We start from the raw sequence: 62,939 nt of genomic DNA, 5'->3' as shown, positions 1-62,939 counted from the left end.
CCAGTCGGGTATCCAAACTCAGTTCTTCACTTCTCCTGGGTACGACTACTAGCATATATCAGCTCGGCCCTAGAGCCGGTCGGACATTTGGACTCAGTTCCTAACTTCTCCTAGGCATGACTCCCAGCATATAGCCTCTCAGCCCAAGAGCCGGTCGGATATCCAAACTCAGTTCCCCACTTCTCTTAGGAACGACTCCCAGCATATATCCCCCTAGCCCTAGAGCTGATCGGGCATTCAGACTCAATTTCTTACTTTTCCTACGCGTGCCTCCCAACATATAGCTGCTCGACCCTAGAGCCGGTTGGACATCCAGACTCAGTTCCGTACTTTTATTAAGCATGACTCACAACATATATCTACTCGGCCCCAGAGTCGGTCGAGCATTCAGACTTAGTTCATTACTTCTCCTGGGCACGACTCCCAGTATATATCCGCCCCGCGCTAGAGTCGGTCGGGTATTCAGACCCAGTTCTTTATTTCTCCTGGGTGTGACTCCCAGCATATAGCCGCCCGACCCCAAAGTCAGTTGGGCATCTAGACTCAGTTCCTCACTTCTCCTAGGCGCAACTCTCAGCATATATCCATCCAGCAATAGAGCCGATTGGGCATTCAAACTCAGTTCCTCATCTTTCCTGGGCACGACTCACAACATATATTCGCTCGGCTCCAGAGCCAGTCAAATCTCCTCTAGAAGACAATATTGTCAGAGAATCACAATAATCTGTCAGAGAATATTCCACTACTCTGATATGTACCTGTAGCGAAACCTTCCTCTACTTGGAGGAGAACTACTATACATAGTCCAGCACTCGACATATTTTGACATCAGACATTCTCTACCGTCTCATTATTATGGAGGTTATTAGAGGTGGTGTAAAAAGGGGTTATATCTGTTGGCCAGGTACGTAAGGCTACACGAGCACACACGCATCAACATTACTATTTTACTATTCATCTTATTCATTTTTTGCTCGACTATTATTTTAACTTAAGCGTCGAAGTGCTTGGTCAGGGATCCCCTCCTTGGCTCTCGATCTAACGTTATCGTTTGCTTTCTCTATGGCGTGCACAGATTTGTCCACATCGGCAAGGCCTTAGTCTCCCCGTACTCAACGATGAAACCGCCCACCAGCCAGAGCCGGCCCTGGGCCAGGGCTACCAGGGCTCCTGCCCAGGGCCCAAAACTTTCAGGGGCCCATTCTTCATATAATATATATATGGCCCAAAAAAAAATTTTTATATCCAAAATCATCACTTTTGTCATCCCTTTTCAGAAGCCCTATTCTGAGCCGTCGCCAAAACCCTCCCTCGTCAAAGCCCTATTCTGAGTTTCTGACTCTCGCGATTCTACTTGTTATTGCCTTGGAAGGTGCTTCGGTCAGGTCCTTGGCGATCGGTCGTCCGCTCTCTTTTGGGGCCATCCCCGCCTCGATTGCTTCGCCATCTTCCATCGCCTCCATCAGGGTGATACCATTGTGGGACTTGCCTCTGTCTAGGTACTATCTTCCTTGGGCACTACCGTTGTCTTTGAGTAGAGAATTCTAGGTATCATCTTCACCGCATGAAAATTGGCAGGGAAATTTCATCCTTGTTTGGGTAGTGACGATAACCCTCTTTGGAGTTTGGAAAGAGCTGCGTTTTTTCTTTGAGATATATGAATATATGATAAACATCTTAAACATCATACTGTCTCCTTGGTTAAAAATGAAGATCAGTTTCTTCCATTCTGAGGTACATCGTACATGCTTGTGAAATCATTGTTGGTGAAACATGCAGGTCAGGTCATTGTCTAGGAAACAAGAATGCCTATGCTTTAGTAATTTAGTTCCTATAAGGTCAATAGTCTATGAATCAAATTTTCTACTTCATGAATTGTTGAGTCCATTCCCTAATTTTCTAGGAGCTTCATATTCATATGAACCAAATGCATCATTAGACACTATATATCCATGCTTTTCATATTTCACAATCCTATCTCCCACTACCATGGTTTAGTAATTAGACACTACGCATCATTAGATATTTTGGATTTGGATGTAAAATTGATAAGGAGACATCTAATAAACCGGAAGGTTTGTGTTAATTTTGAGGAACTAACATTTTCTTTAAAAAAATATTTATTTTTTTCTTTATTTAAAGAGAAAAAATAGTGTTGTTTTATTTTTTTTGATATTTAAGTTTTTATAAATTGAAATTTGTTTTATTTTCTGGACTGAGTAATCAAGTAAGTTATTCTCCATGGAAAGTTTTTGGTCATGATACCTTAGTCAAATTAAAATTTTAAAAATTTGTAGTGTTTTTTATTTTTATTATTGCTAGGATTCCTATACATAAAATTTAATTCATTTATATTGAGTTTTAATTTTTCTTATCAAGTGAAATATAAGTAATATCACTATTATAGGATAAAAAAATTTTAATTCTTAACTATCCTGAATATATTGTTTAAGTTGCTCAAATTCAAAGTGAATACTTGTGACGGATCTTCCAAGTATTCTCTTTGTTCATCCAGATTCCTATGTTGATGTTGAAAACAAAGATTATAGAGGTAAACTGACTAGGCTATATTTCTTTAGTATTTCTCAGTTTGGTGTTAGAATTGTGTTACATTACTATACTTATTTCTTTACATTCTTGAGTTAAATTTTTTTCATTGTTAGTATTCTTTTGCTAAGAATTCAATTAATTATTTTTTGAAAACACCTCTTGTATTCTAAATGAAATTAATTACAAATAGAATTATTATTCTTGGATAATTTAATAGTGTAGGAATGGAAAAAAAATTTATATTCATAGTTTTAGAATTGATGCTTCATTCTTATTTCTATGTTAGAATTGTAGAAATTTATGCACAAATAAAAAATGTGAGCTAAAAAAATCTTCTTACAATTAAAAAATTTCCTTATTTCATTTCTGGAAGCAAAATTTTATAGATTAATATAATTATTACTTAGGTTGGTGGAAGATAAAATTAAGGCATAATTAATAATTTTGCCCCGGGCCTCTGAACAATTAGGACCGGCTCTGCCACCAGCTCACCATCTTCTTCATTCTCAGACAGATTAATAACCAACAACAACCTTCCACTCCGTAGAGAATCAAAAGGTTACTGAGCTCGGGATTCACTTTTGTTACCGCTTTATTCTACTCGTGAAGCCTTCCAAGGTGAGGTTGCGAGCTGGGGGAGAAGGAATGGTCGCATCTTTGCCTCCTCTGCGTCGTCTTTCAGGTGCGCGTTCTTTCTCTGAGTTTCGGTCTTGCTTCGTCTGCCGATCGGGCGCTTGTGAACGGAGAAGTTTTCAGCTCGTTTCTGACAAGCGAATTGGTTCTTCAGCGAGCGCAGCAGTTGCGGAGGCAGGAGCTGGACGGCGGAGGAGAACAAGCGGTTAGAGGATGCCCTAGTCAAGTTCGATGCGGACGTCCCCGACCGATGGGAAAAGGTGGCGGCTTTGATCCCGGGGAAGACGGTGGGCAATGTGATAGGCCATTACCGGGAATTGGTCGACGACGGGAGCGAGGTCGGATCCCGTGCCCTGTTTTACCTTGGAATAGGAGAGCAGTTACAAATTAGAATGCTGAGGAGCAGACGAATCCGAGATTTTATTAGTTGATTGTCGGATTCGGATCCTAGATTGTTTGGTAGAAACCGACCCGAGAATATCCCTGGCACACTACTATGACATCAGCGCTGGAGCCTCGAACGTATGGCTAAACCTTTCCTCTGCTCCAAACGCCGCCTCTCGCGATCAATCAACACCGCCGCGGTAGTCGTCCCCAGTATCAGCTGGAGCTCGCCGCCGGCCAGATCCAAGAAGGAGTTCGCCTATCTATGCTCCAGAGGCCGTCTCCGAGAAGCACTGCAAGGCTTCCTCCCCCAGCTATGGTCCGACCCCAACCTCTTCTCTCACCTCCTGAACGCCTGCTGCCTACTCCCTTCGCCGCGCTCCCTCCGCCTAGGCCGTCAGCTCCACGCAATCATAGCCATCGCCGGCGCTGCCTCTTTCCACCGCTTCACTGGAAACCACCTTTTCCACATGTACCTCAAACTTGGCCGGGTCCCCGCCGCCCGCGCCGTGTTTGACGCAATGGCGTGCCGAAACGTCATGTCCTTCAACATCCTCATCGGCGGCCTCATCCACAACGGGGACATCAACGCTGCCCGCAAGCTGTTCGATGAAATGCCGGAGAGGAACCTCGCCACCTGGAACGCCATGATTGCCGGGCTGGCTCACTTCGAGCTCGACGAAGAGGGACTCGAATGCTTCCTGAGGTCGAGGAGGGAGGGCCTGCGTCCCGATGAGTTTGGTTTGGGGAGCACCTTGCGATGCTGTGCAGGATTGAAGGATGCAGGTTCTGGTCGCCAAATCCATGCCTTCGTGGTTACCAATGGGTTTGAGCAGGACATGTGTGTTGGGAGCTCTCTAGCTCACATGTACATGAGAAGTGGTCATCTTGAAGAAGGAGAAAGAGTTCTGAAAGGATTGCCTTTCCTCAATGTGGTCTCTTGCAATACTGTGATTGCAGGAAGAGCACAAAATGGGGACCCTGAAGGGGCCTTCCACCATTTCATCCTCATGAAGAATGCCGGATTGTTGCCAGACCATGTAACCTTTGTTAGCATTATCAGTGCATGCTCTGACTTAGCTGCCTTAGCACAGGGGCAACAAGTGCATGCACAAGTCATCCATGTTGGAGTTGGTTCAGTCACCCCGGTGAGGAGTTCACTGATAAGCATGTATTCCAAGTGCGGTTGTTTGGAGGATTCAAGCACGATATTTTCTGAATCTGATGCATCAGACCTTGTGCTCTGGAGCTCCATGATTGCAGCCTACGGTTTTCATGGACGTGGAGAGGAGGCTATCAAGCTGTTTAATGAGATGATCGGAGAGGGGACTGATCCTAGTGAAGTCACATTCCTAAGCTTGTTGTATGCTTGCAGTCATAGTGGCTTGAAGGACAAGGGCAGGGAGTATTTTGAGCTCATGATTCAGAAATATGGACTTGCGCCTAATCTGAAGCACTACACTTGCATGGTTGATCTTCTCGGTCGGTCTGGGTGTCTCGACGAGGCTGAAGCTCTGATCAGGTCAATGCCGATGCCAGCTGACGGTGTCATTTGGAAGACGCTGTTGTCTGCCTGTAAAACTCACAAGAATGGAGAGATGGCGGAGAGGGTGGCTGAGCAGGTTTTGAGGTTGGATCCTCAGGACTCTGCACCGTATGTCCTTTTATCGAATATACGAGCTACAAGTTCTAGATGGAGTGATGTATCTGATCTAAGGAGAACGATGAAGGATAAGAGACTGAGGAAGGAGCCTGGAATTAGCTGGTTAGAGTTTAAAGGCCAGGTTTATCAATTCACGACTGGAGGTGGATCGAATCCAAGGCAAAGCGAGATCGACATGCTGCTAAAAGAATTGGTTGCTAGAAAGAGGGAGTTAGGATACTTGCCAGACACCAGTACAGTCTTCCACGACATGGAGGAAGAGGAAAAAGAGGCCACTTTGGCTCACCACAGTGAGAAGTTGGCCATAGCATTCGCAATCCTCAGCCTGCCTTCAGGGATTCCAATTCGAATAATGAAGAATCTACGCGTCTGCAACGATTGTCATGTAGCTATCAAGTTCATATCCAAGATCGCCGAGCGGGAGATTGTGGTGAGGGATGTTAGTAGATTCCATCACTTCAGAGATGGGGAATGCTCTTGTAGAGATTACTGGTGATTGGTGGCACAGTCTGATCACTCGATGTTGTATCACTGCCTGATACTTCATTTCATATGTATGTTTATTTGTCAATGAATATACAATGGGAACTTTGCCTTGGGTTTCATTTTGAAGGAAATGTTAGAATGGGAAACCAGAATTGCATCGAATTAGGAAGTAGTTCGCGCAATTAGTGATTCAAATCGTTGCTTACATAAAAATATCATCTTTCAATAAGCAAATTAGTGTTTCACCTAAGCAAGCACACCAACACGGTTTCACAACGAAAGACTATTTCTTAGGAGAAGAGGGACTCATCGATTTCAATTCTGACGATCTCCCCGTCGTCGAATTTGTCCTTCTTGGGCGGCGAGGGCGGCACTGGAGTCCGCGGGGGACCTCTGCCCTTGCTCTTGTTGCGAGGACGGGCCTGATCAACACAAAGCTAAGAAATGAATACTCGCGGCGTAAAAGAAAGGAAGAGAAGTCGAGAGCTTGTTTACGTTTCCGAAGGAGTGCTTGAACCGCTTCCCCCTTGCAGTCTTCTTGTCGCCTCTGCCACAGCATACTAATCAAGACGAAGAGATCGCTTCAATGGATAAGGTAATCAAACAAATAGAAAGGTAAGCAGACGGCGGATCTTAACTGTAGAGGGGAGGGGGAAGGGCGGCGGTGAAGGCCGTCGAGTTCCAGTGAGGAGAGATGGAGAGGGTGGATGAGAAATTGGAGAGGCTCTCGGTCCGGGAGAAGGAGAGGCGGGGGGCGGCCACGGCCATGGGAGCGGCTCCCATCGCCATTCCGAGGGAGAGCAACGCCATCGGGACTGGAGGCCACGAGTGAACGGTGAAGCCGTGGGGTGGATAGCAAGTAGGTGATGTGCAATAGTGAATGTTCGATACGGCCCACTCAATTGGAGAGCAACTCTAGGGGTTCTTTTGACAATAGGATAAATGCTGGGGTGGTATGAAAATTCTGTGATTAATAATAATAAATAGGGCAGTCCTTGCGACGTTTTTTTTGAGTTCTCAGATCACTCATTCTCCTCCTCCCTGCCAAATCGCTCTCTTACCGATCTCCGCCTCCCGTCTCCGGCACCGACGCAGAAGCGACTAAGCAATCCCTCAGGAGCTCGTAGCTCCTCTGCTTCGCTGGATTTGTTGTGCATTACTTTTCGCTAGTGAGGCCGTTGGCGGGGCCCATTCGGTCTGAATGGGGCTGAACTGGGGCGTCAGCGAGGGCGGTCCGCAGCCGGGAAATCTCATTCTCGTGTTCTATTTCTCCTTGGCGTCCTTCTTGGCCCATTTCTTGCTCGACCGCTTCGTTTACAAGGTTCTGATCTTTCTTACTTGCTGGTTGGTATCTGCTCCGAGAATAGATAGCGTTGGTTGTATACCAGAAAAAAGTGAGATCCGTCTTTGGGTGATAAGCTTGTTAAAACTTGTCTTGCCGCATTTTACCATCTATTCTGGTTTGGATACGAGAAATACTGATCGGGAGCCAAGTCCTTATGTATATAAAGAATGTTCGTTTTAGAGCTAGATAATGATTTTGTGGAACATTAGCCAACCTTTTTTTTCAAAAAAAAAAAAAAAAACTGAAGCTCTTTTGTCTGTAAATAAAGTGTTTTTGGGACTCATCCGTGTTAAAAATTTCTTGTCGAATCACCCCTCCAACATGGAGGACAACCAGAAGATGATCACTAGAGGACTGAGAAAAGCATCTTGGTATATCTTTTACCTATGGATGTTGCTGTGGAAGTTTGAACTATTTAACTGATTAGATGATTGAACTAGACATTGGACTAGCTGAGTACATTTACAAACTACCTTGTTGGAATGTTTAGATCAGCAAAGTCTAAATCATACGAGGTAGAATACTAAGTCAAGTCAGTTGAACCAATGGTCAGGTTGGCAGAGTCAAAGGTCAGGTTAGGTTGCAGAATTTTGGATAACGTCAGTAGAGTGTTTGATAGGGTCAGCTGTAGATTAAGATCAATTCAATAAAGAGAATGGTTGGTATTAATGACTCACCGAGTCACACCCTAGGTATGCAATGATATTTTGAAGTCAAGTTTACATCCTATCGACCTCTACAATTTACACCCGCGGGCTCATTAGGGTTATGATATATGTAGTGAAAATGCTTGTTCTAATTATGTGTTTGTAATGTTTTGACCCTAAAGATCAGGTCAAAACATTACAAACACATAATTAGGTAAAATTATTTCCATATGACCTTGAAGTCATAGGTTTGAGTTGCGGAAGTAGCTGTAAGTACCTTGGGGTTTTGATGTGATCAACCAAGTCAAGTTAGGCGCACGGGAATCAAGTTGACGGACTCGGTACATCCAAGGGATGAGAAGCTACGAAAGAGTACACCGGTGGAGCGAGAAGGACGCGTGCGACGCTTCAAAGGGACGAGAAGCCGGAACGGAAGACTGTTCGAGGAGGAGGTCGGAGTTGGGTTTGGGTGAGCTCAACTCTGGAAGGCTGGAGGATCACCCAAGCAACCGGAGAAGGCGTTGGACGGTCAACATGTGGCTAACTGATCAGGGTGCTTGGACCAATTAGTCTGGGTGCCCGGATTGTCTAGGTGCCCGGACTACATGATCCGGGCGCACGAACCACCAAGGCGCTTAACAGGCGCTTCATCGCAGAGTCGTTGTTATGGATCACTTTCGGGTCCACGTCAACAATGGTCCGAGCACCCAGATATGGAAAAATTCTATCTTCCAGCCATTGCGTGGAGATAAAGTTTGCCTCGTTGGAGGTGCCCGGACTTCGCCAATGTAGCAACGAATAAACTTGACCAGAGCACTATAAATAGAGCCCTGGTTTACCTAGTTTCAAGATAACACACTCTGTACTTCAATTACGAATTGTGTCTTTAATTTTTGTGCTTTTAACGCTTGTAGGAGGTTTCTCCGCCTATGAGGAAAGGAGAATCTTAGTGAGCTTCCATTGCCTTGGATTAGTAACCTCTTGGTCGTAAACTAAGTAAAATTCTGTTTGTCTCTTACTTTGTTTTATGTTATTATTTTTGAATTAGCTAACATGTGTTCGTTGCTAAGCTGAAAAGCAATAGAAGTGTCAAATTCTAACTTGCAGACAATTCACCCCTCTCTTGCCGGCCACCCAGGTCCAAAAGTAGCCTCTTGCAAAATGTAGAATAAGGTTGTGTACAATTGACTCAATGTGGTCCGACTCTTCTCCGGAACCTGCATTGGTAGAAGCTTCGTGCGCCATGTTGCCCTTTAATGTTTTGACTATTGTTTTGATGCCATCCTGTTCCTTTATTGCAAACATTCAATTCTAGGAAAGGCTACCATTTCCATTTTCAGTGATGATCTTGAGCTAGATATGTAGTGGTTCTGTGACACCATGGTCTTGAATGATTATGTGATGAATTTCTAGTTTATTAAAAGAAACTGAATTTTTCTACAATCTTTAGTTGTAAATAGATTTGAAGTACTTAATTGGACAATTATTATGCTTGGTAGACCAAGATATATGTTCTCTGCCATATGTAAACAATAGTTTGGCTAATCATAGTTACCACTCATCACGTTTTTTTCTTGCATTTCTGAAAATAATAAGTTTTTGTGCATAGCATGAGTTACTGCCATGCTAAAGATTGACATATTTTGTTTTTCAGCTTTGCGCCATGAGATTGTTAGGTTACAAAACTCATGTTAGGATGAATGATGTGGCTAAATGGTCGAAAATTGTTAAGTGTACGGAGTCAATGTGGAAGCTGACATACTATGCCACTGTTGAAATATGGGCTCTTTCAATCATCCAGAGGGAACCTTGGTCACTGGACACCAAGCAATACTTCAAAGGGTGGCCAAACCAAGAGCTGAAGTGAGTCAAAAGAGACTGACTTTCCTTTGCTTTGTAAAAATAAGCTGATTTTTAATTTTATGTTATTAATGACAATAAGAAGAAATACCTCTTTACAACTGCAAGCAACTTTTTGCTGCATCTTGACTTAAATTTTTCTTTCTCAAGTGAAAGTTCCTTTAGATATGCAAGTCTTGAGATAGCAGTTAATTAAGAATAATTAGATCCCAGCTTAATTAAGAAATTATCAATCTTGTAGGACTTAGTTGCTGACAAGGCTTTAATTTTTAGCAACTTGCAAGATGCAATAGTGCATCTCCAAAGTTGTTAGAACTAACACCATCGACTTTTAAAAATTAAAATGCCTCCCTCAACTATAACATCCCAGTATCGGGTTCTTCCAAGATCTGGAAAAGATGCAGATAACACAGATTTCATTTGCTTCATCCTTTTTCATTCATGAAATTGAATAAATCTGTGTTCTCGCCTAAAAAATTTAAACCACTTGTCGGTATCTCAGCAACATAATAATCTAACCAGGAAAAATTGGAAAAGGAAGGTTTCCTGTATTCTCTCTTAAAAACTTAACCCACTTGTCGGTATCTCAGTGACATAATGATCTAACCATGAAATTGAAAATGGGAAAAGGAAGGTTTCCTGTATTCTCTCCTAAAAAATTATTCCACTTGTCTGTATCTCAGTGACATAATGATCTAACCATGAAATTGAGAATGGGAAAAGGAAGATTTCCTGTATTTCAACTGGTCTCACACTGGTACTGTCAATGTGTTTTAATGTTTCAAGTGGTCTCCAAAACCAATTGTACTCAGTCGCCTTTATATGTCCAATGATGGAATGGAAAATGAAAAAAAAAGGAGCATGTTCTTTCTCTGTTTCAACTTGTCTTACATTATTACTCTTCAATGTGCGCATTAGATATATCATATCCACTTGAAATTAAGTTTTCAATTGTGGGTTATTCAAAAGCTTGGCATCCATCACCAGTACATTTCTTTTAAGGGATGCATCACTTTGCTTCTATTCACCGGAACTTGTTATTCAGTCTTCTAGTTCAAATGGTTAATCAGCAGCATTTCCTGTGTCAATATTTATAACAAGTAGGAAAAACCTTTAGTAACAGAGATGCTTGCTCGGTGCTCTATTATTTCTGGCAATTGTTGTCTTCTTAAGGAGCAATGGAGCATGCTGATGTAGTGTCTGTAATTTTACTTGTACTTAAGAATATAAGCCAGTCTGAATAAATTTGTCATTTTCATAATCTTCTGTTTTTCTGACTTTCTCCCTTTTGTTAGGTCTTCTGTGATGCTATTCTACATGTGTCAATGTGGATTTTACCTTTACAGCATTGTTGCTCTTGTTACATGGGAAACTCGCAGAAAAGATTTCTCAATAATGATGTCTCATCACATAGTTACTTCAATTTTGATCGGGTTTTCCTATATTACAAGGTATCATTTAGAGTCATCTTTGTTGTTCCTTTGATGTTCAAGGCTGTTTAAATTCTCTGTAATATTCAATTTGTTGTTTTGATATGAATTTGTTATTCTGAGTGTGTTTATACTTTAATATCTTTAATTCCTGGTATAAAAAAAAATTAAGGGAGTCAATACTCCATAGTCCTATATTGACTCACAAATTTCATTGGAAGAAAAGATAATAGAAATGAGCAAGGATCACCCCACAGTCTAAGTCTGTTTTTTTCTTTCATAAGTTTGATCTGTAGGCAAGGTTTAGAAAGCAGACTGTGCTGCCGTTTGAGTAGATTTGGAAGGTGACTAACAGAATATTAGATATGTTATCTTTTAGGAAGTAGGTAGTGTATGGCGGTTGCATATGTCATCTGTGGCTTGAATCAGGTTGCCACACCGACTCATGGAGGAGCTTGGTGGATTCGAGAGTTGGAGGCCGAGATCAAGGTGTTTCTTTGAATCGAGTTGCTGCACTGGAGTTACTGAGGAGATCAATGGAATTGAGGAGTTGGAAGAAGACTTGATTCAGGCATGAGAGTTATGAGAGATTGTGGAGTGAATGCAATCTTTTGGTTTTTGTCTTTGGTTATATAACATCTTGTATGAAGTTGTGATTGCTCAGGTAGTGGTGAGCTATCTAGGGCTTGATGGATGTGAATCCTTCGACTATGGGACGGTCTTCTACGTCTTAGTTTGTCAACTGGCTCAGTCTAAGGTCTTTCCGTAGCCTTCCAATAGTTGTAAGACAAGTAAAGGTGGGACCACCCAAGTATCAGTTGACTGAATGCATGTTAGTTGAGTGGATGCAACTACTGGGCGAACATAATGTTTCTATTTGGTGTTCAATCGATTGAACAAAAGGTTTGACATTTAACAATTATATTTGGTACATCTGTCGACTGTGGGCATCTAAAATTGAGTTATTGTAGCCTTTATTTGTAAGATTTTGAAGAGGTTTTGTGGACAAAGGACAACATTGCATCTAAGATTGGTGCTTAAAAGTCTCCATGTGCTCGGAAAAGGTTAAAATATAATCTACTCGTTCTATTAGCTTTCACTGTCATCTTTAGGGAAATGTGAGGTTCTTATTGTTATAAAAATCCTTGTAAAAGTGGAACCGCCACATTAGCGGCCCCCCTAGAGCCGGTCCCATGAATATGGAGGGAGGTAAATGCAGGTACATAGTTGAAAGCGCATGGTAGAGACGTTAACCCTAGGCTGTGCCACCTCAAGGATCGAACCCTGGACCTCTCGGCCATAGAACCATGCACCCCCAACTGTGCTATGCCCTGGGACAACAAAAATCCTTGTATAAGGTTAGCTAAGCTTGTGAAATTTTATTAGTTGGATTAAGGAATTATTATGGTTTATAGAGGTTTATCCTATTTTCTCTTGTGAAGGGGTGCCTTAGTTGAATACTTTGTGGTGACACACCATGTCATATGATACCCCATGAAATAGGAGCAAGATTTTTGAATCATGTTACATGCACTGTGTTAGGTTATTATCTTTTATTTCCATTGTGTACATATATTTGTCACAGCCGATCAAACATGAGTACACTTGTTCTACTAATGGTTATGTTTGTTTGTTTTTTGTGTTGATTTCAAGGCACATTCCATTCACCCTGCCCCTCTTAGCCGAACGATATTCAGTATCCTAACAATTTATCGACCGCACATGGGCAAACTTGTTCTACTAACTATTATATTTGTTTATTGTGTCAGGATTGACAATTCTATATCTGAACATTTGATCATGCAGGTTTTTTCGTATCGGAACTATAATTCTTGCCCTTCATGATGCTAGTGATGTTTTTCTAGAAGCAGCTAAATTGTTCAAATTTCAGATAAGGAGTTGACAGCTAGCTTGTTCTTTGGGCTTTTCGCAATTTCATGGCTAATACTGCGATTGGTGTACTTTCCCTTTTGGATCATCAAATCCTCCAGGTCTGTTTCACCATCAAATTTTGAACAATTAAAAGATCCACTTGTCTCTGTGCTTATTTCATAGTGGTTGCATTTTTCAGCTATGATAGTATTGAAGCCTTGTCATGGATGGATAATTTCCCAACCATGCTATATTACATATTCAACATGATGCTTCTTACCCTGCTCATCTTTCACATCTACTGGTGGAAACTCATATTTGCAATGGTATTAAAACAGCTTAGGAATAGAGGAAAAGTTGGGGAGGACATTCGTTCTGGTATGTATTTATCTTTTACAGAATTTTAAATCGTTGCAAATTGTGTAGAATTGAGAGAGAAAGAGAGGATTTAGGGAGTGGTAAGAAGGAGAACTCCTCTTAGGTGGGGATTATCTCTTTTATAAAACTCTCATATAGAAAGTTGGTTCTATTAGCATCCAGAATTTAGATAAGAAAAATGTTGTATTACAATTAACTTCTAAAGAATAATTATATGTATTTATAAATTTAACATAAAAAATATAATTTGTTTTGTCTAAATATCTAATTCTTTCTAAAATATTGGCATGGGACTAGAGATACATTATACTAACTTCTATCTTATATTTTTATGTAACGTTGTATGTCAGTATGTTTGTAAGATCGTACACTTGTGGGTCTTGAATTCATTATGTTTTAGTTCCGTTCCTGAGTAATAACGATATCTATCTAATTCTATTGCAGATTCTGAGGATGAAGACTAATGTGGAATTCTGATTTTAAAGTGAGACACGACTACTCTAACCCAAAATACAGGGCTCAAAAATTTATATAGACGGCTTTATAACCAACCTCAAGTACCCACAGATGTTTCTTGTCCGCTGGATTCAAGAATTAGGCTTATCAAAGCAGGTGATGAACACCTGAGAATAAGTGGTAGATGAAGGTTTTACTGGTCTTAAAAGATGCATTCACATTTTTCCCATCTAAAATGGGCATTGAGTTATTTTTTTCTCACTACAAATTTATTACTTGATCTAAAGGGTTCTTGCTCGCCACTACCGTTGTTGATTGGGTGCTGTTCAATCTCAGACCTTTTTGCATTGCATCGGAAAATATTTACTTAGTAATCGAGTTGTAAACCAGTGTATCTGTGATTCCATGAATGTTTCCGCTATATGTAACCTCTTTTTGTAGTGCATGCTTTGTTTTTCCCCAGTGTTTTATGTGACATCAATTGTCGCTCTTATATAACCTATAGACTTGAACTTGAGTTCCATAATTCATGTATCGTTGAACCCCTTCAAAGGGTCAACTGTTTGAAAAATTGAACTTGTTTGACCGATTCGACCAACTGGTCTAAAGGAATGCGAAAAAGCGTTTCATTATTTGTTTTAATGTAATGTTGATGATCTTTCCGTAGAGTAACATGTTTTTGATGCTTAGAGAGCTGAGCAATGCCTACCGTCAATATCCAACGTTGACTTATGATAGATCGAGTCAGATTAATAACGGGCAATTTGTTCTGGGTTCACCTCCCTAAATGATTCGTTATTTAATATAAATTTAGTCAGTCTTATTAATTAATCATGTAAATTTAGAAAATCAATCTGTCTCTAGATCATAGAGGTAAATTTTAGACAACTATTAGCTATTAATATAGATGACTAAAATATAAAAGAAGATATGCTCAGACCGTGAAACAGATCGGTAACACTATATGTTTCAGCCATTGCACCACTATCGGAGGACAAATAAATGATTCGTTATTAACTTGTGCTTGTTGTGTTAATAATATAAAAAATAATGTTTAGAGCATTCACATTGATGTTAACGTGTTAATGTTAATATAACGAGTATGTGTCAATTTTTTTTTCGGCAATTTATCAAATCACGCACTTAAATATTTTAATTGACCAAAAGGCGTATGTTACTTTAGTTTTTACCAAAGGGCGCATTTTTTCAAGTACACTTCCCTTTTTATCCTTCTGACAAATTAAACCTTTTTTTTGTCGTTTTCCTTTTCTCTCTCTTCTCTTTCCTATTACTTCTTTCATCAACGAAATGTAAGATTTAGTTATTTTTTTGATAATATTTTAATACATTTAGAGAAGCTAAAATAAACAATGGATAGCATAGTTAAACTCCTTGCAACATCAGGAATCCACAGGAACTGAAATGGGTGTAATCTGAGGTCTTTAGGTCCATCAGTGGGTTTCGGTCAAAACCCACTGATGGACCTAGAGAACTCCGATTGCACCCATTTCAGTTTCTATGGATTCCTGGTGTTACAAGGAGTTCAAATATGCTATCCATTGTTTATTTTGACTTTTAAAAGGTGTTAAAATAGCAGAAGAAAAAATCAGCAAAAAGGCTCCAAATCAGGCCCACGTTGGGCCTGATATGAAATCATATCAGGCCTAACGTGGAGCCTTTTTGTTGATTTTTTCTTCTCCTATTTTAACACCTTATAAAAGTCAAAATAAACAATGGATAGCATATTTGAACTCCTTGTAACACCAGGAATCCATAGAAACTGAAATGGGTGCAATCGGATCTCTCTAGGTCCATTAGTGGGTTTCGGTCAAAACCCACTGATGGACCTAGAGAGCTCCGATTGCACCCATTTCAGTTTCTATGGATTCTTGGTGTTACAAGGAGTTCAAATATGCTATCCATTGTTTATTTTGACTTTTAAAAGATGTTAAAATAGCAGAAGAAAAAATCAGCAAAAAGGCTCCACGTTAGGCCTGATATGAAATCATATCAGGCCCACGTTGGGCCTGATATGGAACCATATCAGGCCCAATGTGGATCTGATATGATTTTTCCTTGAGCTTCATACAATGTATAGAAATTAATTTGATGATAGAAAACCAAGAGTTCTGTTAGTCCTATGATTTAATTGTCTTTTTCTCAAGCATGTTGTGCAAATTGATTCTTTGTTCCTCTGAACATTGTTTTATCAGTATATTGCTGATAGGTCCATCTTTGGATCTTGTTTGGTCAGCAACTCTTGATGAATTTCTTGATGGATCTAGTAGGGTTGTGGCTTGAATTTGTGCCTAATTCTTTGTGTTTGTTTTCCCTTGTCACCCCATAATTGTGTAATGCCAATGGAAATGGTGTGATTGCCATAACCCACCAATTTTTTACTTTAAAAAGATTGCATCTTCAATACTTCAAAATGCTTTGACATCAATCAACTGGTGTCGCTTAGAAACCATACTTAACTCATCAAAATTTATCTTTTTGTTGATATCCATATTCTCAAACATTTCCTTTATGGCAATCTCCTCAGACAAGTGTTTATCACGTTTTAGAATGAACATAATAATACTAGGTGTGTCTTGGAATAATCAGGTGGACAAATGTCAAGCATTCACACAGAAAGAAATCATGAAAGAAAATATTCTCACCCTAAGAGCTTTCTTTTTAAATTTATTCATCATTGAAAATTGCTGGAGTCTTGCTCGAACAGTTTCACCAAGATTTACATTGGGTGCCTTATTGGCATTCTGCAGCCAAGGATGATCTGTAATGTGAATCATGAGGGTAATGTTGAGAATACAGAAGATATGATGCAGTATTAAGGCAAAGGTATTAGCAGATATTGCAATATACTGATAAAACAATGTTCAGAGGAACAGAGAATCAATTTGCACAATATGCTTGAGAAAAAGATAATTAAATCATAGGACTAACAGAACTCTTGGTTTTCTATCATCAAATTAATTTCTCTACATTGTATGAAGCTCAAGGAAAAATCTGTTGGAGCAATCTAGTGACCCTAGGTTTTGATGTTTGGGCAAAGGTTTAAGTTAGGTTTATTGTTGTATTTGATATGCAGTGTGAGTGTGCAGGATACAGGTACAACAAGGAAGTCCAAGTGTGATCTTGGCAAAGGAGGAAAGTCCAAGGATGAGTCTTGGCGGTGTAAGTCCAAGCATGTAGTCTTGGCAACGTAAGTCCAAGTGTAGCTTGGCAATGGATGAAGTCTCGGAGGCGCGACCTCTTGGCAAAGGAAGACCCGACAACAATGACAAGGCCGATGGAAGCTCCAGAAGGCAAGACGTGAAGGATGGGGAGGCATCCGAGGGACGCAAGGCTGATGGAGGAGGCTAGAAGGCTAGGTCTAGGTTGGTCGGGCGAAAGTGAGATTGTACAGTAAAATATAAGAATTAGGGTTTCTGAGCGATCAGAAGCGTTCGTAGCGATGTGCGTTCTTGTAGCGATCTGTGATCGCATGTTTTAGCGATCGAGTGCGATCGATCGGGCGGCGAATGTGTGAAATCGGCCGTGAGGTGTAAATTTCCAGAGGCGCGATCGCATGTTTTAGGATCGGTAGGCGGGTTTTCAACCGGGCTATAAAACCAAAGCTTGGGAGCTTGGTTTGAGTTGACGAAATTAGACTTGGTTAAGGTCTAATTAGTAGTCTACAAGTGCTCAAGAGTTTTCCTTGTGTCCAAGAGGTCTTGGTGAGTTTGTGGTGAGGTTTCTCCACCCACAAGGAGTTTGAGCTAGCCGGAGGTCTTCCGGGGAGTAATCCACCGACGGATAGGGATCGTCCACCTTACGGACACGCCGTGGAGTAGGAGCTTTATCTCCGAACCACGTAAATGATCGTGTAGCTTGGTTTGCATTCTTTCTTGTCTTGTATTTTGTTTAGCTTGTTTATTTTTGTATTATTCCGCTGCGCAAGCTAACAACGTAGGAAGCGAACGATTTGGGTGAGCCGCTATTCACCCCCCTCTAGCGGACGTCAAGGTCCCAACAAAATCATATCAGGTCCACATTGGGCCTGATATGGTTCCATATCAGGCTCACGTTGGGCCTGATATGGATCATATCAGGCAACGTGGGCCTGATATGATTCCATATCAGGCCTAACGTGGAGCCTTTTTGCTGATTTGTTCTTCTGCTATTTTAATATCTTTTAAAAGTCAAAATAAACAATGGATAGCATATTTGAACTCCTTGCAACACCAGGAATCCATAGAAACTGAAATTGGTGCAATCGGAGCTCTCTAGGTCCATCAGTGGGTTTTAACCGAAACCCACTGATGGACCTAGAGACCTCAGATTACACCCATTTCAGTTCATGTGAATTCCTGATGTTGCAAGGAGTTTAATTATGCTATCCATTGTTTATTTTGACTTTTATAAGGTGTTAAAATAGGAGAAGAAAAAATCAGCAAAAAGGCTCCACGTTAGGCCTGATATGGAATTGGGCCTGATATGCCTGATATGGTTCCATATCGGGCCCAACGTGGGCCTGATTTGGAGCCTTTTTGCTGATTTTTTCTTCTGCTATTTTAACACCTTTTAAAAGTCAAAATAAACAATGGATAGCATATTTGAACTCCTTGCAACATCAGGAATCTACAGGAACTGAAATGGGTGTAATCTGAGGTCTCTAGGTCCATCAGTGGGTTTTGACCGAAACCCACTGATGGACCTAGAGACCTCAGATTACACCCATTTCAGTTCCTGTGGATTCCTGATGTTGCAAGGAGTTTAACTATGCTATCCATTGTTTATTTTAGCTTCTCTAAATGTATTAAAATGTTATCAAAAAATAACTAAATCTTATATTTAGTTGATGAAAGAGGTAATAGGAAAGTGAAGAGAGAGAAAAGAAAAACGACAAAAAAAAGGGTTAATTTGTCAGAAAGATAAAAAGGGAAGTGCACTTGAAAAAATGCGCCCTTTGGTAAAAACTAAAGTAACATACGTTTTTTGGTCAATTAAGATATTTAAGTACATGATTTGGTAAATTGTCATTTTTTTTTAAGTGATACACTGACACTCGTCAAATCTGTTAATTACGGCCGAGTCCGTCGATCTCGTATTTCATCCATGATCCTGCGGAGAGGAGTTCGCCACCAAAATGCTTCCGCCAGAAGACGGGAGAGGGAGGACACTTCAAAATTCAGGCTTCTCCTTTCCCTTCTCTTGCGCTCGTGTTCACACGCACGAAGCTTTCGTTAACCGTCAAGCCCAGCCGCTCTCCTATTCCCGCAGAGGCGGGGCTCGCGAGCGGTCTGCCCGCAGGGCACGACGACACGACTCGAGACACTACATCTAGGGCTGCCCCCCGCGCCGCGCGACCTGGAACGTGTGTCTTAAGTCGTGGATTGATGGAACGGAATAACGATTTGGTGTTGCTGATTAAATGTCATCGTCCTCTTCGCCCTCTCTCCCTCTCCACTACGCTTCGTTGCTCTGCGGTTACGGCTTCGACTTCGAACTCGATCGCACTCGTCGCTTCCGTCTTCGTCGAATTAGTTTTGGTTGCTGGGATCTCGGGGGCGCTGCGGGGCCTGTGATGCCGGCGGATTGGCTGTTTGTGGATACTTGATGTAGGCCGGCGGTAGGTAGCGTCAATCGGGAGATAAATGCGGGAGGATGGACATAATGGAGGCATCGATCTTGCATCACATAGCCTTCGTTCTGTTGTTGCTCTGCGTTCTCGTGCAGTTGGGTTGCGCTCACCCGGTCGTCTTCCTTGTGTCTCTCTTGTATCTCTACGCGGTGAGGGAACTAGGAATCGATCTTTGGTCGGAAATGTTCTTCTTTCCCAGTCGTCTTCTTTGCGTTGAATTTCCTTTCAATTTCCGTGCGTGTTCCAAGTTTTTGATCGGGGATTTTTCTAGTTCTTGAAGGTGGTTGATTTTGTGGAATTAAACGGATTTTATTTTTCGGTGATAATTTTGGTTGCGCTCTTAGTATTTGAAAAAGGAAAAATCTCTTAGATAAGTTTAAGAAATTGTTAGGGATTAGGGTGGAAACCAACGCTGGGTTTTAGCATTTCTCTATCCTTTTCTTTTGCTAGCTTCCTTAGAATATGTGATTATACATTGTTTCTTTTAAATATTTTGAAAATTTCATTTTGACTGTTAGATCAGCATAGCTAACTGCTCCATCATTTTGACACTTCTTTTTCCTACTATTCCAGGTTAATGGTCGCTATACCTTGAGACTGCAGAAAAGCTCGCAGTTCGAAGAAAGAAAGCATGCCAATCAGCGAAGAGTATGCATGATGATATATTTCATAGTTATTTTCTCCATGATATTAGAATTATTGATGCTTTTTCTCCTTATACTAAAACCATTTTTTTTTTCCTATTGTCCTGTTGATCATTTCTTGCAGTATATTTTTTTTATGTCATTAGTCTACTGGTTTTCTTTTTTTCCTTTGTTGGTGTGGCAGCTTCTCTCTGATACGGAATCAGTTAGATGGTTGAATCATGCTATTGAAAAGATATGGCCAATATGCATGGAAAAGATTGCATCCCAGCAATTCCTCTTACCTATCATACCATGGTTTCTGGACAAATTCAAGCCCTGGACAGCAGTATGGACTTCAAGCTATATTTTTTTTTTCTTTGATTGTGAATTCTGTTACTTACCAAGTAACACTTGTACCTCTGATATATGTGGACTGTATTGTGAGCATTAGTAGCATGCTTAGGATGTATTATGTTGTATGAGAGTAATGCGGCCATATTTAGTAATAAATTGATTTCTATATTTAGCAACAACTCAGCAAATGTATTTGTTGCACTTTTGGGAACTTTGGGTTATGTCCTTATGTAATCTACAGAATTATCTTTGTCTTTGGTTTGGCAGAAGAAGGCAGTTATGCAGCATATTTACTTGGGGAGGACACCACCTATGTTTACAGATATAAGAATTCTTCAAGAATCAGCTGATGATGACCACCTGGTGCACAATTACTGGTTCTTTCTTTTTCTTTAATTAGACAGTTATAATATGATGCTGCAGTTATTTTACTGATGCTTAGCCATGTTCATTATACAGGTTCTGAAGTTAGGGATGAATTTTCTTTCAGCTGATGACATGAGTGCAAAACTTGCAGTACAACTGAGGAAGAGGTTGGGATTTGGGATAACTACAATGATGCATATAACAGGCATGCAAGTCGAGGGAAAGGTACATAGATCGATGTTCATTCCTTACCAGTGATGTAGCTTTGCAGATTATGCCGATCTAGACATTTGGCCTTTTGGGTTGTTAGGACATTTCATAGGAATTGTTTAGACATTTTCTTCATAAGAATTTATTATTATTATTATTTTTAAATGAAGCACAAATTTAAATTCCTGATATTTGTTTGAACAACCTGTCTAACTTGTATGACACTGACACATGAAGTGGTACACTGAACTGGAAATGCAGATATTGCTTAAAGCAAATAGAAAAAGGAGTGAGCACCACTGAAGCTAAGTAATAGTATCTGTGTTGGGTTAGACCGGAAAAAGGTCTGACCAAATATTTTGAAAACAAATTATATTTCTGTTCATATTAAGCACCATTATTTTTCCATTTCAACTAATGAATCTTGATCCTGTTAAAAGATAGTCAATTACAAATGAACTTATATTTTGTTTTTTTTTTGTTTCAAAATTGCTTCTTTAATGCCAATGCTCAAAGTTTATTTTATGAGAGAGCCATTATCTGAGGAAATTGTTATGAGGAAATTGCAAAGAAAACTTATCTGAGCCATTATCTTCTGATAAATTTCCAATCTTCTGATGTAGGTTCTGGTAGGAGTCAAGTTTCTTCGGCAATGGCCATTTATTGGACGAGTAAGGATATGCTTTGTTGAGCCCCCATATTTTCAGATGACTGTAAAACCCATATTCGAACATGGACTAGATGTCACTGAATTACCTGGAATTTCAGGGTGGCTGGTAAGTAGATGGCATTACTCTCAAGTAGTCCTAGGTGTTCACCAAGCACTCTTCTCTACAAATACTTTCACTTGTTGCATTTGTAGGACAAAATGTTCGATGTTGCATTTGGGCAGACATTGGTTGAGGTTAGTGAGTTTGTTTTCAATGTTTGTCTTTTAATATTTCCTATCTATAGTTTGTCCAATTAATAGTATACTAATTTTTTATTTCAAATAAATATGTTAACTAAATATACTGCATGATCTTGATAAAGCAGATCATTAGGGAATAATACTAACATCTGACCTTTGATGCTTTATGTTTTGACATGTTTACCTATCAGGATTAATGATAACAATATAGATTAACCAAAAAAAACACAATTGTGTAGTCATCAGGAAAGAAACCATTCAGTTGGTCGGCACTTTAAAATTATATAAGTGGTTGAGGGATTTTGATATATTTACATTGGTTGTTTGTTAATTGACACTGATGATAATTTAAGTTCTTTCAAGAAAATTTAGAATGATATTCACTAAATTTTGTGATTTCTAGTTTCACGATTGTTAGTTGTGCTGCTTATCTTTATAACCAAGAAGCATCTGGAAATGAAAATAACACCAAGCACATGATTTATTAATAGAGCTTTAATTGTCTTGTCCTAAGACTTTAGATATTCGATACTACTTCAATGAACTGCTGATTTTTTTTTTAAATCTTTATCCTGGAAATGTAACTATTGTCAATATTTCTGAACAGCCAAACATGCTGGTTGTTGATGTTGAGAAATTTGTTTCTGCTACTGAAGGTGAAGGGTCTGTTCAGCTTATGTTTGTTAAGTTATATCTACTTTCATATTTGCTTGTCATTGTGTTTTTCTAGTTGTAACATCAATGGTTAATTTTCTAGTTCTTTTTATTTCGAAAGATAAAAGTTTGTGAATTTAATTTAAAATATCCTTGAAGGTTTATGATGTGACTTGTTATCATGTTTTCTTAGATAATTAGGTTTGTTCTACATAAGAGAGTAGCTGTGTGATATAATCATGCATGTTCTTCCCCAAGATAAGCCAGTCTATCCAGCTAGTATTTTAATACATCCTAATGGTAGCTACCATGAAAAATTAGAGATATTCAAGTCACTTGGATCTAGTTCCCTTTTAGCCAAAAATCTAATTCTATTTGATCTTGGTTGTGATCAAGGACTTTTTGGTTATTTCATGCTTCTTATTAACTTGGAAATTTTAATATCCACATGCTCATTTTGTAGAGACTGGATCAAACTTCCGATGCCCAAATACATATTCATGTTTTACTAAATTCACAGATGCATAGTGTATAGTATATACATCTTGAGTTAATATGAAATATGAAACCTCTAACATTTTTGAAGTACTATCTCTAATATTTTTAATAAGAACTTTGTTTCTGATTTCATGTTGTTCTTGTCTGTCCAGAAGTGAATCATATTTGTTGTTTTAATTTGTTTCTTATTAAGCAATCTATTAAACCATGTTTTCTTGAAAATATTAGAAAACTGGTTTACTGTGAAAGAAATGCCTCCTATTGGATATGTGAAATTGGAGATGTTAGAGGGGGCAGATATGAAGCCATCTGACCGGAATGGTATGCTGCTTCTACTCTTGTTCCTTGATATAATTAGTCAGTCTCATCCTCATTCTAGAAATTATCCCCATCTCGCTACAAAACTACGGTGCAGGATTTTCTGATCCATATGTAAAAGGACAACTTGGCCCGTATAGATTCCGAACAAAAACTCAAAGGAAAACATTGTCTCCAAATTGGCTGGAGGAGTTTAAGATCCCCATCAGTTCATGGGAGTCACCTAATTTACTCACCCTTCAAGTTCGTGACAAGGATACCATTTTCGATGACATGCTTGGGTCCGTACAGAATTTGGAAAAGATCATTATCTTTCTTTCTTCTCTCAATTCATTATTTTATTTTATCTTGTTTTGTTTTGTTTTATTCTTTTACAATATGAAAATCTAGTATATTTATCAGTCAGATGCCTTGTAATTTACTATAATGTACTTTTCCATGAGCTGTGCAGAAATTGCTCAGTAAACATCAATGATTTGAGGGGTGGACAAAGCCATGATATGTGGTTGGCACTGAAGGATATCAAAATGGGTAGGATCCACTTAGCAATAACAGTGATCGAAGAGGAATTACAAAAGGTAAGCGCTCTGATGCTTGCTTCATGAACCTTGTGGATAACAAAGCTCGATAATCTTAGCTCAAATCAGTAACTTTACAGGAGAATAAAGAAGGTATCAGTGATGCTGAAACATCAAAATCTATGGAACAAGTGCCAAGCAAACCAGATGAAATGGTTGAAGATCTTGATGATGGAGAATATGCTAAAATGACTGATGGCTTCGAGGCCATTGATGTTCAGGGGCAAGAAAAAGCAGGGGTCTGGGTACACCATCCTGGTGCTGCCATCTGCCAAGAGTGGGAGCCACGGAAAAGACGTGCCAGGCAACCTGAGACCCAAGTCCTTTGGCAGGAGATCATAAATAGCAAAAGTTTAACTCCATCGCCATTGTCCGGGTCTCATCAGAGCGACTCTGATAGCGATGAAGCCGCATATGGAAAGAAACTCCCCTTTAAATCGATCAAAAAGCATTTGCACAAGTTGGGTTCAGTGTTCCACCGATCTCCAATGCATCTGAGTTCAGAAGCAGGCCACAAGGAAGCTGCTTACTCACTTACCTCACCAAAGAGTGTAGAGTTGGGAGAATGCGGCTCCGAGACGGGTGAGGTTGAAAGCCTGGGAAATGGTAGCAGTGTTCAAAGTCCTAAGAACTTTGTGAGCAGGAGCTTTAAGAGCTTGCTTAGCAGGAAGGATTCGAGCAGGCGCCAGGTATCAGGTGCCGATGATGATGATGCTTGGGCGGATGATCAACTAGAAATTCCTGGATCGTCTATAATTAAATACTAACCAAAGCCAGTGCCAATGCTGTTAAAGTGGGATCTGTTCAAACAAGATAGGCACAATTTAGTGTGTTGATCTTGGACTATAGTATTTGTGGTATGTTTTGTTCATTGTATTGTGACAGCTGGTGCGCTATCGATCAGGTCTCTGCACACTATCAATTGTTTAAAAAGGTAATCTTATTTGTGACAAAAGGTGATATTGCTCGGCAGTATCATCAGCCCCATGGCTAGATATGTGCAAGTAAATCACAGAAGATTTCACCCAACAAAACGTATGCAAGGAGTAAGGTAAGTGAGAGTTTTGAATGGACGGTAGTGCCAGTATTACAGGATGAAAATTACAATGCAACAGAGTAACAATGATCTTTTGGCATCGAATGCCTATTATGAGCCTACAAAAATGTTACATTTTGGAGAAAATACAACTTTATGGTCTCTTAAAATGCTTGTGATTGGTAGTGGTGGAGAATGAATTGCCGAGACTTATTAAAGCATGAAGGTAAAAGGACAATAGTTCAACGATACTATCAAAAAATTAGAGAGAAAACAATAATAATAAAAATTAAAAAGGACATTTTAAAATAAATATAAGTTTAGCTGGTATATCCAAATGTTTGGTCCATCTACCTGAATAACTGAATGAATGTATGTTGAGGTGCATCATCCCAACCGAACCAATGTGGCAGAGAAAACTGGTCATAAACAAAAATTTAGTAAAAACAGGTATATACTCAGCGTTAGCTAATGCTTAGTTACTAGTCTTCAAACGAACAGTTGGAGTTACATGTCAAAAATCCTTTCATTGACGATCAATTTCTCATTTTTCATGAGATAGAATCACAAAAACTAAAGCAGTTCCCTTTCCCACGACAATCTTCTCTGTGAGACTTCCATAAAGCATCAGCCAGCTCCACACTTTTCAGCCCCCTAGCTGTAAAGTTTGCGAAATTCCTCCTGCTCAAAACCAAAGTTTTGTGATGCCCATTAACTGCTCTCATTGCTGATACCATCTTGTCCATGTTTCCAAAACAGGTCGTTATATATGTGTCGCTGTTGATTGAAACATAGTAATCCAATGCGGCTTTAGTGTTTCCTTGCATGCTATGAAAATCTTCAGTTTTCAGCAGAGAGGATTTAGTGTGCACATTAGTGTAAACAGACGTGAAGCCTTCCATCTCCATTAGTCCATCACCAGCAGCCAAATAGATTGCAGTATTGGCAGGGATTTTGAGAGATTGGAGGATAAATGCTGTTTCTTTTGGAGTCAGAGGGCATTTCCCCCGATTCCTCCAAGCAAGTGCAGCATCACCGGTCCATGGTTTTCTATCCTCACGTGCAGATTCAATATAATTCATGGATGCGTAGGAGAGCCCAGAGTATTCACATTAACTGTAGGCCACCATATCGGGTTCCAAGCTTAGATGTAGAGCAAGGAAAGGTTGAGGTATCAATTTGAAAAGCTCAGAACCTTTAGCCTCCAAGTGCTTACTGAGACGGAGCGCTCTGTAACACCCTTGACAAAGGGAAGCCTTAGCATATAATGGATACCTAAAACAAATAAAAAACATTATAGTTATTATTCTTTTTTGAATGGTAGTTTATTTTCAACAGGTATCAGAGAATATTTGCCCTGATTTAAGTTTTAAAAGATCCCAGAAAATCTGAAAAAAAAAATACAATTTATTTTATATTTTTGTAGGTATGCCATTCGATAAATATTTGTTAACTGACGATATGAATTAGTATTACAAAGTGTCATATAAGGGCTGCTTGCACAATGATTTAGCAAGATAAATAAGTCATTTAGAAACTAGTTGAACCTTAACAAGATCATGTAAGGGTAACATCTAATCCCTAGATCGTTGTCATAACCAACAATTAATTAAAATAAAAGTTCAATTATTTTGCAGAGATTGCTTGTGATCATAAATTCACTTTTCAAAGTATTGATCTTTCCTTTCATTTATCATTAATCTAAAAACAAAACAAGTGGTGCCACTTTACATATGGTAAGGACTTTAAAACCTAAGCATATAGCCAATACAAAAGAAAAGAATTATCACAACCAGACATAAACAGAATTGGGAAATTTCAAGTTGTTCATCTGAACATTGTAGATGATGGGCTTGGACAAGATATAAACATGCTGGAAACAGCCATTTTAATGAATAACTGGGTATCATTGAACGAATGGAAACAAACATTCTGAAGTAACGAATGAAAACAAAAACTGGTATCAGAAAACAAGAAGATTCTCCAACCCGGATTTAACAAAATGATACCAGTAATTAATTTCTCATATACAGAACAGTTTGAGTTTCCTTTTAATGGAAGATAACATTATACAATTCTAACTATTCCCTTATCATCTTCATGCATATCGATAACTACATGATTGATGATTAAGGACATGAGCTTCTAGTATCATAGCAACCCTTGAAATCACTTCATCTACAGAGAGTTTAGTATCAATTAGCATGAGAATTGCTGCACGAAATCAGGGGTTGAGCCAAAAACATAATTCTTTTGCTTCTAGTTACGTGCATATAAAGATGATGAAATTTATTATGTTTTTTTTTTATTTATGACTTTTAGTAGTGATATAGTAAGCATCAAATTATCAAACTTGTGTTATTATAGAGATGGCATAGAGCTTAACTTCATTAATCCTAAAAAGTTTGTATATATAAGATGGTTTTTGAACAATACCTATCTCTTCTCTGGCTTATAGAGGGTGTCAATGATATATAACGATGTTCCAGCAATGCAGGGAGCACTGCTTCAACATAATCAAACTGCCCCTTGCGTTTGCGGCAATCCACTCTGAAAGGTTCTCTTGAAGCAAATTCTTCTAGCAATTCTTTCACAACTTTGACAAAACCTTGAGTTTGTTGTATAAAGTAGTCTACATCAAACACATCGGCGAAGCGACTGATTGAGATCAAAATTTTAATCAGCAATAATGCAATAAAGATCAAGCAACATTACTCTTCCAGCATTCCCATAATCATACCTCAATTCGTTCCAATAAGCAGCCACCTCAAATTTTGGCAATACCATTATAGCATTTAGGATTCGAGCTATGCCAATGCCATCGCAGAACTAAAATTGGCCATAAAACAACAACTTTCTCATAGCCGAGAATAACCCAGGCAAGCAAATAAATGAAACACGGCGGACATAAAAGAAATAACATAGTACAGATGGATCGGATCGCACTCACGTCGCGTCTCATCTGATTGAGGCCGCCATAGCAATCCACCCGGATGTACCCGTTGCTCTTCGCTGGCAAAGCTGCAGCATTTCCAACAAAAAAGCAATTTGAAGCCCGTTACGATAAAAACTAAACGCTGATATCTCAGAATTGAGAATATTAACCCTAACCCTAATGATGGATCGAGGCTGGAAGAGTGCAGACCAGCTAAAGGAGCGCTCTTCCACCAACCGCACGGCTTCCAATCCACGACCCTTCGGGCGCTCCAGATGCCGGACTCCTCCTCACGAACGAACTACTGGGGAGCAGGGCAAGATGAAATGCGACGGATCATGCGAGGAAGAGACATAGATCTAGAGCACTCACTCGAAAGGATTAGGTGCGGCAGGAGAGAAGAGGAAGCCGGCGAGGAGGCAGCAGGAGGAACGAAAGCAGGATACGGCGGAGCAGCGGAGGCACTCGGTCGTGCCACGAAGCCGACGACATCACGACCGCCGACGATGGTTCCCATCGTTGTATTGGGGGACGCGGAACAACTAATAATTGTTTTGGGGGAAAAGAGTAAATTATGATTCTTTCTGGGTTCTATTTTCAGAAAAAATAATTATTGTTTTTGTTTGCTACTTTGTAAATGCTCCTCTTGTCAATCAGCCCGGATCGTGATCTATTATTGGACTAGAGATTAATGATAGGTGAAATTTCATGAATCTTATTTGTATAATAAGTAGGATTCATGAATTTTCACATATAAGTGAAATGGTTCATCCTCTGGATCATATTTTACGGTCCAGATGATCCGACCTTATCCCTTTTTGCCCTTATTTACATATGGTTAAAAAAAAAATTTAAGATTCGAATTTCAAGTATGATAGATTATTAAAAAAATCACTAGGGAAAAGCATTTAAGAATACTGGTTATTTGTATGAATTTCTATTAGTATTTTTTGATTTATCATATGAGAAATTTTTACAGATTAAGTCAGTCATCTCTAAAATTAGTCAGTTCGTAGAGTAGAATTGAATATCTAAAGTATCAAAATAAAAATCCATATTATTTTTATTTCAATAGGTCAATTATTAGTGGATGCAAAATATCTCATTGAGTGTCTAACTTCTCCAGACAAATGATCGCTATGTTAGGCAAAATACCTCTCGTAATTTATGTTGGATCGTGAAAGAACTAGAGAGAGAGAGAGAGAGAGAGGGAGAGTAAATCTCATAGCTTTAAAAATATTTCTTTTCTTTCGTAAAAACTTAAAGTATGCAGTGGAATAAAGTAAAAAGAGAAAGATAAAAGATAAGTCTATTTTTTTACTTGGTTCAGAACTTGTGACGACTCCTACTCTAAAGTCCATGATCGTTCATCGCTTTTGTTGGACAATTCACTAAACGATAAATTGATAATACAAATATGAATATAATCTGCAAGTAAAAATAAATGTAACGACAACAATGAATATAAGAAGCATAGGTTGTCGAAAGCCTCTTAGTGTCATAGTAGTTGCAGTTTGCACAAGCAAAGAATGAGCACAGTAAAAAATTGAAAAGCTAAAGTTCTATCTGGCTCAGAGCTCGAGGGCTTCTTTTATAAGACTTGATCCATCGATTGATAAGAGGTTCCGTTGACTGAACCAATCCATAGACTGATCACTCTATCTGTCGACTGATCCTCTGTTCCTACCTTGTTTGTTGTGATCTGATCTATTCGATCACAGAAATCTCACTGTTCCATTGATGGAACACAATCTTTCTGTCGATTGAACCTTGCTTTCCTTGTTTGCTCAAAGCTGATCTGCCTAATCTCTGAGATCACATGTTCCTTCGACTTCAGACTTTATCCGTCGACTAAACAACTTTTTCCTTTTGTGCTCTAATTCGAATTTCACTATTCTAATATTTTATCAACCCATTGACTTAACACATTTGTTCCATCGACGGAACCTCATCTGCAAAACAGTGTTAGTAACATAAACAATAATTATCCTGCAAAACAGAGTTAGAATATAAACCTACAGAGCAAGATTAATGCAAATATAGTATGCATGAATGAGACAGTAATGTCTGCCTTGATCTCAACTTAGAAATCTCCTTTGGTCTCTTCAGTTGGATTAGTACCTAAGGTTTATCCCTAATGAGACACGACCTCACTTCACTACCTTCAATAGTTTACCTTAACTCACCTGTCAAACATCTGGTTCTTTAGATCTTTTTGAACGTTCTCGGCTCAGTGTCTGATCATCTTATCCACTATGACTTTCCTACAATGCTAAATTAGTAAATAATAGTAATACAAAATAGTGTTGGTAAAACTATACTTAGGTTTACCAAAATCCCCTGATCCGGTTGACAGCACGCGATTGACCAGAAACCATTCAGTCACATATGCTTGAAGTCCACTCCTCTAAGACTTCTCATTACCTAGGGTTACCTCTAAAGGATCGAAATAGTGATAGAGGGGGGTGAATATCGCTTGTTTATAAATCTTTTCTTTATCATAAGAACCAAATCAAAGTAAGCAGTGGAATAGAATAGAAAAAATAATATAGATGACACAATTGATTCGGAGCCTGTGTCAACTCCTACTCCAAGATCTGCGATCTTTAATCGCACCATTGGATAATCTACTAAAAATCCTCTTTCTAAAATCTTCAAAGAAGAGGTAATTGGTACAAGGAGATTTATAAGAAATTATGCAAGCTAAACTTAAATTTACCGACAAATAAGATTTAAGATGAAGATCGTCGGAGTTGTTTGGTGTCACAGCTTGCACACAGAAGTGTCGATCAGTAACAACACGAATAGAGAGGAAGACGGTCAAAAGTTGCACAGAAGAAGTTATCGCCGGCTCAGATCTCAAGGGCCTTTATAAGCCGTGTTTGGTCGATCGAAAAGTTGTTCAGTCGACTGATCCTTTCTATTGACTGATCCATCTATCGGTCGACTAATCCACCAACTTTTCTTCTTCGCCGAGATCCGATCTTTGTGTCATTAATGGTTAATGTTCGGTCGACTGATCACCTTAATCGGTCGACCAATTCCTAAAACTTCCTTCTTCCCTGTGATACGAATCTGACACTGTGTATACCAAAATAAGTTCGATCGACTGATCTTTGGGTTCAGTCGACCGATCCACTTGAGTTCCATCTTTGCTCTGCGGAACTGAACCCCACCACATCAGTTTGGTTCGATCGACTGAGCCTCCCGTTCAATCGACCAATGCCTTTGGTTTCCACAAAACAAAGTTAGTTCCACAATATAAAAATATCCCTGCAGCATAAAGTTAGCACAATAGTATAATGCTGCATGAGTAAGAAAAGACAATAGGATTTGTCTTGATCTCAAATTAGAAATCTCTCAGTTTCTTCAGTTGAATCAGCGACCAAGGGTTTGTCCCTTTTCGAGACACGACCTCCCTGTTACTCCACTCTAGTTGCTTACCTTAACCTACCTGCCAAACATTTGGTCCACTAAACCTGTTTGGACTTTCTCTGATCAGTGTCTGATTGTCTAATCCACTAAGACTTTTCCTATAATACTAAATTAGTCAACAACAATAATAGTAATGTAAAATGCTATGGTAAAACTACTTATGTTTACTAAGATCTGCTGGTCCAGTCGATCATACGGTGTACCAGAAACCTTTCGATCAACCTTTGTTTGGAGTTTACTCCTCCATGACTTCTCGTTTCTAAGGTTACCTCCCCTAGGGTTTTCTCCACCTGACTTCACTCGCCAAGACCTAAGATTAACTCCCCCTATGATTTTCACCACCTGACTGTTAAATCTTGAGGGATGTCCTAAGGCAATCGCCTTATGGTTTTATAATTTATTTGATAAATATATATTCACTATTTGAGTGTATATTATATGTTTGAATAGTTTTAAATTCATTTACTAAATATCCGCAATACAATTTATAGCATAAGAGAATTTGTGATTGGATTACAACTTATGATTATTTCTATATGTGTAATTATGAACATATTAAAATTTTCTTAGTCGTCAAATTGGTGCATTTGGGCATCATCAATTCTGTAAGACTAGCACATATTATACTCCTTGGTTCAGCCAAGCAATTATTTCTCATTAGCTGGAGACATTGAGATGTCGAGAGTTAAAAGTGGATGCTAGTTATGGTAATTAATTCATTGGAGTAACCTGTTATAAGATTTCATATGATTATCTACATATATAGATATGTCTGTAAAGTTCTTACTATAGCTCGAGTGCAAGTTTCCTTAGACTTGAGGTATATAAGTCACATTGGTCATGATGACTTATACTTTGACATCTTAAGCAAACATTTCTTGGAGGTGTGAACCCAAGATTATTGGGTATAAGTTGAAGTGCTCAAAGGTGTTTGGATAGTTTACAAAGGATTCACCACTCCTTGCGAGGAGACGTATAACCTATGACCACTCGTTAGGATTATTACTTAAAGTCTTTGGCTGAAGCATCACATGTTAAGAGTATAGAACTCTTATACACATGTATAAGTCATTTGAATTCGTAGAACGAGGAAATATTACTTGGACTAAGTGTGACATAGTTAGCCTAGTGGGGGCAGACACATAAACTATGCCCTGAATCAAGCGGACTTACTGTAACTGCTGAAGGGTTCAGAATTAGTTCTGAGATCAACTGTAATTTTTTGGTTAATTGGGGATCATGATGAACTACTAAGTGACACTCATGATCGTTTCATAATTAAGTAGTTAGTTATGGACGACCAAGATAAACTGGGAACCTATTGGATCACACGCACTACGAGTCTCTAAAAGATGTAAAATAAGTTAGAGAATAGGATTTTCATACCAAAAGATAAATGTTTGGTTAGACTATACATAAGACAAATATAAAAATATTTGTTGGAACGAAAGCGCGGATGAACCACATTTCTTATGAAAGAGTTGGAGCCTATTGATTTAGTCATGAACAAATTTGGTTTAGCTATGAACCAACTTGATTTAGTTGTGAACCAAACCAAAGGGTTAATGAGTTATTTTTTGGTTAAGGCATAATGGGTTGGATTTGAGCTTTCTAATCCAACTCATTAAAGAGAACTATATATTGATATAGTTAAGAGAGAATTAATAGATAATTCATTATTAGCTAGATTAGGTTTTGGAAACCTAAACTCAATACCTCTCTTCCCCTCTCTATTGCCACCGACCACAACAAGAGGTTCTCCTCTTATTGCCGTGAACCACCCAAAGGAAAAAGATCTTACTTTTTCTTCTTCTTCCTCTTCTTGATTCTTCTCCTTCACTCGTGGCTAGTACCTTCCGAAGGTGAAGTTTGCTCTTTTGGAGTTATCTTTAAGAGCTCAGCATGGATACGAATAGAGATGAGGTTCAATAACATCGCAAAAAGTTGATGCCCTTCTTGTTACAGGTTATCCGTAAGGTATACCTAGAATAATTGTTATTTGATTCCATTTTTATTTTATGATCTTGTGTGCACGATTATTTCTTGCATATGTGTGGTATGTGTGATATAATAAATTAGTTTATTTATCGTTAAGTTTTCCGCTATGTATGTTTACGAAACATGTTTTAGCACACATCGCATCGATCATATCCCAACACGGGCTTTACTCACCAGGACCTAAGGTTAACTTTTGCTAGGGTTTTCACCACCTAGCTGTTAACTAGAGCCCTAGAGCCAATCATTTGATGATTGTATTATGGACTTGTTGTATCATATTCTATATAAATAAAGGCATTTGATTTTTGGTTATTATACTTACTTGTATTGGTGCCAAATAAACTAAGTATAATAACGTCCTTGAGTAGAAGGTTCTTACCTATATCAATCGATTGGTTGAATCGATAATGAGATGATATAGGGAACACTACTCTTAATCATTCCTAGTAGAGTATTAACATTCAGGGACAATGTTAATGCAATAAGACTAGCATGTAGGTCAACTCGATGACTTGATCTCACAAGTCATGGATACAGAGATATCAAGTTGATACATGAGTATGCATTAGAGAATGTATACTGAATGACCCGCCATGAGAAAGTATCATGGATCGTTATATGAGTGTCATATACTTTCTCATGTGACTATTAGTATGACTACTAGTCCTTAGACCTGAAGTCACCATGGTTCCCTACATAAGGAGTTATGTACTTTGGTTTCGTCAAACGTCACCCGTAACTGGGTGGACTATAAAGGCGATTACTGGGTATGTAACGAATTATGCAGAGGGATGTGAGTGATGTAGATGAGATCTATCCCTCCTATATGACGGGAGCGACATCGATATTCTTGATAGAGTGAGACCACGAAGTGCATGACCATGCCCAAATGAGTCAATATGAGATATTGAGCTTATTTGTTTGAGTGAGTCTACTTGGAGTTCAAGATTTAGATTGATTAGAGGATGACACGGTCTATGCCTCACATTGATCAATCTAAATGTCTAGGATAGAAGAACACTTGTCATATATTGTGAGGAGTCACAATTAGTAGTCACAAGGTGATGTTTGATCTCAACATTCTTGTAACTTGGGTAGTAATGATGTATTCCTAGATACCACTCATTACTTATGCTTCTAAATGAGTTTAGGGGCATTGCCAACGTTACAAGAACCTATTGGATCACACACAAAGAACAAGTGGATGGAGATTAGGTTCATATGATGAACCAAGAGGATTAGATTCATGTGATGAATCAAATTGGATTAAGAGTAATCCTAATTGGGCTAATTGAGTTGGACTCAAGTTGATTCATGTGTTCAATGAGTCTAATTTAGATTATGACTCATTGAATCAATTTAATTAATGAATTAGATTCATTATATTAAATTGGCTTGAATTAAATGGTTGGATTAGATCAACCATGAAAGAGATTAAGTCAAGTTTGACTTGACTTGAGAGGAAGAGGAAGAGTCAAGTTTGACTTGACTTTATGTCACATCATTTGTGACTTGGCATTAGGAGAACTAATGATGATGTGCCACATCATCACATGTGCCACCTCATGGAGGTTACAACTATTCTCTTTAATGGCCTCCACATTAATTGTGATTAATGTGAAGGGGGTTACACCACTTGATGGAAAAAGAGAAGTTTTTCTTTTGGTGAGTAACTCTCATTCAAGTGATCTTCCTCCTCCTAATCTCTCTTCTTGCTCCTTCTCTTCTCTTGGTCGTGGGTTTCAAGCAAGGGAGAAGAAAGGAGAGTAAATATAATCCAAGAAGAAAGGTTAGTGAAAGTCACATAGAGATTTTAGAGGAGTGTGTTCTCTTCTTTTCTTTTCTTCTTCTTCCAATCCCATCCGAGAGCATCAAGAAGTGCTAGCACACTTGTGGTGTTCTCTTCTCCATCCTTGTGTGTTAGAGAACACATCTTGTTCGTGTGGATACTTCTAGAGAGTTGTCTACTTTGACAACTAGAGATCCGGCATCTCCTTGGACAAGCGGGACTCGCGAAGGGCACGCATCGAAGGTATAAGATTTTCTCCATGTAGATCTAAGTGTAGATCTAGGTAAACTCGTATTCGTATGTTTTTCAAATTTTTCTTCCCACGGATCCGTTGGCTAAGGGGTTTCGGGGTTTTCGCGACGCGAAAAAGCGATTTTCGCGGCCCGAAAAACTCAACACTAGCTTCACTCACTAGGATCTAAAGTTAACTCCCCTAGGGTTTTCACCATCTGCTTCACTCATCAGGACCTACGGTTACCTCCTCCTAGGGTTTTCACCACCTGGCTTCATTCACCAGAACTCAGCATTGGATTGACTCTCTAGGGGTTCGAGATATCGGGTCCTCCAGATCTATTGAATTCTACTTGGTTTCCACAATCTGCCAAAATTTTCCTTGCTTAGCCATAACTAGGACTTCCCTTGGTGGACTTCTCACCTTTGCTAATCATCCGATCAATCTTGACCTGACGAGACTCCATTAAACATATTGTCAAATAAATATGAAAACCCTAGAGTCAATTGCACCAACAACCTCCTCCTAAGATTTTCCATTGTTTGGCTTCACTTACCAGGACTTTCACCACCTAACTTCACTCACTAGAGTCTAACTTCACTCACAAGGAATTTCACTATCTAGCTCCACTCACCAGGACTTTCACCATCTAACTTCACTCACTAGGGCCTAGCTTCACTCACTAGGACTTTTACTTGGAATTCACTCCTTCATGACCTAGGGTTACCTCCCCCTAGTGTTTTTCCTCTTATCAAGCATCATGTCACCTTAACTTGCTTGGACTTGCTAGTCACTTGGTAGATTACTCACCATTGCAGTCACTAGATAGACTACTCACCACTTGCAGTTACTCGGTAGACTATCCACCACTTACAGTCACTCAGTAGACTACTCACCACTTGCCAGTCATCTGGTCAATCTTGACCTGACTAGACTTCTCACTTGACTAGGTCAACCTTGACTAAGTTCCATTAAATATATTGTTAAACATCGAAACTCTGGAAGTCGATTGCACCAACATTTTATCTGTCTGTATTTTGCTATGGAACTGATGATACCATGCCATTTTAGGTGAGCGATATCATATTTTGCTTCAAAATTCATAATTTTTTAATGAATAAATTTTCCTTAATGGTCGGTTGACCTAAGGACACTAGGTTAATGGGTCGTCCACTGCGAGCATTTCCCTATTTACATAGTAGTTGGTGGGAAATTTTCATTGGAATAGCTCTGCCATCCCAAGATTAATTGATGTAAGCTGAATACCTAGTGAAACTAAAAAGAATCCATAATTTTTATCTTTTCCTCTGAGCAATGGTGCAATGGTAGGGCACATTCTCAATTTCCCAAACATCTAAGAATCAAGTCTCATGCTTGACAAATTAATAAATGAATTTTCCTTAATGGGTGGTTAACCTTAGAACGTTAGGCTGATGAGCCGTCTGTTGTGAACACTTCCCGATTTACCTTGATGGCATGTAGAAAAGTTTCTTGGGGTTAGGTTGATCACCCCAGGATTAATCGCGTAAGCTAGATACCTGGTACCAACTATAAAAAAAATCCATAATTTTTTTTACCCTAAGGCAATGGTGTAGTGACAAAGAGTCTTCTCAATTTCCTAGGCATCTGACGTTGGATAGGATAGGGATTATCCTGTGGGCTAACGAGAAGAGAGGAATTAAGGAGAATGCAAGAAGAAAATCCTCCAAAACAAAAAGAAATTTATCGTTCTCTAAATTTTGCCAAAAATAGAAGCTTTGTTAAGAATAAAGGATTAATTTCCCAAACAGATATACAAGTATTTATATAGACTCTAAACCATAAACAAAAGAAATGAAATAAATCTCAATATATAATGATACGGAAAATAATGTGGGACCTTCAAGTTAGGCTAAGGTTAAGAAGATCGGTTGACATAGTAATCAAAGTCAAGAGAAGGTCAACACTCGGGGCCAGCTCAGAAGATTGTCTTGACCGAGTGACTATCCGACCGAACCCTTTGGCTGATCAGACACCAAGACCTTCAGTATTGATGGAACACTAAGTCGAGTTAGCGCCATCTAGAGCAAAATCCCCTCGGGGCTATCACGACTAACTATTTCGGCCAAATAATCTAGTTGATCGGACCTATGGTCCGATCGGACAAACTAGTCACTTGGTTCAACCAAACTTTGGGCCAAACGGAAAGGCCGAGCAAAGGATGAGTCCCCGACAACATTCCTTAAATCTGACATGGTTACTCTTATAAGCGACAGCCAATCAAACTACAAGAGAGACTCGATCAGTCTGCTAGCTAAGTATATTGAGGGCCCTTCAATCCAGCGGTCTCATATTCCTTTTTGACATTTTATGCCACGGATGATAGAGAATATTCTATATACAAGTTGTATTTTAGAAGCTTCCACTCTGCTAAATGCAGAGATTGTGGGTCCATTTTAGGAAAGATATCAGAGCCTCTTTATGGTTTGCCCTTTTTTAAAAATATTTTGAGATTCGTGCATAGACAAACAGTAATATTATAAAATAAAGGGGGGGGCTTCGTCTACATGCGCAGGTACGTGAGACTATATAATTTTACACACGTATCCACTGTTCATTCTACTATTCATTATCTTTTACCGATCACTGAATTGAGCGTCGGATTATCTACGTTGGAGATCTCTTCCTTGGCCTGGTTGCTAATGCTTGTTTTGACACGCAGGATCGTTCGAAGCCATCTTTCTAGCAAGGAGTCTTTGCCTAGTCAACATCAGAGTCATCTGCCCAACATGTAATCTTCCCAGCTTGTAGATAGGATTATATAGACTACAGTTCCTATTAAGGAAAAAATATACTAAAATTTTTTAATAGACTTATAATTCTAAAATTTCTAAACAGACTAAAAATATAAAACTATAAAAAGATAAAAAATATCAAAAAATAATAATTTGTGGATCCTCTTATATCAGTAATCCTGAGTTAAAAGGACTCGTCCTCAATTTAGAATAGTGTTAGGTGATAGCCCAATAATAACCCAGGAAGAAGATCATCTAATACTAAATTGATAAAATTTACTAATAATTATCTCATTTTTATCCAACTTCAATCTCTCCTTTATTGCAGACACAAGTTCCTTATTTTTGAATTCCTTCAGCTGACCAACACCATACTGATCGACGACATCAACTATGAAAAGAACTTCATAGCCTATCTTCTTAAGCTTTTCAAGGCATGTAGCCTTTTTTTTTCTCTCGTCGTCACCCTTCCGTTTCTCCAACCCAATATTTTTTAAGATGTGCATGATTCAGAATTATCCTTAATAATTAATAATTTTAGTTATCCATTTAAAATTATCAATAAAAATCTTGTTTGATTTAGATAATCGATGATTCCCGAGTATCTCCAGTCGTCTAGCGTACAACTTCCGGGCTCGGTTGGAATCTCCGCTAGTCGGTCCACCATTTATGATGCTAATTCCACCACGAGCGGCATTGTTTCAGTTTTCCTCCTCCCGAGCAGAGTTTTCAAATCGTCCATGCGAGGCTGGGGTGCGGCCGTCACTCTTTGTTTGATGATGCCTCCGCTCGGGTGACTGCCTGCTCTCCTCTCGCCGTCCGGTAGTAGGTTGCCTATATCGTAATTTGGGGGAAGGCAACCGTCGTCGATAACTCCGGGGAGTTAGCTGAGCGACTGCGGGGACTCCGCGGCAGTCGCGGGTGTTGTGGGTGGTGGATTGATGGAAGGTACAGAACATAGGAGTTCATACCTTTCCCTTGGGCCTTGGTCGTTCATCTACCACGTGTTGGACGGCGTGTGGTCTTGCTTCCTGATGTGGTCATACCACATCGGCTCGGGGCCCTCTTGGAGGTTGATGGCTATTTGGTGGCCTCCGCTCGACCGACACAGATTGTTCTGATGGCGCTTCTTTTCGTCGGGTCATCTGAGCTTCTTCCACATTGATATACTCGCTGGCCTTCTTCAGCATATGGTCGTAATCGCGAGGCGGCTTCCGAATGAGCGAGCGGAAGAAGTCCCTGTCGATGAGCCCTTGGGTGAAGGCATGCATCATAGTTTCGGATGAGACCGTGGGGATGTCCATGACCGCCTGGTTAAAGCGTTGAATGTAGGCCCGCAGAATTTCCCTTGGCCCTTGCTTCATAGAGAACAGACTGACGCTGGTCTTCTGATAGCGTCTGCTGCTTGCGAAGTGGTGGAGGAAAGCCGTCCGGAAGTCCTTGAAGCTCTGAATCGATCCGCCCGGTAACCTTCGAAACCAACGTTGTGCCGAGCCAAACAATGTAGTGAGCAAGACTCAGCACTTAACTCTATCCGTGTACTGATGAAGGGTTGCAGCGTTGTCGAACTTGCCAAGGTGGTCGTTTGGGTCAGTCGATCCATTGTACTCGCCGATTGCCAAGGGCGCATAGTGCCTTGGCAGAGGATCTTGCAGGATCGCCTCGGAGAATTGGCGATTGATCTTCTCGGGGGATGAGTCAGCTTGTGGCGCTTTACCCTTTCTCGTGTCCTGAGCGGGAGCTTCGTCCGATGAAGACTGATCTCGATTCGCTTGCGCGATCTCGGAGGGCGTCTGGAACAAAGCCCGATGGAATGGGATCAGGGCAGGCGGCGCCTCTGCCTGTGTACCGGTCAGACCTTTGTTATGACCTATATGGAGAGCTGTTCTGACCGGTCTTCATGCGCCGCTCGGCCTCCGAATGCTGAAGTTGCTTGTTGCGCCAGCCGCTCGGCTAGCGCCTTCTGTTGCTGCTCTATTATCTTGGGTGCTCGCGCCTGTACAAGCGTGTCAAGCTTCACTTGGGAGAGCGTCATGGTGTGTTAGCGTCTAGCTTCTTCCATCTCTTCGACTCGGATTCAGGTGCGTTCCCACAGACGGCGCCAATTTGATCCTGTCCTAGAGCTGAGTCGACGGATGTTGGGGATGTGACACTCTTGTTGACTAGTTGAAGACTTCGAAGGCGTAGATCCTTTGCCGCCGTGAACCTGCAAACACAATGCCGAGCTAGGGAGGGGTTCCCCGGCGATGGCCCTTCGATGCTCAAGTCAAATCTCTGGCAGAAAGAAGTAGAGCTAAGAAGAAGCGAGCACTGTGGCTACAATAATCAAGTAAAAAAATGCATACATCCGTCGAAGCCTAGGGGTCCTTATATAGGGCTCCCTAGGGGCGTGTGCACGCTTCCTGAGGTGTGCGCGCTCCTCAAAGCATACCTAAAATGGGCTTGTCAGAAAAACACGTCTGACGCCATGCCTTAATAGCACAAGCATATCCCTGACGTGACAGTGAAAGTTTCCATCGTACGATTCTCTGGTTGACCATGTTGCTGACCATGCCCCTTGTCGGTGGCACTGTTCCCTAAGAAGATCTCACCACCTGCTCCCTCTGTCCTTTACCGGGCCGAGCGGAGGAACCACTCGGCTAGCGCCTTTCCTGGGCCGAGCGGAGGCCACGTCGAATAACGCCGTCCGGGTGGATGCCCGCTCGGCCGGTGACTTGGTGTCCGCACCCACCGTGTCGAGTGAGTGAGCCTTAACTGCAAGGTTGACGCCGGGTTTACTGTTAGCCGAGCAAGGTGGCCACTCGACCTTCATCTTTTCTCGCTTTGCCTTATGAGCGCCGGAAACTCGGCATCAAGTCGAGCTATCGAGATGTCGGGTCGGCTATTCCTCCTGCTGATCAGGAAGGTAATCCGCCCGGTCCAATGTCTGCCAGGTGTTCGACCTCCAACCGGGTGGGCCCCCCTCTTACCATCGGATCACTATCTATATTAAGTGGTTGTGTTTTTGTTCCATTCGTGTGGGCTGCATATTATGCTGCGTGGTTGTGTTTGATTTCGGTCGTGTGAGTTGTAGATACTATACTTGTACTCCCATGTGACATTGTATCTAGGTGTAATATGTTGTCATAAGGGGGGAGATGTTATCCATTTGTCAAGCAAGGACTCCTCAAGGGTGCGACACTAGTGTTATATATTGATAACATATTACTTATAGGAAACGATGTGCATGTTCTATAATCAGTTAAATATTAGTTATCCAAAACATTCTCCATGAAAGACATAGAAGAAACAACCTATATCCTTGGAATTAACATCTATAGAGATAGATTGAGAAAGTTGTTTGGTCTTTCGTAGTCTACATACATAGATAATGTGTCAAAATGGTTTAGTATGGAGGAATCCAAGAAACATTTTCTTCCCATGAGACATGGGATTCACCTTTCAAAGTCTATGTGTTCGAGCACACAAAACGAGAGGATACAGATGAGTCAAATCTCATATGTGTCAACTATAGGATCGATTATATATGTTATGTTATGTACTATCGCTCTGAGTGTCACCAACAAATATTAGTCGAATCCAAGAATGGATCATTGAGTGGTTGTCAAGACCATCCTTAAGTACTTGAGAAGTACTAAGGATGTGTTCTTGGTATATAGAAATGGTGATATGGTAATACGCAGTTATATTGCTGTTAGCTTCTAGATGGACAAGGATGACTTCAAGTTTCAGTCTAGATAAATAATCACCTTCAATGGAAGCACAATTAGTTGAAAAAGTTTCAAGCAAGAAATCGTTACTAATTCTATCATTGAGGCGAAATACATTGCAGCTTTTGAAGCAACAAATGAAGCGATTTTGATCAAGAAGTTTGTCACTAAACTTAGTGTAGTTCCGAGCATTGTTCAAGTATTACAAGTTTACTGGGATAACATTGAGTCCATTATATAGGTTAAGGAACCAAGATCTCATCAATGATCTAAACATATACTTTGCCGCTATCATTTGATCAAGGAGATCATAAGTAGGAAACAAATACAAATTGAAAAAAAATCTCACCTAAAGGAACCTAGCAAATCCTTTAATAAAGACTCTACTATAAAGTAAGTTTGAGAGTCATGTTGAGTCCTCTGGAATTATATACCAAGGCGACTGGCATTAAGCCAAGTAAGAGTATATTATATTTGAGAGGTGTCCTAAGACAATCGCCTTAGATATTGTATTATTTATTGGATAAATATAATTTCATATTTAAGTATGCATTTTATATGTATATGATATTGATTTTGAACTCAATTAATAAAGTCCACAATACAATGTATAACATGAGAGAAATTATAATTGAATCACAATTAATGAGTATCTCTCCATGTGTAATTTTATATGTATTAAAATATTTCATAGTCGATGAATTGATGAGATTAGATATCATCAAATGTATAAGACTAGCATATCTTATGTTCCTTGGTTTATCCAAGCAATCAGTCTTCACTGGCTAGAAACATTTGGATGTTGAGAGTTAACATATGAATATTGGTTAAAGGTAACTAGTTCATTCAATGTGACATACTATAAGACTTTATATGATTCTATATATGCCCATGAAAATCTAATTGCAACTTGAGTGCAAATTTCTTTAGATTTAAGATATTCAAATCATCTTGGTCATTGAGACTTATACTTTGACATTTTAGCAAACATATCCTAGGAGGTGTAAGTTTAAGATGATTGGGTATAAGTCAATATACCCAAAAGTGTTTGAGTAGCATATAGAGTATTCACCGCTCCTTTATAAGGAGACGTATACTATATGGTCTCTTGTCAAGATTATTACTCGTAACTCTTTAATCAAAGCATTACACGCCAAGAGGATGATCTTCTTGGACATGTATTTAAGTAATTTGAATATGCAAGATAAGGAACTATTACTTGGGCTAGGTATGATATAGTTAGCCTATTGGAGACTGACATATAGATTATATCATGAGCCAAATTGATATAAGATGAGTGAAAGGAATAGACACACTAATAATTGTAGCTGTTAAAATGTTAAGATTTAGTTCTGGGATTAACTATGATTTTCTGATTAATTGGAAATCATTATTTACTACTAGGCGCCACTTATGATTGATCCATAATTAATGGTTAATTATGAAAGACCAACATAAACTAAAATTTATTGGATCACGCGTACTACGAATATATCAGAAAGACTAAATAAGTTTGATAATTAGATTCTTTGATTGAGAGAGACTAAGTCTAGTACGCAAATATGAAAAATATTTATTGGAATAAAAGTGATGGTGGGTCATGCTCATTGTAGGTAAGGTTAGATTCATTATGATTTAGTAATAAACCTAATTGGTTTGGTTTGGTTATGATTCAAAATTGGTTTGGTTTTAAACCAAGATGGTTTAGTTTTAAACTAAGATTAATGCTAATGGATCTGGTTACTATTAGGTTTTGGGTTTGAAGATGAAGAAAAATCTAATTGTGAATTAGGTTGTTGCTTTTTCTTCCTCTCCCTCTCTTTGTCGCCACCGCCCAAAGGAGGTAGCCCCTCTTTGTGCTCCCCGCCTTAGGCCAGTGTTGTTTGTAGTCACCGGAGTCCGTCCACCTACTGTTGATCTTCCACCCGACCGTCAGCCATCCAGCAGCCACAAAGGGCACCAGACAGCAAGGAGGAAAGTCCTCCTTGATTGCTGTCGCTAGCCACCGTCGCCTCTTCCAACTCATCGACGGCGTCGCCAGCAAGCCTCTGGCCACTTGCCCTTGTTGTTGGGCCTCAAGGCTCAGCTGTCTGCTTCCTACAGTCAGTTATCAAGCCACTGAAAAGCGACCAAAAGCTATGGGTAGTAACTTCTACGGCGTCGGACAACAACCCCTTTGGTTGCTCCCTCTCTCTCTTTATGTTATCGGGTTGCCCTCATTGTCAAACACAAAGACGAGTCAAGTATCCTCTCTCGAATCACTTCGTCTTTTCCTTCAGCTAGTACCAAATCAGAGATGAAACTTGTGACTTAGTGAAACCGTCTTGAATATATCTTGGCGTGGATATCGATAGAGGCAAACTTCATCAAGTTTACTAGTTAATGTTGTTCCCGCTTAATGTCATCCAGCATGTATAATTTCGTTTTAAAATTTTATTCTATGGCTATATTTACGGATATGTGTATCTGTGTGTAATGCGCATGTCCTAATAATTTAAGAAATTATTATATTTCTACTACTTATTTACAAAATAAATTTTAAAAATAAACATAGAGACACCCAATAAGAATCTACTATAAATATTTTTTTGATTTATCTGATAAATGATAGAAAACTTCGGTAAAATAGTGGGTAAACTATGCCAACTAAAAAAACTCCACAAAATTAAAATGTCTTCTAATATTTAATATTTAATGTTTATTTATTTAAAAAAAAACCTCTAATATTTTATCGATATTAAAAATGCCATATAAGATTTTCTCTTTTACTGACAAAATATTCCTTATGGCTTTTTCTCTGTTTATAGGATACAAGAGAATTTTTATGTCGGTGCCAAACTGATTCAAACAGATTTGAAAGTATCACGGGAACCATGCACAAACATAGGAGATAGCGTGACTGTCCTGGTATGCCCAATCGATCGACGGAAACATAATTGTTAGAGAAAAAACCTCTTCCCATCATCCATCACTTGACAATTGAATATCAACTAAATTGCAGGACGAACTGTAAAAGGCCACTGGAATCATCTGAATTTTGATAGCGAGACTTGGTCGACTCGCCCCCACCGTGCCGAGTCGCCACGATAGCCGAGTCTCAACTCCAAACCCTCGAACAAAGTGCCACCCTATTTATTTCATCCCTATCCTCCTCTCCCTTCCATTCCCTCGAGTTCTACTCGCGATCTCCTCCGACGCCGCCCTAGCTTATATATCTCACCGCTTCTCTTCCTCCCTCTTGCAAGTTTAGCTCTCTGTTTACAGTACGAATCATGGTTTCTGCCGACGCCATTCGCACAGCAGTTGGAATTCTTGGTATGTGATCTTGCTTTCGGAATCTGTTTACTGCGATATCTTTAATTTGATTTAATTAACAAATTCGATGTTACAGGGAATGGGATTGCACTGGCTCTCTTCTTGTCTCCACTGTACGTACGCTACCATATTTACTTAGCTTGTGCTTAATTAATTTGTGGAAATATATAGATTGTAATGGTTGATGGAGTTTGATAAACACAGGCCGACGTTTGTGAGGATATGCAAGAAGAGGTCGGTGGAGGAGTTCTCGGCGGTGCCGTACGTGGCGACGCTGCTGAACTGCACGATGTGGTTGGTGTACGGGCTTCCGGCAGTGCACCCCCACAGCACCCTGGTGCTGACCATCAACGGCGCCGGCACGGCCATCGAGCTCGCCTACGTCCTCCTCTTCCTCGTCTACGCCCGGGGCGGAAGGCAGCGGGCGAGGGTGGCCGCCATGCTGGCCGCCGAGGCCGCCTTCGTCGTCGCCGTCGCGCTGATGGTGCTCACCACGCTGCGCACCCACGAGCGCCGCTCGATGGTCGTCGGCGTCCTCTGCGTCGTCTTCGGCACCATGATGTACGCCGCGCCCTTATCTGTCATGGTAAGTGAGTAAAATTAATTCCACATATATCGATCAAAATATTATTGGTATTCGCTTCGGAAAAATTTTAAGGAAGTCGTTTTCCGATCGACATGGAACATGTGCCGACATGGATGTTAATTGATCAGCTAATTGGGGTTCGGTGAGTTCAATCAATGAACTAATTATTTCTTTTTTACACTGTGCCAGAAATTGGTGATACAGACAAAGAGTGTTGAGTACATGCCTTTAAGTCTGTCGCTTGCGTCTTTCTTCAATGGACTTTGTTGGACGGCTTACGCTCTCATCCGCTTTGACCTTTACATCACCGTGAGCATTCCATCCTCTGATAATTAAATTTGGAAAGGATCTTTTTTTTTTCTTCTATAAATATTTTTTATTATTATTAATATTCAAATTCAATTTTACTATTATCTTAGCTAGATAAACCATTTATATATCTAAATCGATATAAATAAGTGTACGCAGGTTCTAATAATTTTACAGATCACATGCAATGTTGGATGGGGTGAGAGAGAGAGAACATTGCCACTGCTGACTGCACTACCAATCATGCAGCGAGCAAGCACTGGAATTAGACGTTCTGTGTGTGTGTCTCTCTCTCTCAGACTTCGAAAGAAACAAAAACATTTGCAGACTCAAAATTGCTATTCCCTCGTGATACAAAATTAACTCTCGTGAATGATTTCCTGCCACCAGACACTGAATGACCCCGACGCATCACCTTTATTTGGCTTCTTTTGTTGCAATTTGCATGCAGATTCCCAACGCGCTGGGGGTGATGTTCGCCGTGGCGCAGCTGGTGCTCTACGCCGTCTACTACAAATCAACTCAGCGGCAGATCGCCGACCGGAAGCGTAAGGCGGCGGAGATGGCAGAGGTGGTGGTCGTCAAGGCGGCGGCGGCCACCGTGGCTGTTGATGCTAATGATGACAAGGCCGGAGGCGGCGGCGCCCAATGAGGAGGCCAGAAGAATTCGAATAATATAGTAATTAATTCTCATGGTGTAAAATTAACCTAAAAGGCAAATTTTAAATTTGCTAGGTGCTTGAATTTTTATCAGAATAATTGTTCGACTTTTTGCTCTGCTTTTAAAATTTTTAAACTAAACCTTCTCGGCTCCATTTTGTATCTTATAGAACGTACTCCTAAAATATAAGAGAGAATAATGTCTTATCCACCACCCTTCCTTTTTCAGTTCATCTAATTTGAACAGACAGAGAAATGAATCGAAGTCTTTTGTTACTTTTCCTGATTGATTAAATTCTTATGTCTTTGATGCATTCATCAAAGAAATTAAACTCTATGCTCCAAATTATAAATTGTGTAACATAGGATTTAGAGAGCATACAAAGGCTTGGAAGATTATTTTCAAGCACGGAGCGAAACGCATCCTTGCCACAAGTTTTTAGTAATACGGCCGCCATGATTTGCAACTATCTCCACTTTAGAAAGTAGGAAAAGAGATCTAACTAACTAGTAAAGAGAAGAAAATAGGCGGCCTAAATTTAGGTTATCGAAAGCAACAGTTTTTGCAACTATCTCCATTTTAGAAAGAAGAAAAAGAGATCTAACTAACTAGAAAATAGAAGAAAATAGGCTGCCTAAATTTGTGTTATCTAAAGCAACAAGTTTTATCAGCGAACGTAAAGAGACTCCATGAGAACCAAAATAAGAGCTGGAAAAGATCAATTAGCAAACTATTTGGTCAATAGAGTTAAAGAACTACTTTGCTAACTAATGTCATCATATGAACAGCACTAAGTATTTTGTACTTCAATAACTATCAAACAGAGCTTGAGAGTCCACAAGAGGGGGCTGCTAATGTAGGGGACAGTTATCACTCAGTTAAATCAAAATTGAGTGCAAGAAAGCAAGGATGATATTGCAAAAGCAAAACAAAAATATGCTGGGAGACAACGACCAAAAGTTTTGGTTTCATGTTACTAGTTACAACTGTCTTCAAACTTGCTAATAAAAAATTCAATTGTCTCGGTACAAACAAGAGAGATTTCCTCCAGGATGTAAAAATTGCTTGATTTTACCAAAATAACTTACATCCGTCAGAAAATAATGATGGAGATACCCATCGCAAAGCAACCCAAGGCTACCCATGGGCTTAGGCGCTCACCTGAAGCAAAATAAAGATGGATGTGCATCAGAAAATTCACAGCCATATCTTATATTTATCAACCACAAAAAAGGAATATAATGGCAAATTGAAGAGGTGTAGAGTGGACACAATTGGATTTGTTAATTGGGTAAGGAAAATCAAATCTAGTTTGAAATGTTTCAGTTTGTAAAGTCCAAAGTGAAATCTAACTGCTGAGCCATCACAAACAAAACTAGTAGACGCCATTGGAAAGGTTGTGTGGTGACACATTGGTATTTGATGCAATTTGTTCATTGCACGGGTTATCTTTCGAATTGAGGCTTTGAACTTCTTAAAAGTATAAATATGGAAATAAAGTTAGATACACCAACAATCTATCAGACGAAAAGTAACAAAGTGAACTAAGGTAAATAAAGGCCAAGTGCTAAGTGATGAAGTAATTGAGCTAAAGAAAGAGAATGTTTTCAAGAATATCTGTGTAAAGTGATGAACCCCACTCCAGCACAATTCATTTGTCCAAAAACAGGTAAGGAGAATCCTAACATTGACATGCTTCCTCGTAGCTCAAGCATATACTCCAATGACTAATCTCTTGGTTAGGACACACTTCAATATATAGACAGCACTACATTTGCCAATGTGGGACTTGTGGACTCTCCTAGCTAGTTTCAACACAATGGCTTGAAAAAGAGCAGGAAAGATACTGAAGGATGGAAAGTTTATGAATATGATCACGTATCAAAATTTATGCATGCAAATGCAACATGCCCTAGAGTTCATGTATGATTTAAACCAGCTATCCTTTTGCAATATTTTGCACACTATATCCTATTATTCTGATGTTGTCAACAATCATTTTCAAGAAGGATATAATAACTTAGCATTGTGTACTCTCCACATAAATAGTGGAAAGCTAGAATGCAGGTATAAAATGTGATTGGTTAATACATTCTCTAAGATTGCCAGATTCATAAAGAAAGGAATGAGAATCTGTTTACGTCATATGTAGGGCATGTGGATGCGTGCATCTTGTACTAATATACATATTGAACTAAGTGTTTCTGAGTACTTATACACTTAGCGAAGCCTGAAATTGCATACAGATGAAAAGAATTGCAAAAGCAATAGACTAACATTGTATGCTACCTTCTCAAAAATGATAATCCTGTCCTATCTATTTGGAATCTATTCCATACTAATTTAACATTAGTTCCCATAATCAAGTAACAATAAACATAAGTTTTAGGAAGAAAATGTGATTAGTCAATGCACACATGCTATAAAGAGGCTAGAACCATGAATAAGGAAAAGGAGCTCATTTCAAGAAAAAAAATTTAACCACAATCATCAGACATTAAAGTGCATTTGCATGAAAATTGCAAAAGAAATAATCAAAATTGCAAACATCGACCCAAAAAATATAAGACGCAGATATTTTAATCAATTAGGTTTAAGATTGTTTGCATGTCATTATGACGCGAAATACATCATCATCAACCATATTTGCCTCAACTCATTGCCACCAAAGGAGGGGCTCGCACTACTGCGTAATTTGTAGGTTGATGTTTACACGCTCGACTATCAAATCAGGAGTTTACTCAGCTATATGTAACACGTAGCGTTAGTTAGCTAAAGGAAAGGGCAAGTGTAGAGCAGAGCTTGCCTAGGTAGCGACCGACGTAGCTTAATGTCAACGAGTGTGCAGTGGAGGCCGATATACATATGCTAATAAATTCCTATATAATACTTATATTTAATGCACTACCAGCTTTACATAAGATAGAGAACAATCATGATTCATTCCAAACAATTGTTGATTTAAATAACATACCTATTCTAGCAGCCTTCCAGAAGAAACCACGAAACCTGACAGAAAAAGCTACAGAATCAAATACTGAAACTTACTAGTTAAGATAAGGTTAAAAAGTCGACATCTAGATTCTAGAACACGTCGTGATGCGCTTCAACCCTTCACCCATGAGAAACGCATGTACATTTAGAATAAGACAATGCTAAACAAGTGTAATGACTTCTGCTGCACAACTCTGATAACATATGAACAATAATTTCGAGGGTGCATAGTATAGAAGAAAACATTAAATGGGATGACTAACAATCCTGACAAGCACCTGATATGGAAGTTTGAAAATGCTTTCCAACTGAGAATTAGCTAGAATCGTGATAATATTTGAAAACATTACCACAAGCCTCACAGTGTCTGCTAGTTAACTTTCAGGATTTCCAAGATTGAAAATGCTTTACAATCTTCTGCAAAATAAAAAAGAGCTGGTTGAACCTTTTATTCAAGTGACAGGAGACATCTTGAATATGAGTTTTCAGACTTCTGTTCCTAAATAGTGTTCCAAGCCATCATAATGATCACAGTGTCAATATGTCAGTTGAAGTTAACTCTTAGTAAAGCCCATTGCTTGTCCAATCGTTTCAACCACAAGATCCAACTTGATTATATTTAATACCTCCGCAAACAGTACCTTTCAATGGTGTCTCAAAAAATAAAGAACTTTCATGTTTTACATTCCTTCTGCAACTCACGAGTCACCTAAACCGATACTGCCTCTCAAAGAACAAGCCTAGAAAACTAGAATACAATAGAATCGTATAATATTATCAACGATAAACAAGAGGAAGCCTGGGAGTAATTACCCGGTTCTTTGCTCGAGAATGGCGGGAAACTGTATCTTGATGTAGGTGCAGGTGCAGATCACCAACAGCACCACCGTCAGGAAAGAGTGGAAATTGAACAGAGCCGACTGTGGGAGCAGCCAAGTATCAGCATCAGGATTTCCCCAAATCGATCAGCAAGAAATAAGGCACGAGCCGATGAACGAATCAGAAAGTGGATCTGGATTTGTCCTTACCATCAGAGGCAATTCCTAGATACCAATCGAGAAACTCCGATCTGTAGAGCAGCGGGGACAGCCCCGAAGGACCTCGTATGGCGAGCGCCGGACTCGCCGCTTCTCTTTGCGGTGACGACTTGGCCCCCAAGAAAACACAGAAATACACATTGGAGAAATTTGATTTTACCCCTGTAAGTCTACCATTTATGAAAACACTCCCCGTCAAAGTTTCCTTGAGTAAGGAGCTCTTCGCATTTTGCCCCTCATTATTAGTATTATTAAATTAATTGACTATATCGGCTGGTATGACAAACATACATTAGTATCATTTTCACTGATTATTATATTTTCTTTCATCACTATTATCATTCCACTGATTGAATGTCTGAATCAATTAGTTTTATTAATAATCTACACCATCAAAACAAAGAAAATAATCTTCTTCATTTTTTGTTTTGTCTTTCTTCTTCCTTGAGCTTGCTCAATATTCATCTAAATAATTATACATAGGCTCGTCAGTCCATGAACTCTTCCTTGAGAACAAGCCCTTGAAAAATCCCCTCTTTTTTCTTCGATTTCCCTCCTCGGTCTCTCTGCGTCTGATCCTCTCACCATCATGCAAGTATACTGGAAGTGAATGTTGCGACTCCAAATTATACTGCAAGTTAAAACAATAAGGATTATTGCTACATTGTTCTTCATTTTTTTCACTAATTGCTCGACTGCTTTCTCACTAGAAAGCATAATGAGTGGCAAACTAGATTCTAATCATCGTACCTTCGGCCATGAGTCAGATATAAATGGTCGATTTGCTTGAAGTTGTGAATTTTCTCTTCTTTCTATGTCGTAAAGAGCACAATTAGGATCTTCCTGAAGCTGTGCAATCAGCTTACTTTTATCTAAAAATGTCTTCCCAAGTCGCGGCAAGGGCCAAGTCAGAGTGTATGAACTAAGGACAGGAGGAGGAGGAGGCAACCTGCGTCGAGCTGCTGAAAAGATTGCAAAAACATGTACGTGTTAGTGTTGACTGATGAATCTAGCACTTTTCAGATGATTTAATCCAGGTGATATAATGATACAAAGTGTGATATCTCATGACAAAATAATAGCATTACCAGTTTTATGCTTTCTTAGTTTGCTGGCCTCTTGAGGTGGATGTATGCCTTCATACGTTTGCATAGGTTCATCACCTATATTGATAACCAACCAACACAAACTTAAGAAAAATGTGACGATAGATGCATTGATATTTGATGTGGTAAATAATTATCAGAGATAGTATCATTCTGCCTTGTAGAATGTAGTGCTTGTGATGCTTTGGAGATTTGATCAAATGGGATTGTTCATGAAGGCCTTCCTTGTCTAGACATGCTTGAAATGTATTAACTCTCTAGTGTTGGAAAGATAGAACACTTGTATCAGAACTCAAACGACTGCATTTGGGGGTGAAGGGAAGGATTGAATTGATGATACCTGCTCAATGCATGATACTTGAAACTCTGCAGCAGAGATCTCATTAACTTCTTGATGGAGAAGGTTGTTTACATTATTCGATACCAAGCCTAATCGATTCACAGCATCAGCAAGAGTCTCAAGAGTATAACTTTTCAAAGTCTTTGAGATTCTGATGAAATGGATCAAGTGATCTCAAATTAGGCAAAACTCAACCATCTGAAATCTAGAGAATACAAGGATAGTGTACATGCAAACAAACACACAGTTCTTTCTTGTCGTCGTTCTTGTAAGATAGTTCAAAATATTCTGCTGCCGAGTATAACTGCGATCGCATGTTCCTCAGACCCTGAAACCAACAAGCAAGGTGAAAAGATCGCAATGAAGAATCTGTAGTTTTCAACCTATTAAGTTCTTCAAGACTTGTTGAGTGTGAAAAGTAGGGACTTATTTGAGATAACCAAGATCGAGTTCCTAGTTTCGGTTATCAAACTCCACTATATATTTTTTTAACTGGGGTGGAAATGATTTAATCTATAAAAACAGTCCTGTCATACTTCATGACTATCAAATATGAACATCCAACAAAGGTGTGTCTTCTGGATGTTAATCCTAACTGCATGATTAAAATGATAAAATCTCCATTTTTGCAATGAAAGCTTACTGAGTTAACATATGAAACATCATAGCAAGAATGATCCATGATTTTCCTTCAGAATTCAGACTAAGCAAAAATTTCAAGTAAAAAACCTTGAGACTTTCTGACAACAGCTGGTTCTGTGGAATGGAGACATCCAAGCTTGACTCCTCCTGCAGGTTAGCAGACATAGAGGAAGCAGATGGAGATGTTACCATAGTATGAAGGCCAACTTAGAAGGTAGAAAATCTTGAAGTGTCTTCTTCCTTCGTCTGCAAATCAAGGGAAAGAATGAAAAGATATCAAAGACTATATCTCCATACTACCACTGAATCAGAGAAGTGAGAATAGGACTATAGGAGCATGGAATTGGAAAACTACCTGTAACGATAAGATTTAACTCTTTTCGCCGAGGCACAGCTTGGATTGCTTTGGCTGCTATTATAAAGAAAAGGGGAAGAAACAGAGAAGGGTTCTTTTTCATGCCTTGTTTATTAGATTCATCACCAACTCTCAAATCATGGTTTAGTTTTAAAAGGAGTTGGTATATAGAATATACAGCATGTTAGTTCTTTCCATCATCTTAAAATCACTTAAACATTGAGCAGTGCAGCCTAACATTAGCTATCATTAAAAGGTAGCAACTTGTTGCTTTTTCTACTTTTCAGTGCTCCCTTTTTAGCTTTAAACACAGATGATCAAATAAACATGTATTCCTGATCATTTTGAATGTCAAATGAACTCCAACTAATAAGATTGCTCAATTCTAACTTTTGCCTAAGGATTCTTGTTTTAATATATTGTTTCTGCCATTTGAGACATGCTTCTTATACAAAGAAAAGTTCTTTAATAGCACTTTGCCCCTAATTTTGTCCTTAGCTTTGATGTATCATGTTCCATATGCATGACTAGCAACTAGCAAGGAACTTCATTGTTCTTGAGCCCATTCATAAGGATTCATAAATAATTAAGTAATTTTCATGAAAATAATCTCATTGACTTCCCCAATTAGTGTACTTGAGCTACCTTCTCATAACCAAACCAAGTTGTAAAATGAGTTGTTGGCCGTGTATGAACCAGTTTTCAGCATTAAGAATATTAGTTAATCAAATATTCTTGGTCATCATGATTCTCTGTTCAGATGGAGAGAAAGACTACTAGCTTTGTCAAATTATTGGCATTAATGAACACAATAATTGCTATTACATAGTCAGATAGATCCTTGATTCAAGAATTATCAGAGAGGTCTTCAGTAATCTAATAAACTATAGAGTCAAATCAATTTAAAGAACTCAAACGTTTACTGAAATCCTCAATCATCTTCTTCAGTGCGGCGGCGTGTGGTGATCTCAGTCGCAGCTGGAGTCCGGGTTGTAACCGGTGTGCTTCCTTCTCTGCGCATTAAGCCCAACTCCGTCGATGTGGCCGGGGCTTCGATCAGCCAGATACATTGGTGTGCCCCACTGGAGCTTGATGAATCGGCAACATTACCTGAGTGCGATCTCCTAGTCCATGTCTTGGTCATGGCCTGCGGTGGCGACTGGGTCCGCGCATTGGCTTTGGCGGACTGCGTGGCCGCCATCGCCGCCCGTGATCGGACGGGCCCATCCTTAGAGTGGTAGGAATAGTGCGTGGCTGGATGGAATGGGCTGACTCTTCCAAGGTCCATCTCGACGGTCTTCTCCGACAGGCCGCCTTCCATGCCCGCCGTGGCCCTGACGTCGGAGCTCAAGGGGGGTGGCCGAGGCGTGCCATGACGTGCCTCCCACTGCTCAACAGCCATCCACTGCTCCAGCCAGTTCCATCGCCACTGGGGCTTCGCTTGCTCCGGCGGCCACTGCTGCAGACGCCGTCAAACCGAAATCCAAATCCAGATGAATAAATTGCAAACTTCAGCAATTTAATACGCAAAAGGAGCAAATAATTACCTGATCAGTGCAAGTGTGAGCGTAAGCGAGGGCTTTCTCGCTGCCTACTTCATGCTTGCTCTGGGAGTCAGCGGAGATGGCGTCCACGCTCTGTTGCCGTCCATCCCAGTCCTTCAACGGGCTCTGGATCGCGCAAATAGGCCGATTGCCTGGACCTTCCCCTTCGCCATCCTCATCGTCGTCTTCTTCCAGGTCGAGGCGGTGGCAATCGCGCGGCCGCCTGTTTTCCGTGTGACGTAGGCGGTAGAGATCGTGGTCATCGGGCGAAGGTGAGAAGAGGAGATTGCGGTGGGTGGTAGCTATCTTGTGGCGTCGGTCGCGGAAAGGGCTTGCACACGGAAGAGAGACTGCATGCAGCGCAGGGTCGTGTGCCCCTGCTTCCGTACCTGGTGGCCTCGCACCAGCGCCTGCAGCCTCACGAGCCCCCTCAACGCTCGCCGCGCTCGCCGTGCCTTCGCAGCAGATACTTCATGATCAATGCTACTGTCTCTAGTCTCAAAGATGGCATTATCTAAAAAAGCTAGTTCTTTTGTTATGCAACAAGTTCTTCAATTAAACACGGTCGCGACTCTGCTCTTGGCATCAAATCGGAGCAATTGGAATGGCGGCGCCAGCCAGTTCATGTGAAAAGTCTGGCATGCAGCACTGCAACTTTAACTTGTTCATGTGAAACAATTCACTGCCTCACCAACAATGCCCTTTGTCATGGGGCAATGGTAATTGCATCCATTTATCGTGTTTTCGACAGCAAGATTTTCGAAGTGAAAACACGGAGCTTCAGTTACTAAACGTTTAAAGTTTGAGCGAGCGGTAAGAGGGAAGGGGGACATATGAAACGCACCAAATAGCGCCCGCAGTTTACCAAACGATGTATGTAAGTGTTGGAAAAAACTTGAATGAAAACGCGACGTGTGGGTTGTAGTCCCACAACGATTGAAAGCAAGACTTTCCGACTGATTCGGAACAAAGGGGATTGGAAATCCAGGGCCCGGATGACATCAACCCGAGGAGTCCAAAAATCAGTCAGGACACGATATGTTTGCGAAAAGGTAACTTGTTGGCTGGCCTACAAGACAAAGAAGATCGCCAACTTACCTGCACGCCACGTGGCAAGCCTGTTTGCTCGCCATGTGGCAAGCTTGCATTCGTGCCACGTGGTGTGGCTTGTTGGCAAGCATGCAGATTGCCACAAGCATGCAAGCCACGTTGTGGCTTGCTGGCAAGCATGCAAGCCACAACGTGGCTTTTGTTAGGACCAAAAGTAGCTAGAGGGGGGGGTGAATAGCTCGTCGCGTTCGCTTGGTGCGCTTCGTTGCTTGGCGTTGCTTGTTTCTTCTTGGATGTGCAGCGGAAAATACAGAAACAAACATAAAACGCTAACACTAGGATTTTACTTGGTATCCACCTCACAAGAGGTGACTAATCCAAGGATCCACACCAACGCACACACCCTCCACTAAATAAAACCTCCTTTGTGGTAACTACCAAGGGCGGAGAAGCCCTACAAGACTCAATACAAGAAGAAAGGGAAGGAGTACAAGAAATAGAAGCTTACAAGCTTTACAATGAGTACAAACCCTAACCCTAGCTTCTCTTCTTGGCTTTGATCCGCCTCTTGACTTGGAGAGCTTCCAAGATCCTTCAAGAACTGGCGATCTGAGCTTTGTGAGTGCTGTGGAGGAGCTGGCGAGAATCTGAGAAGTTGTCGTTAAAGTTCTGCCGAAGACCACGCTCGCCTGCGGCTTTAAACCCGACGCAACGGTCGGATCCCGATCGATTCGAATGTTCCGAATCGATCGGGGAGGCTTTGGATCGATCCACGGATCGATCCAGAGCGCCTCTGTGCTCTGGAAACGCGCCTGGATCGATCCACGGATCGATCCAGCGCTTATCGCGCGAAGCAGCATCGTCCCGATCGATCGGCTGATCGATCGGGACCTCTGGATCGATCCACGGATCGATCCAGAAGCTTTCTCTTGAATCTGATCGATCCACCGATCGATCCACATCTCGATCGATCCACGGATCGATCCAAAGACTTGGTTTTTGCCCAAAACCAAGTCCCAAACCTCCTCACCAACATCCGTCAACCTCGACCTTGGTACATCATGCCTCGTGATCCGTCACCCTCGACCGCTAGGACTCCCACCAAGTGTCCGGTCAATCCTTTGACCCACTTGACTTTTCTCGTCCAAGTATCCGGTCACTCCATTGACCTACTTGACTTCCACTAGATGTCCGGTCAACCTCGACCCATCCGGACTTCCTTCCTGCCAAGTATCCAACAATCCCTTCGACCTACTTGACTTCCCAACACCGATGTCCGATCATCCTCGATCCATCTGGATTTCTTCCTGCGCCAAGTATCCAATCAATCCCTTTGACCTACTTGACTTCCCAACACCAGATGTCCGATCATCCTGATCCATCCGGATTTCTTCCTTGCCCGGCTTCACTCACTGTGACTTTCACCTAGCTTCACTCACTAGGGTTTTCCATCCGCCTAGTTTCACTCACTAGGACTTTCACCGCCTAGCTCACCGGGACTTTCACCCAGCTTCACTCACTAGGGTTTTCATTCCGCCTAGCTTCACCACTAGGACTTTCCACGCTTCACTCACCAGGATTTCCTTCCGCCTAGCTTCACCACTAGGACTTTCACCGGCTTCACTCACCAGGATTTCCTTTGCCTAGTTTCACTCACTAGGACTTCCTTCCGCCTGGCTTCGACTTAGTCAAGTATCCGTCAACCTTGACCTACTTGACTCTTCTTCGATTGATGTCTTATTGTCAAACATCTAAACCCCAACCAAGACTCAACTTGGTTAACCATCACCTTGACCGAGGGATATCACACCAACAATCTCCTTTTGATGTTCGACAATACCACAATAACACTTACAATCCCACATGTAAGTTAGGCTAATCCTATAGCCTCCTTCTTCATGCCACTAGGTAATGAACCCATAAATTAAGCTTTCCATTCTCCCCCTAAGAGGGCAAACTCCCTCTAGGTAATGAAAACCTAACTTACTTCCTTTCATTCTCCCCCTATTGGCACACATCAACCCCCTACAAAAACATCAACCCGTCTTTGGACACACATCAACCTATGCTCCAATTTTGGGCACACTTCAACAACTCCATTTGTTGAAGACTCTCCCCCTGAAGAGTTGCTCATCGTGATCACAATTTTACTCATTGTGATCAACTCAATATTGAAGGTCCCATACCCTTCATTTATCCTTAACTTCTTCCTCAATGTAGACAAATACCCAACCTTGAGCATTTTCTAACATCTTGAGTTCCCACTTGAAATGATGAGGATATCCACTCCCCATTTATCCCCATTTCAAGTTTAAATGCTCAACCTTGAGCAAGTTCACAACAGAAGGTTAACCACCTTCCAAGGTTCATGAAAAATAATTTTCATGTCTTTAAAGAGTCCCTCCCCCTAAAGACATGGTGGTAACTTCTGTCATTGCACCAACAATGACTTGGAATCCCTAAACCTTTAGGAAACCCAGATTTAGAAGTTTTGAGGTTCAAATGTTCAAAATTTGAAACAAACCTCAACCTAAACTTCAACTTAGCCTTCCTTTACCATTCCATCCTTGTTTTCAACACGAAAACACCCTTTTTTATGTATCCAAATGTATTTTAAGGGTTTGGAATGGTTACCTAGACTAAAATAGGTTCAAAGTGCTGAAATCAGGCTTTCCCAGCCAAAATCAACAACTTGGATCGATTGGAGTTGGGTTCCAATCGATTGAATCTTTCGAATCGATCCACGGATCGATTCAGAATACCGGATCGATCGGTCGATCGATCCAATCAGCATCAGGAGATTGCTTTCCGAATCGATCCACGGATCGATTCAGCACTCCAATCGATCCATGGATCGATCGAGCTTCCGATAGTTGCTGAAATTCCATTTCAGTCAACTTCGTAAACCCCTAGAAAATTCTACAAAATCCAAAAATTATGAAATTTCGTGTAGACATTGTTTAGGGCATATATTATCAAGGAAAATAGTTTTCTATGAAAATACATCATCTTTTCAAAGATTGACACAAACTTGAAAACTTGCAAAAACTTTAGTGTTTTCTTCAAGTTTGTGTCTAACTATTCAATGGTGATTACTATCAAAAGATAGCCTTCACCAAGGTTTTCCAAAGTCATTTTGAAAACTTTTTCAAAACCAATATCCCACCATGTTCCTTGGGCATAATGCACATGACTTATACATTAGCTTTCCCAATGATGGGAAAAACACATATCTATGTGTTTTGATGAAACTAAAACTCAAAAGAATGCACTAAATCAACATCTTGAGTTTTGTTCATCATCCTAACATTTCACTTGTATCTAATGTGCACTAAAACACATACAAGTCATCTTATAGGTCTTTGTGAGATGTAGATTTTGGTTTTGCCCTAATCTAGGGATCATGCATATCTATCTAAGCATTTTGGAGATATTAGACACCCACCTAGGATGTCACTTGTTAATAAGTGTTGTTAAATGCCTTTTGTCCTTAATTACAAGGAATTAAACTTAATGCATGATAATGTTATGACATACATCAAAAAGAAATAATTTTCAAAAGAAAATATCCTATAACTACATGATGTATGAATGTCATGACATGGTATTCTTGTATTTTTCATAATAAGTCATGAATGCAAAATACACATAAGATAAAATATGATGTCATGGCATATTATGAGCAAACAATCATGGCAAGGTTTAGCATAAATAAAATATACCTAGATTACCTATCTAAGTATCCTTAAAACCTTAGCTAAACTTACAACTTAAACCTAGATTGCCCTTAAGTGCGTCAAGAAAACGCCAAAACCTAAATTGGCATTTCTAATTCCCTTGATTAATTTATGCCAATTGAAATTAAGCATATTCCTCAAATGTTGGCATATTTCATTTTTCCACAAGAGTAGCACTTTAAAGTTAAGGCCCGGATTGCCTTAAATTTCCTAAGAACATACCAAAATCCCAACTTGGTAGCTCTTATGAATTTCCCAATATGTGCCTTTTAAGATTAAAATCAACTTTTCACCACTAGGCACATTTTACTCTTTCAAGGAGTAAATAATAGTTCCATTTCATTTTCAAAGGTTAACAAAAACCTTGAAAATGCTCCTTGAGTGTCAATTTCCTCAAAGTTGGGTTAACTACCCTTCTAATCGGAGTTGACACTCTCTAACCCATTTATGGGGTAGAGAAAATGCTCCTAGGAACCCAACACCTATTGGTGCTCCTTGGATGCTCTAGGTACTCACTAGGGATAACTTCCCTAGATACCTTCCTAGTGACCTTGTTGGGCTTCTTAGAAGCCTTGGTCACATTTTCTAGGTCAACTCTAGGGATAGCCTCCCTTGTGACCTTGTTAGTGACTTTCTTAGACTTCTTAGAAGTCTTAGTCACTTTGGTTGCAAAGATACTTCTAGGGATATCTTCCCTTGTATCCTTAACTTGACCTCTAGACCTAGGGTTTATTCCATAACTATATGGAACTCTATGGTAAGAGGGCACATCCTTCTTAGCCTTTGGTTTGTATCCCAAACCTCTATGGCCGTTGGATGACCTTTGTGCTCCTAGACCTAGGCTATGCTCATTTTGCCCTAATAGGATATTTTCCATCCTTTTTAGGGTCTTTTCCATTTTATCAAGTCTTGATCTCAAGACTTGATTTTCTATCATTAAATCCTTAGAATTTGGTTTTTCATTAAGTCCATGAGCATTTTGGTTTCTAGGCTTGTATCTAAAATCCTTAGAGTTATTGCCTAGACTTTTACCTACATTCCTAACCTTAGGTGTAGTAGTCTTAGCATGAAGAGCTACATGTTTTTCCTTAATGCTATCATGCTTCCTATGTTCATGGTAAATAGCATTGAAATGATATAAATTTGACCTAGCATGCTTTTTAACATAACGTAAAGGGGTAGGCTCAATAAATGATACCTTCTTCTTTACCTTGGAGGCTCCCCCTTGATTAGTGCCTCCTTGAGCCTTGACCATCTTCTTCCCCTTGGGGCATTGACTACGGTAATGCCCCTTTTGATTGCAAGAGAAACATATGATATGCTCCTTGCTCTTCTTTGTGTTGGAGATGGTCTCCTTGGGCTTCACCTTGCCCTTTTGTGCCACTTGGCCCTTCTTCTTGGCTAATTTAGGGCACTTGCTCTTGTAGTGCCCATGTTCCCTACATTCAAAGCATATAATATGATTTTTATTATTAATTGAAACATTTATACCTTTGCTTGTAGGGGTGGCATCTTTTTCTTTGGATCCGGAGGTAGAAGCTTCCTCTTGATCGGACCTTGATTCTCCTCCATTTGATTTTTCTTGACTTGTGGAGGTAGAAGCTTCTTCCTCCTCTTCTTCTCTTGACCCGGATGTAGAGGCTTCTCCTTCTTCTTGATCCGGTGTCACCAAGGATTGCTCCCCCTCAATCCTAGAGGTGGAGGCTTCATCATCTTGAATATGAAACAAGGAATATGCTCCCTCCTTGTTCCCTTCGTTGCATTCCCTTGAGGATGAAGCTTCTTGGATTTCCTCTTCTTCGGAGGTTGAGCATCTCTCAACCTCGGAATCCTCCTCTTGGTCTTGCTCCACAGAGTCTCCCTCTCTGGATTCTTCTTGATCTCGTACAGTGGAGGGGATCTCTTCATGAAGCTTGGCCAATTTGCTCCAAAGCTCCTTGGCATCTTCGAATTTTCCAACTTGAGCCAAGATGTGGCTAGGCAATAAGTTGACCAAAAGCTTGGTCACTTTGTCATTTGCCTCGCCCCTTTGAATTTGCTCCGAGCTCCATCTGCTTTTCTTTAGAAGCTTGCCCTTGGAGTTTGTTGGAGCTTCGAAGCCTTCCATTAGAGCAAACCATTGCTCTATCTCCATCATAAGAAAGGTTTCGATTCTTGATTTCCAAGAATCGAAGCTTGTGGATGTGTATGGTGGAGCCACCCTTGTGTCAAATCCAAGTCCATCTTGGAATTGCATCTTGAAGTTGAGCTTGATAAAATCTTGAACTTGAAGAATTTGCTCCAACTTCTTCACCCTCTAGCTTTTCTTGATATGCTTGACCCTTCCGGCGATGATTCCGGTGAAGAGCAACCTCGCTCTGATACCACTTGTTAGGACCAAAAGTAGCTAGAGGGGGGGTGAATAGCTCGTCGCGTTCGCTTGTCGTTGCTTGTTTCTTCTTGGATGTGCAGCGGAAAATACAGAAACAAACATAAAACGCTAACACTAGGATTTTACTTGGTATCCACCTCACAAGAGGTGACTAATCCAAGGATCCACACCAACGCACACACCCTCCACTAAATAAAACCTCCTTTGTGGTAACTACCAAGGGCGGAGAAGCCCTACAAGACTCAATACAAGAAGAAAGGGAAGGAGTACAAGAAATAGAAGCTTACAAGCTTTACAATGAGTACAAACCCTAACCCTAGCTTCTCTTCTTGGCTTTGATCCGCCTCTTGACTTGGAGAGCTTCCAAGATCCTTCAAGAACCGGCGATCCGAGCTTTGTGAGTGCCGTGGAGGAGCCGCGAATCGAGAAGTTGTCGTTAAAGTTCGCCGAAGACCACGCCGCTGCTTTAAACCCGACGCATCGGCCGGATCCCGATTGATTCGAATGTTCGAATCGATCGGGGAGGCTTTGATCGATCCACGGATCGATCCGAGCGTGCTCTGGAAACACGCTGGATCGATCCACGGATCGATCCGGAGCGCCTGTGAATTCGCCCGATCGATCGGCCGATCGATCGAGGACCTCGATCGATCAGCTTTCGATTGGAAGAATCTGGATCGATCCACTGATCGATCCACATCCTGGATCGATCCACGGATCGATCCAGCACTTGGTTTTTGCCCAAAACCAAGTCCCAAACCTCCCTCACCAACATCCGGTCAACCTTGACCTGTTGGTACATCATGCCTCGCATCTGGTCACTCCCTTGACCTGCTAGGACTCCCCACCAAGTGTCCGGTCAATCCCTTTGACCCACTTGGACTTTTACTCATCGTGCCAAGTATCCGGTCACTCCATTGACCTACTTGGACTTCCACCAGATGTCTGGTCAACCTTGACCCATCTGGCCTTCCTTCCTTGCCAAGTATCCAATCAATCCCTTTGACCTACTTGGACTTCCACCAGATGTCCGATCATCCTTGATCCATCTGGATTTCCTCCTGCCAAGTATCCAGTCAATCCTTTGACCTACTTGGACTTCCCAACACCAGATGTCCGATCATCCTTGATCCATC

At 40.2% G+C, this 62,939-nt stretch overlaps 7 protein-coding genes and 2 pseudogenes across 9 annotated transcripts; 4 read left to right on the top strand and 5 right to left on the bottom strand.

The window, feature by feature from the left end:
• Positions 1-3,518: 3,518 nt before the first annotated feature.
• Positions 3,519-5,835, top strand: LOC122014829 (pentatricopeptide repeat-containing protein At2g41080). The gene has a single exon (XM_042571267.1). It carries the CDS (start codon positions 3,708-3,710, stop codon positions 5,724-5,726), a length of 2,019 nt encoding a protein of 672 aa, XP_042427201.1. The 5' UTR covers positions 3,519-3,707; the 3' UTR covers positions 5,727-5,835.
• An 83-nt stretch (positions 5,836-5,918) lies between these two features.
• On the bottom strand, positions 5,919-6,587 carry LOC122014831 (30S ribosomal protein S31, chloroplastic-like). The gene is made up of 3 exons (XM_042571269.1): positions 6,355-6,587; positions 6,212-6,276; positions 5,919-6,138 (listed from the first exon to the last, which is right to left on the bottom strand). The coding sequence occupies exons 1-3, from the start codon at positions 6,524-6,526 to the stop codon at positions 6,007-6,009; spliced, it is 369 nt and encodes a 122-aa protein (XP_042427203.1). The 5' UTR covers positions 6,527-6,587; the 3' UTR covers positions 5,919-6,006.
• A 146-nt stretch (positions 6,588-6,733) lies between these two features.
• LOC122014830 lies at positions 6,734-14,166 on the top strand (annotated as a pseudogene).
• A 4,674-nt stretch (positions 14,167-18,840) lies between these two features.
• LOC122014825 (C2 domain-containing protein At1g53590-like) lies at positions 18,841-24,780 on the top strand. The gene is made up of 12 exons (XM_042571263.1): positions 18,841-19,482; positions 19,907-19,981; positions 20,162-20,305; positions 20,581-20,676; positions 20,773-20,904; positions 21,513-21,665; positions 21,752-21,793; positions 22,407-22,455; positions 23,180-23,272; positions 23,367-23,550; positions 23,721-23,847; positions 23,928-24,780. Exons 1-12 carry the CDS (start codon positions 19,357-19,359, stop codon positions 24,612-24,614), a joined length of 1,908 nt encoding a protein of 635 aa, XP_042427197.1. The 5' UTR covers positions 18,841-19,356; the 3' UTR covers positions 24,615-24,780.
• A 529-nt stretch (positions 24,781-25,309) lies between these two features.
• LOC122014826 lies at positions 25,310-28,374 on the bottom strand (annotated as a pseudogene).
• A 16,208-nt stretch (positions 28,375-44,582) lies between these two features.
• LOC122015852 (bidirectional sugar transporter SWEET4-like) lies at positions 44,583-46,779 on the top strand. 2 transcript variants are annotated; one of them, XM_042572915.1, is made up of 6 exons: positions 44,583-44,663; positions 44,758-45,071; positions 45,148-45,184; positions 45,276-45,657; positions 45,847-45,966; positions 46,418-46,779. In XM_042572915.1, the coding sequence occupies exons 2-6, from the start codon at positions 45,029-45,031 to the stop codon at positions 46,616-46,618; spliced, it is 783 nt and encodes a 260-aa protein (XP_042428849.1). In that variant the 5' UTR covers positions 44,583-44,663; positions 44,758-45,028; the 3' UTR covers positions 46,619-46,779. The 2 variants fall into 2 exon arrangements, with proteins under 2 accessions (XP_042428849.1, XP_042428850.1); XM_042572916.1 differs by lacking the exon at positions 44,583-44,663 and having other exon boundaries at positions 44,676-45,071.
• A 737-nt stretch (positions 46,780-47,516) lies between these two features.
• On the bottom strand, positions 47,517-50,791 carry LOC122015853 (protein kish-like). Its single transcript, XM_042572918.1, has 4 exons — positions 50,650-50,791; positions 50,435-50,541; positions 49,602-49,636; positions 47,517-47,788 (listed from the first exon to the last, which is right to left on the bottom strand). Exons 1-4 carry the CDS (start codon positions 50,650-50,652, stop codon positions 47,721-47,723), a joined length of 213 nt encoding a protein of 70 aa, XP_042428852.1. The 5' UTR covers positions 50,653-50,791; the 3' UTR covers positions 47,517-47,720.
• Positions 50,792-50,989: 198 nt separating this feature from the next.
• On the bottom strand, positions 50,990-53,800 carry LOC122016688 (protein ABIL2-like). Of its 2 annotated transcripts, none has more exons than XM_042574072.1 (8): positions 53,102-53,800; positions 52,834-52,992; positions 52,350-52,432; positions 52,105-52,255; positions 51,922-52,021; positions 51,747-51,821; positions 51,409-51,617; positions 50,990-51,289 (listed from the first exon to the last, which is right to left on the bottom strand). In XM_042574072.1, exons 2-8 carry the CDS (start codon positions 52,936-52,938, stop codon positions 51,113-51,115), a joined length of 900 nt encoding a protein of 299 aa, XP_042430006.1. In that variant the 5' UTR covers positions 52,939-52,992; positions 53,102-53,800; the 3' UTR covers positions 50,990-51,112. The 2 variants fall into 2 exon arrangements, with proteins under 2 accessions (XP_042430006.1, XP_042430005.1); XM_042574071.1 differs by having other exon boundaries at positions 51,409-51,620; positions 53,102-53,791.
• A 141-nt stretch (positions 53,801-53,941) lies between these two features.
• Positions 53,942-55,778, bottom strand: LOC122013917 (protein IQ-DOMAIN 21-like). Its single transcript, XM_042570131.1, has 4 exons — positions 55,744-55,778; positions 54,952-55,137; positions 54,649-54,868; positions 53,942-54,557 (listed from the first exon to the last, which is right to left on the bottom strand). The coding sequence occupies exons 1-4, from the start codon at positions 55,776-55,778 to the stop codon at positions 54,033-54,035; spliced, it is 966 nt and encodes a 321-aa protein (XP_042426065.1). The 3' UTR covers positions 53,942-54,032.
• Positions 55,779-62,939: the final 7,161 nt, after the last annotated feature.

Source organism: Zingiber officinale, chromosome 8B, assembly GCF_018446385.1.
Source record: "Zingiber officinale cultivar Zhangliang chromosome 8B, Zo_v1.1, whole genome shotgun sequence".
NCBI lineage: Eukaryota > Viridiplantae > Streptophyta > Magnoliopsida > Zingiberales > Zingiberaceae > Zingiber > Zingiber officinale.
The sequence above is the reverse complement of the archived record's forward strand: the minus strand, read 5'-3'. Positions and strand labels throughout refer to the sequence as shown.

What these genes read in the sequence shown, in the direction of transcription:
- LOC122014831 (XM_042571269.1), bottom strand. Translation starts at nt 6,526, where the DNA reads ATGGCGTTGCTCTCCCTCGGAATGGCGATGGGAGCCGCTCCCATGGCC. An exon ending in CCTTCCCCCTCCCCTCTACA is followed by an intron (nt 6,277 to 6,354) that starts GTTAAGATCCGC and finishes CGTCTTGATTAG; the next exon opens with TATGCTGTGGCAGAGGCGAC. An exon ending in TCAAGCACTCCTTCGGAAAC is followed by an intron (nt 6,139 to 6,211) that starts GTAAACAAGCTC and finishes TGTGTTGATCAG; the next exon opens with GCCCGTCCTCGCAACAAGAG.
- LOC122014829 (XM_042571267.1), top strand. Translation starts at nt 3,708, where the DNA reads ATGGCTAAACCTTTCCTCTGCTCCAAACGCCGCCTCTCGCGATCAATC.
- LOC122016688 (XM_042574071.1), bottom strand. Translation starts at nt 52,938, where the DNA reads ATGGTAACATCTCCATCTGCTTCCTCTATGTCTGCTAACCTGCAGGAG. An exon ending in TGTTGTCAGAAAGTCTCAAG is followed by an intron (nt 52,433 to 52,833) that starts GTTTTTTACTTG and finishes TGTTGGTTTCAG; the next exon opens with GGTCTGAGGAACATGCGATC. An exon ending in CAAGCACTACATTCTACAAG is followed by an intron (nt 51,822 to 51,921) that starts GCAGAATGATAC and finishes TTATCAATATAG; the next exon opens with GTGATGAACCTATGCAAACG.
- LOC122015853 (XM_042572918.1), bottom strand. An exon ending in ATTCTCGAGCAAAGAACCGG is followed by an intron (nt 49,637 to 50,434) that starts GTAATTACTCCC and finishes TTTTTCTGTCAG; the next exon opens with GTTTCGTGGTTTCTTCTGGA. An exon ending in CTGGAAGGCTGCTAGAATAG is followed by an intron (nt 47,789 to 49,601) that starts GTATGTTATTTA and finishes ATTTTGCTTCAG; the next exon opens with GTGAGCGCCTAAGCCCATGG.
- LOC122014825 (XM_042571263.1), top strand. Translation starts at nt 19,357, where the DNA reads ATGGACATAATGGAGGCATCGATCTTGCATCACATAGCCTTCGTTCTG. An exon ending in CTCTCTTGTATCTCTACGCG is followed by an intron (nt 19,483 to 19,906) that starts GTGAGGGAACTA and finishes CTACTATTCCAG; the next exon opens with GTTAATGGTCGCTATACCTT. An exon ending in GAAGCCATCTGACCGGAATG is followed by an intron (nt 23,273 to 23,366) that starts GTATGCTGCTTC and finishes ACTACGGTGCAG; the next exon opens with GATTTTCTGATCCATATGTA.
- LOC122013917 (XM_042570131.1), bottom strand. Translation starts at nt 55,778, where the DNA reads ATGGCGAGCAAACAGGCTTGCCACGTGGCGTGCAG. An exon ending in GCTTGCCACGTGGCGTGCAG is followed by an intron (nt 55,138 to 55,743) that starts GTAAGTTGGCGA and finishes CTTTGAGACTAG; the next exon opens with AGACAGTAGCATTGATCATG. An exon ending in CTCACACTTGCACTGATCAG is followed by an intron (nt 54,558 to 54,648) that starts GTAATTATTTGC and finishes CGTCTGCAGCAG; the next exon opens with TGGCCGCCGGAGCAAGCGAA.
- LOC122015852 (XM_042572915.1), top strand. Translation starts at nt 45,029, where the DNA reads ATGGTTTCTGCCGACGCCATTCGCACAGCAGTTGGAATTCTTG. An exon ending in CACAGCAGTTGGAATTCTTG is followed by an intron (nt 45,072 to 45,147) that starts GTATGTGATCTT and finishes TCGATGTTACAG; the next exon opens with GGAATGGGATTGCACTGGCT. An exon ending in GCTTTGACCTTTACATCACC is followed by an intron (nt 45,967 to 46,417) that starts GTGAGCATTCCA and finishes ATTTGCATGCAG; the next exon opens with ATTCCCAACGCGCTGGGGGT.